Below are 72,089 nucleotides of genomic sequence, written 5' to 3' on the forward strand. Positions count from 1 at the left end.
ATGGGCTTCGAGGATTACTGCGTCCGCAGAGAATGCAGGTAATACTCAGGTGGCTTGTCCGCAGATAGCACCGTGTTCACCTGAGAACCCCACTGCTGCTGTTCTTTACCAGCACTAGACAAAAAGCAGCTCGCAAAGTGGCCCACTTCGTCGCATTTGTAGCATCGCGTGTTTGTATGTTTGTACTCCGGAGGCCTGTGATCGTGTGATTCACAGAGTATACACGGCTTTAACTTCTCGTGATGTCCAGCCTTGTGTTTGCCTCTCGGATTTAATTCTCGCGCCTGAGGACACTTGTGTGCGTGCATGTGCCTTTTCTTGAAGTTGAAGTGGTTCACCAAGCCTTCTTGAGCAGGAGACGTGGGCCTGTCCGAGTCACCCTTGCGCAGTTCACATGCGTTGGGTTCTGCTGCCTCTGCCGTTCTTGCAACTTCTACGGCTTTGTCCAGAGTGAGGTTTTTCTTAATTAAACCACTGTTGCATGCCTCTTTTGCAAATTTCACACACAAGTCTGTCCCTCAACATCCGGTTCAGCGCTGTGCCAAAATCGCAGCGTTCAGCAGGTTGTCGTAGCTTGGTGACAAACTCTGTGAAGATTTCGTTCTCGAGTTAAACCCTGGAGGGAAAACGAAAGCTTGTGACTATCTTCGCAGGTGCGAGACTGAAGTGGCTGTTGAGCGCTGGCATAAGTTCTTTAAAAGTTTTCTCCTAAGGCTTATCGGGAGCCAACAGACTGCAAAGCGTTGCGTACGTACTTGTGCCGACTGTTGATAGAAAATCCACCTCTCTCCATCGTCCTCAATGCCGTTGGCGTTAAAAAACGCATCAAGCCGCCCTGTGTCATACTCCTCGACTTGAACGAACGTCGCCATGTTTGCGCGGGAAGGACATGCTTCACTACGCCAGCCGTAAATTCATTTGCCTGCACGCATCAACATATGATGCCTTCGCTTCGGCTTGCCTCCGGGTCCGATGCAATTCCATGCTCGTCACCAGGTGTTGTGTATCAAAATAACAGGGTTTATTAAGCTTAGTTAAATCGTGAGAAAAGTGACGGAAACACCGAGCGTAGCTTCGCCCCCGGCTCTCCCGTCCAATCGCCGACTGTGTCCCCATCTGCCGGAACACGCACGACATACCACAAGGAGGCAGTACCATCTACCCGAGCACATTACAACTACCTACACAGCAGGAACTTTTAGGGGCACCCCCTCTGCCCGGCCCCCCTTGCACACGCATGTGGGTGCACGTGAGATGAAACCGTCAGCATTATTTACACGAACGCTGCGCTGCATGGCCTGGAATGGTTTGATTGACGCAAGCGCCATGTAGCTAGGGGTTCTGCTGACGAGACGTTACTACTGGAGGCTGACATATACCACTGAAGCATACTGAGGTATCATTCCCGCAACAGAGCTAAACACTTCGCGGCAGGCACCAGTCAAACCATTCTCGGCTATGCATGCTGTGGAGCGTTTGTGTTAACCATGCTGATGGCTGTACGTCGACATTGCTAACGCTTTGTTCTTGAAAAGTGCGCGAGGTACGCTACGCCGTTTAGCTGCGTAGGTTCACCGTGAACCATTACATTGTTGTATTCAACCTGGCTGTCACCGCAGTGTCTTTTCGACTCAGTCATAAATTGACTCGAGTTTATACTCCGTAGTGAATGTATGGCTGAACATGCTCGCTATTGTAAGTAAATGTACAATTTGTCGAATGGCGAGAATTTTGTAAGCTGTATTCAGATACCTATTCTGCATACATGCGTTTGCGCCCTTTGCACAGTTTTTTTCTGTTTAGAGTAATGTGATTCAATGATAGATATCACTTGAGAAAACAATCTACCGAGATGCAGCAGTGGATTAATGGTGCCCGGCTGCATACCCACAGTTCGCGGGTTTGATCTCAGCCGTGGCAGTCGCATTTTATGGAGGTGAAATGGCAGAAGTCCGTGTACTTGGTGATGTCAGCGCGCACTAAAAAAACATAAGCTGATGAAAATTTGCGAAGCCATCCCCTACGGCGTCTTTCATAATCATACCTTAGTTTTGGGACGTAAAACCTCATTTATTATTATTATTAATAGTATTATTATTATTAATAATATTATTATTATTAATTGGGAACACAAAACAAAGAAATACGTGAGGTTATTTCTCCAAACATTGTTTTTGGCTTGTGCCACTATTGTGACAAAGCAAAAATGCCTTTACAACTTCTGTTTTTGTGGCCAGTGGTCCACTCACTTCCACCACCTCTGAAGTCTAAGGAAGTCGTGCCGCGTAAGTATTGACAACTTTCTTGTAATTTGTCGCAGCAGCTTCAATAATTCGGAGAAACTGCACAAACGCCGTAGACTAGCATTAGACTTGAAATGTCAACCATAGGCGTGTGCAGGATTCTACTTCAAGGGGGGGGGGGGGGGGGTGAACGGTCACCACAGCGCCCCTGCCTGCTATTTCAGTGTATGGGGCTGGCTATGCGGCCCTCACTCTTATGTGACCATGCAGAGGTGCCCCCATTCCCCCTCCACTCATACGTGGACCTGTGACGTGAAAACTGATGTAGTTTTATAAGCTTTTGCAGTGAATCTACATATCGCTATAGATGTGAATTTTTTTTCTGTTCGTCAAGAAAAACGTATATACAGCCGTCAGCACCTTTGACACGAAGGCTCCGCCACGTGTCCAGTAGCAGTTTGATTGACGCTGACCACACGTACGTTTGGGTTTTGTTGCCAAGATGCTAACCATACATGCCGTCATACTATCCAATCATACCGACGTATTATCTAGGCAAAAGCGCCGCGCAGTTCGCGGCTGGCAGCAATCAAACTAGCCCTGGCCACGCATCGAACTGTTCGTGTTAAAGTTGCTGACAGCTGTACCTCACAAATTTGGGCAAATTTCATCACACACCACCCGTTTATCCGAAATGAAAAGCAGAACACATGTCCAGTAAACACCTATTTATTTTGTACTGCTAGTTGCCTTTAAAAACGGAGTGCCAACCTAATCATGTTCGATCCCGCTGGGTGGGTTGCGCCATATTACTCAGGAACAACGACCCGACCAATCAACAACAGGGACGAAGCTCAAAGCACATGGGCAGGCAATCACTATGATACGACGTATGTTGCGAAAGGAATTCGGTAAAAATATGCGTTACCATGTTGCTGAAACGGAAGACATTAAGGAAGCATGCGGTATATTCAGAATAGACCTTCTGGAGAAGCATTTTGTATTAAATGCCACGGTGTAGGTGATCGGCTATGGTTCAAAATTCTGTGCCTCGTCACAATCAAGCGTTAAGCACCTTTGCTGGTCATCCACTTTAACAGGCTGTAATGGCAGACTATTTGATGCATATGCACCGTGGCCATTTACGGATATTCAAATATAAGCCAAGTACAAATCAAAGTGGCGCTTACATTCTGTGAATGCCTGGATTGCAAAACTTGTGCAATGATATCTGCAATTATCACGGTGCACAACCAGTGTGCTGTACGTGCATGCATGTAATGCAGTGTTTCAACAACTCACTCGCCGAGAGCACCAGTCATTAACGCGAAAGCCTTAAGGAAGTGCGCTGGCACTCTCTTTCACGAGACTTGCATGCCAGGCTGCGAGACTTTCACAAGAGCCATTTCGAAAACCCTCTTCGGCCCACACGAGAAATCTATAGCTGCGGTGTAGACGAACACTCGAACGAACGTTCGCAGTCGGTTACTCCTACCCTAGCTTTTCACAGCAGTAGCAGCAAGTGCTGTGGCTGAGAAACCAGGGTGTGCGCTTTTTGCCCAGGGGCGCCACACAGAGTCAGGAGCAGTGCGTCGTCGTCGGCGGTGGCGATGGCAAATTCAGTAGAGCGAAGACCAGCAGAAGCAAAGCTGGTTGAGCCTTCTCGCAAGCGAGGAAGTCCGCGCAAAAACGCAACGATCGAAGAGGCTCGTGCCGTAGCGACTTGGGGCCTAACCATACGTACGCGTCACAACGCACTAGCGCCTGGAGTGTAGACTCGGCACCGCGCCCTCTCTCTTTGGAGAGAGAAGGCACGTGTCTACTCATTCGTACCCTTTCTCTCTCTCCAGAGGAAGAGGACGGGACGCCAGTGTACGCGCACACTCTGACGAGGTGTGACGCGTACGTGTAGTTAGAGTTATCACTCATCTGAGAGTGTTATAGACGCGTCATTCGTACTTTTTTCTCTGCGTAATTTTTACGCCGTAAGCAGAAGAACAATTCAGTTTATCTGAGTAGTAACACAGATGCACTCAATCTACATGGCCTACGTATAACAGGCCCTCTTCGCCATCATAGATTGTGCTTTTTGAGGCGGGCCAAGTAATGTTCATTACCACAGTCTTCAGTGCTGGCGTAGTGCACGCTGTGCTCAGCTAAGAAAATACTTTACGCAATATTCTACAACTCTAGAGACGAACAAGGTGTACTTGAAATTATGTAGTGCTACCAATGTTCGTAAGTAGCCAACGAAATAGTTGGAGAAGCCCTGCACTACAACGTGGACGTTTAATTTTTGTCGATGCGATCCCGCCAACTTGGTGCCGTAAGTTAGATATCGTAGCTTTATTCGGTTCCTAAAGGTCTATAGCTCAATTCGACCAAAGAAGAAGACACAAGAAAAGGTTTCTCTCTATATATGATTCTTAATTTATATGCTTTGTAACTAACGCGTGTTCAGCAATCACGCCATTCTTTTCTTGAAATGTCACTTTATAAATTTGTTCTACGGTATTAATGTGGTTGGATAATAGAAATAGACCTCCTGCGTCTAATAATTGCGTCACGTGGGGGCGAACTTTATTGTTTCTCAAAACTCCATATGTTGAGAATTTTTGTGTGTACGCCTTGTGAGTCGATCTATGTCTACAATTGTCCTGTCTTTTATTTGAGCTACAAGGAAGCAAGCCTACTGAAGATGTTCTCAGCAATCCCGCTTCGGAACCCTCCCAAATTTTAGTTCTGAACCATGCTACGTATGGGGTGCGCGTCTTCACGGCCACCCCCTGCCAGACTTACACCAAATCCAGCTTTTCAAAAAGAAAGGAACGTGAATAAAGTAACATTTCAGCGCGCAAAATTAGCCAGAAGCCTTCAGTAACATTCTCACTTTTTTCAGGAACATCAGAGAGTTTTCTAATAGGAATTTGAAAAGTTTGGGGCCCCAAAGAAATAGCGTCAAGGCCACTGCGCATGCGCAAAACCCAAATCACGTTTGGGATTAGGGTTGGAGACGCTATTTCTCAAGTTTGGCGGGAGCCCCAAAGCCTTCCCCAAAAGTTTTGGATCAGACAAACGTGACGGCACTCACTGAAGTGACCGACTCTCGGTCAAGAATAGAGTGACATAAAATAGAGGGAGTTTTCAAAGCGCCGTTGACCCTATTAGAAAACTCTTCGCTCCTGCTTGACCGAAAGCGTGCATACGCAAAGGGCTTTGGGGCCCCAAACTTCTGGGGCCCCTATTAGAAAACTCGCTATTATTCAGTCAAACTGAATTTACCATGCCGTTTAGTTTGAGCAGTGTGCATTCAGTGTCGCTTATTATAGGCCCTATTCGATATCCTCATCGAACGTTTCTTAGCAGTCAAGAGGAGCGGTAAAAGTGGCAAAGCGCACCACGGTGACGCCTTGACCATGGACAAAGAGGGCGAGTCGGTCTCATCGCATACTCTGGCCAAGTCGAACAGCACGCCGGCCGTACCACTGCCGCTGCCGGGTGAGGAGAACCCCTTTTTCAAGCCCGAGAAGCATGTGGAGCCCATAGCACCCGTCACACCCACCGGAGACTTGCACCACGCTGTCAGGAAAGGCCAAACAGCCCCCGAGCACATGCACATAACGTATGATCGCCAGGCTAGCCTCAATGTGGGATGGAGCAAATCACCGACTGTCACCGAGAATGGCACAGGCCCGATGACAAAGACCAGTAAGTGCTTTGCTTCAGGGTGTTCACGGGGTGAAGTGTGTCCCCCATAATCAAGCGATCTCGTTTTCAGATCAAATTTGTTCACTAGTTTACATATTGAAAGAGCCGACCAGCTCTGTCGTACTAACAGGAACAGATTATGCATTCGTGACACAAAAACGTTGTCTTGTTGCTGCGCTGTCAGTTTTGCGGCTCATCATTTTATTATCAATATGTTTTTTTTCTGTTTGAAGTTTGTCGCTACATCAGTGATTACGTTATTTTGACGTCTTTTATCACGGTAATCTCAAGTCTATAGTGTACATGTGTTCTTACACTTATCTCCTATCAACAAAGACTTACACAAAAAAGCAAATAAACGAAATAATTGGGACAAGTCACTCTCACTCAATTCACTGTATTTCACATGGTAACCAATCACGATAACGTTCATTATGATATTTGCTGACACCGAACAACGAGTGATGTTCACTCAGCTGGCTTTCATTAGAGCGAAGACCCAAGAGACAGGATAGTTTTTCAGAGAACAAGAGGTACAATATCTACCGAAACTATAGAGAATTTCAGATTTGTATTTTTTCTGCAAAACCTACGACGAGCTGTTGCAAAAAAATCTGCAGTGATCCTGGTGAGAAAACAAGTTGTATAAAGTTTATGAAAGCGAAAATGATCTACAATACAATATAAAATATTATAAACTCTGTACTCGACTTATTAGGGAAAAACAAAAAAAAACAAAAAACACGTGTAACAGCCTATCATCTCGTAGCGAAGAAGTATATACTGAAACTTATTTTTTGACTTAATGTGCAGCACTCAACCAAGTTTCTAACCTGAACGTTTTATATTGTTCTGTCAATCCGTAGATCGAATACTGGCATGCTTCATATCTGGAAACTCCCCAAGCAGCATGGACGCCTTGCCACCTCCTGGTATCTGCGATTACCTCATTTACGCTAGCGCCGGCCACGCCAAAGGTCAACTTCGTTTTGACTATCCGTCCAGTGAGTCTACGTTACCCTGTGAATTGCACTACTCGGTGTACGCTTTTTTTTTTACCGCAGAACCTGCTTGAACTTAATGATGCGGTGTGACAGGTGCCGAGTCTGTTGTGAACGCATAGATCGTAGCTGCATATTTCTATAGTGGACTATATCAGTTCAATTTCACATGTACAGAGTTCTTGGACGCAAGCCAACTAGCCCAAGTTCAATATTGTAGCCTACGAGTGACATTATGGAAGCAGCTTCTCATTGCGCTAATGCCCTATCTTGGTGGTGACGCGAGCGATATTATCATTACTTAGCGCTTGGCGGCAGCAATTTTTTGCGGACCATCTCTTCCCTCAATCGCAATATTGCAGAAAAGAGACCTGCATGGCTGTCACATTTCTCATTTAAGCATATTGTCGATGTGATATATGGTACACTAATGTGACACTCACGATGGCATTAACGCCAAAGACTTCGATTTGCGAAAAAAAAACGTGTGAGTTCTCGGTATATTTTTTTTTGCCGTTAGAACATGACACAGCTTACTATGCTTATCTAACATTGATAAACGTTCCCTCTGTTGTTTATTTAGCGTCGTCGCCTCAAGTTTTTCTACGCAAATATTACGCAGCGTGACTCCAGTCGTGCACCTTCTCAACTCCAGTCGTGCAGCTTCACAACAACAAAACGAAAATATTTTTCTCAATACATTAGTAGCTCTTTACTCTCTCGGCCTGTATCTGTAAGGTATTGTGTTTTGGGTAGAAATAGGCTTTTTACCTGGTTTATTTTCACCTAAATATTGGGGTATTACCCGAATACTTTTAGATAAATTTTCGCAGAATATTTTTGTAATTTTTCATCTTGCGCAGACCTTTGCAACAGAGCGTATATTTGCACTCCCAGTTGCATCACCACCACCTTCTTTACACTTAGGCAATGTTACTTTCATTTGCCGCTTTTACGTTAAAACGAAATTACCGAAAACAAAATTAAACGTATATTTGTGGCTTCCTTTCTTCGTTGAACTGAAGCAGTTTGAATTCCAAAATAGAGATATGAGTTTTTACGTCCCCACACCACGATATAATTATGTGGAACACCTTAGTAAAGGGATACGGAAATCGCTGAAATCTGATGTATTTTAACTTGCACTGGAATTGCACAGTACACGGGCCTCTACTGCTCCGCCTACATTGAAATAGACCAAAGCGGCTGGAATCATACCTGAAACCTTAGGGCCAGCAGCTGAGCACCTTAACCCGTGACCCCCAAGGCTTACAATTCTAAGGTTATATTTCAAGAATATATGCTATACGATGTGTTCTTAACGACAAGGCAACAATCTAGGCACTGTAGTGGCATCATGAAAATAAAGAGTTCATTTTCATGTCAAAGCGATGCAGCCCGCCAGCAGAACTTACAGTAGGGCCAGTGGTAATAGTTTTGTAAAATCCGAAAATTTCTATCGTAGATAACCGGGTTTAAAGAATTAATACACCTGGAGATGAAGAGCAGAGCATCTCGACCCCACGTGCCACGTGCCCTTCCTCGCTCTTCTCTTCCTTTAGTGCGCGCAATGTCCACTGTTTATAACAAGTTTACCACCTCTATTTTTAATGGGAAAGGCTTAGATCCCTTCTCAAACACGAAAATTGGCCATCAAATTGGGCGTACTATGGCGTCGGCGCCATCCCGAGAGATGCAAAAAGTCATCAAGTGACGGCGTCCCCATATGACGCAATGATAACGTAACATATCTCTTGAATTCATCCCTTAGTCAAAAGCGGGCTGATTGCGAAAGCAGTGCAAACCCACGCTCAATGTAAAAATCTTTAGGACGGGGGCGGTGGACGATGATTATATCGACTGGAAAGACAAAGATAGCTTTCGTCCTCGAGTCACGTTAGGCAAATGCATAATAAACCATGTGATTTTCTTTTTATTGCGATAACAATTAAATTGACACTCTAGGCTGGATTTTGTCGGCGGCATTGACGTCGGGATCACTCTCCGCATAAGTATTCGTATCTATATATATATATATAAATGCAAAAGAGAAAAAAACCTGAAAAAGACACCAGTGCGCGGAATCAAACGTGGTACCTGGGCGTCGTGAATGTCACCGTGGGGCACCTCCTTCGCCGTTCAAGCTGCAAGCTATTTATACCTACCACTTACCGCTGTTGGCGGGCGTCTCGAGGGGAGGGGGGGGAACTATCGTGCTTTCAGCATTATCCGCAAGATGGCACAATGAACACGCGGCCGCTCTCATCTATCACGCGTATACTCTGGCCAGCGGAGAGGAGGGGAGTGGACGATCTCTAGCGCGCCCTTATCGCCCGGTGTGAAGGATCATAGAATTTGGCTGACGTTGGGCTTGCACTGGAACGATTCTGTTGTAGTTACGGGGCGCACAACAGTCACTGCAATCATTGCACAGCCTCAGTTTGCGAAAAGGACGCACTTTTCAGACACAGCAAAGTAACAACTTGGACGGTTATTCGCGTTCATCTTTACCTGTGAGTATGTTTCGTGCATCATTTGTGCGTGAGAAACGCGGATCACGTTTAGATCTGCTTGCCATTCTGCGCGAGACCTTCCAATTTCTCGCTAACGCGTTCATTGCTTTACCTTTGGAGCAAAGCTGTCACTTTTTTTTTGATACTATGGCAGAAGGAACGCACCGGAGAATGATGCACGAATGAATAGCACTGCATCATCAGTCACCCAAGTAACCTACAATGAAATAACCCTTTCGCGAGAAAGAATAAAGTTTTCATTTCTTCAAAGCGACAGTGTAAGCTGTGTACTAGGCGCTGTGTTCACTGCGAACCACTGGTTGTGCAGCGTTCAAGAAGTTTCGTGAGCAGGCTCGTAGCTCGCAGTCGACCAGCATTGGCAGTGCGTGGGGTGTTGCACTGAACGTGGCCGAAGCGATGTCAGGCCAGAATGGCGTCTGGGGCGAGCATCGGCAAGAGTTCGGGCTTCAGGTGCGCCAGCTGCTCCACACCTACGGCATCTCCTGCTTCGGCCTCGCTGACGTTCACACTACTTCGGCCGACTTCATCGACACCGCCAACGACTATGTTGACTTCTATAAGGTGTTTTGCTACGAAAACTATGCGCTGATTGATAGCGTGAAACATTTCTTTTTTCTATATATGGTGGATACGTTCAAGGCAGCTGTGCAGTGGTTTCAAAATGTAGCCGTAGTGATTTCTGCTGTGGTGTCATCTGTACGAAATGTAATGCAACACAACATTTGTAACAGCGTCAAGTTTGTTTCGAAACGTAAACAATCAAGTATTATTTTAAAAGAACGTTACTTTACGAGTAATAAATTCCTAATAATGCCGCGTACTGGCTAGAAAAAGGGTCTTTTTTTGCATCTGGCTAAAATGGGTCTCATCCTACTTAACAAGCACCCAGGGTGCAAGAAAAGTGCTTCTGTTGCGCCGGAACCATACGTTTATAATACTGAACGGTACACTTTACGATGAAGTTTAGGGTTGCACTCGCCTGTATACCGTAAAATGCCGAGCAAGCTCCCCCCCCCCCCCCTCCCACTTCACGGTGAAAGATAATTCGAACAGGTGCAGTTGTTCTGTGTACGAAAACAACCGATGAGCGAAGCTCCTCAAAATGGGACGTGAACGTCTATGAGCCTGATCTCGCTGCCATTGCTTTCATGGAGGCGGTATGGGGGGGAGGGGGGGGAGCAAAGCTTTTAGAACCAGTACAGTTTCACCACTCCACTAGCGAGCCGGCACAGGTGGCTGACGTGTGAACTTACGGGACTGGTTCCATATTACTCCACTTGCTGCGTCTTACAGGATCGGATACGGCAACGCAGCATTGCTCTGAATGGCGTGTTGCCAACGCTAATGGCGGAGGCCACGTACATGCCGCAGCGAGCTGAGACGCGTGAGGAGTAGCCGCTTGCAATGCGTTGCGCGTTTCTCCGTGCTCGCATTCTCAGTACTCCTAGCGTGATGTGCGAACGCGTGAAAAATGATCAAGACGGAACTGTGCAGCACCGGTAGTTCTTGCGTCAGACATCGCGTCCACTTCGAAGAACAAGTGTCTCTGGGGAGTTGTGAAAGTTACCTGGCTTTAGAAACGCTGGGGTGGTGAGCGGTGACCCGGCGAGGAGCTCTGACGACGGCGAGGTGAGCACCCAAGGAGCTGAGCTCTTAAAGAAGGACCATGTGCCATGTAGCGCGCACACACACAAAGCACAGACTTCCAACTAAGTTTATTTCTTGAAGTTACAACACCTAAAGAAGTCGAGTAGGAACAATCGAGCCGATAATCGTACAGCTTATTCCTTTTCTTGATAATGACAATTTTCTTTTTTGATGATGTCAATGAGGATGAACTGTTGCAAGTGTCTCCATTGAAGCAACGACTTTTAGACCAATATACGACCGACCACATGACAACCAAATTCTATAAACAACATTACGTACGCATTAAGTGCATTGATGTGCTTCTTTTTACAAGCAATGCTCGTCTTGAAAAAAAATGACTGCACTAAGGAAAGGGGCGGATGCGCAAATAGGGGTTCTTGCTCCCCGGCGAAGATTTATAACGCAGAGTCTGTCCTCCGTGAAGTCAAAAGCCAGTAAATTTCTCTTGAATTTTGAAAATATCAGCGCAAAGGAGCTTTGAGGGTCTCTTTGGTACGCACGCTGTCCACAGAGGCGGTGTAGTGGTTAGAGTGCTCGGCTTCATCGTATATCGCATTGCATTGATTTATTTGAAGGGTTTAATGAATCAAAATTACCATATGATATGATACACGCCGTAGTGGAGGGCTCCGAAAATTTCGACCACTTCTGCTTCTTTAACGTGCACCCGAATCTGAGCACACGGGCCTACAGCATTTCCATCTCCATCGAAACACGCAGCCGCCGCAGCCGGAATTCGATACCGCGACCTGAGGATAAGCTACCAAGTACTCTAGCCGCTAGACCACCACGCTGGGGCCATCGCATTGCATGAATAGTGTCGTACAGCGCACCAAGCCTCGGACAGTTTCCTGTGTTGTAGCCCAGAGCTAAGCACATCGTGTTCTTCACAGCAGGTGCGATCTCGTGCAGTGGATTTAGGAATTATTTAGGATTTAGTGGTTATAGGAATTAACTGCATGAATGCTTTCTATTTTTTCCGTTTTTGTCTAAGTTCGCCTCTGTCGAAAATCGGGCGCCATGCATCAAAACCACGTCGTCGATCTTAGTAACGCCACAGCCTACCATCTTCCTGCGAGTGTGCTGGTAGCACACGAAAACGCTTCGCGGATGACTAATATACTAAGCAGCAGTAGAGTGAACACTTGCTATTAGAATGCACTCACGTGGTTTTAAGCAAAGAAGAGGTACCCGGTTCTTTGTTGACACCATGCTCATCGTCTCGGTGAAGTTTCGGCCAAACACATCATCTACTCTGCCCGAACTTTAAATTGGGCCTGCTTGCTCACGGCACGGCACCTGCGCTAAGTGAGGACGGCGCTGCGGCTATCCATCTTGTGCATCGTGATCGAGTGATGATGCCTCTTTTTTTTTCAAATGAAGCTTTTCGTTAGTTAAAATTTCAGTGGCAGTGCTCTCGGCGAGATATTTGGCGCCTGTGAGCGCAGAAACTAGGCCCTTGAAAATTCAAATGTCACATGCGGATTTTTATGTGCCGTTTTCAAACAAGTGATATTCTTTTGATCATGGGCTTGTCGGCGAACAGCCGTTTTCGATACGGCAATATCACCTTTTAAGGTGGTCACGCGTCATTTTACGATGCCCCATTTCACTCTTACCCTGATATCAGCGCACGACCTCCCGTTCCGGTACCGGCACCGGAAATTGAGACATTAGGCGCTAAATGTGCACGCCCTGATGCAACGCCAGTAGCCTATCAGAGTCATCTCGCTTCCACCGGGGAAAGAAAGAAAGAAAGAAAGAAAAAAAGAAAGAAAGAAAGAAAGAAAGAAAGAAAGAAAGAAAGAAAGAAAGAAAGAAAGAAAGAAAGAAAGAAAATAGGTTGCGCACGCATGCGCCAGCATTGATTGATTTGTGGGGTTTAACGTCCCAAAACCACCATATGATTATGAGAGACGCCGTAGTGGAGGGCTCCGGAAATTTCGACCACCTGGGGTTCTTTAACGTGCACCCAAATCTGAGCACACGTGCCTACGACATTTCCGCCTCCATCGGAAATGCAGCCGCCGCAGCCGGGATTTGAACCCGCGACCTGCGGGTCAGCGGCCGAGTACCTTAGCCACTAGACCACCGCAGCAGGGCATGCGCCAGCATTTACTTGCTCTTGATTTCCCGATAGACGAAGACCTCCTGAATACTCTAGCTAGTAGTGATTGTTAATCTTAGCATCAAATTTTGCATTGCCAATTTTTCGAGTAGTCCTCGTGGTTGCACAGCTGCGTAGTGACCACAAAAATGAATAGCCTATAGCTTCGATTTGATTGATAAGTTAGGTTTACCGTCCCGAAACTACCAAATGGTTGTGAGAGATGCCGTTGTGGAGGGCTCCGGAAATTTAGACCAGCTGGGGTTCTTTAACATGCAACCCAAATCTGAGCACAAGGGCCTACAGCATTTTACCGTAAGGTTAAGTAGCGCTGTTTTTAACTCAGACAAGAAGAAATAAGAAGGACACAACGCCTCTTGTCCATATTGAAAACTGCGCTACTTAACCACACAGTAAAATTATTGACCACCAACTAGCTCAGTTATCAACCTAAGTGGTCAACAGCACTTTCGCCTCCATGTAAAATGCGGCCGCCACAGTCAGGATTTGATCTCGCGACTTGCGGGTCAGCAGTCAAGTTCCTTAGCCACTACAAAACACCGCAGTGGGGCAAGCCTGTAGCTTCCCAACGCTTCTTTCTGCATTGTTGTGCTTACTACTTTTACATGAAAGCTGTTTTCTTTTACGATGAACTAACTAGCACACACTTGTGGCATGAAAACAATCCGCAACAGCATAACTAAATTCCACGCACGAAGAAGTAGCGCTTGGTCCACATAAAATTATTACATAGTTCAAATCAACTGTGCTCTCTTTTTGGAATGAAAACTACTGGTGCACCTGCTGCTGTAGCAAGACTGTATTGTCAAAGTTGGCTGAATACTAATTATTCTCCTTACAGAAGTTAAAGCTGACTTCTTTTTTCTTTTTCCTGCTTGTTTGCAGAATTTCTACGGCATACTTGTAAAGCACCGCGTCCCCTCGGGAGTAAAGCCTACCTTGTTTTTCGGCATGCGTGTCCTGGGAATGTTCTATTCAAACCGGGATGCATTCCGGGACAAAATCGGCAACGTGGTGCAGTGAGTGTCAGCGCTTCATGAATGTCTATTCCAAGAATGCTGCCGGATATTGCGAGCACTATAATTTCATTCGGGTACTTGTGTGGTTCACTGCACAAAGCCACGTTTAATTACAACTATATGAACCAGAAACACATTTTTATTGCAAGGTTGCGGGCACATATATTGAAATGTGAGCCACCATAACATTTCATCCCAAGTGAATATGCCATGCGAACTCACTCGCTGTAATTTGTCCTTTGCCATTTGTAGCGTTAATAATATAGTAATAATAATATTTGAAACCGTGCGTTTTAGGGGATTGACTTACTATTCACGTGATTTCGACTTTTACGAATGCCCTATGTACTTTACGATCCACATTAGAATAGTTTTTCTACTCCCCGAAACGTGCCAACACCTCGATATGATTACGCGGCACACCGTTACAGAAGGTTCCGGAAATTTTGACCATCGGCTCTTTTTTGACGTGCACTGACACAAGACAAGCCTCTATAGCATGCCTTCATTTAAATGTGACTGTCGCGCCCGGGAAACTTTATGGCTTTTTTTTTATTTACAGAGTTCCTGCAATGCCATAGCGGCATTACTGCAGGGGGGTATACAAACTAAGTCCAATATGGTTACTAATATTTCTGAGATAGTGACATTATAAACATTCTGGAAAATAAAACAACATATGATATTTACAGCAAGAAATAAAAAAAAACAATTTTAGTACAATATGGCACGTGCAAAACAGGTACTAAATGTGAATAGGCATGTCACAATGTCACAATGATGAAAAAAAAAGCGCTGTTGCCACACAAGTTTACGATATCGTCGGGAAGTTCCTCCTAGTCTCTAATTGTTTTTAAAAAGAAGGAGTTGGCGAAAGTTGTGGTTTTAAATGCGTATTCTCGTATTTTTAGTAGTATTGCCATCTTTTGGATCGATATGTTGGTGCTAGTGGATATTCTGACTTCTCGATTCCTGTTGGTTTATAGCATATACTATGCAGAAGTTTTAGTCGAAGTCTCCGTCTTCTGGATTGTGTAGTTACCCAGCCTAATGTGGCTTTTATTTCTGATATACTAGCAAACGGGTCGTAATATTTGCTGATGAAACGGGCTGCCTGGTTTTGATTTTTTTTATTATTTCTTCAAGATAATTTTGAACCGGGTCCCCGATAACATAAGCATATTTAAGTATTGACCTTACATGTAGGAAGTAGAGAGTTTTTTTACCTCTTTTGTTCCGCAATTAGAGTTTCTGTGAATAAAAAGCAAAATTCTACTAGTCTTTAAAATCATTTGGTCTATATGTCTGTTCCAATTGAATGATTCTTAGAATGGAACGATTCTTGACCGATGATAGGAAGCTTTTTTTTACTATCTTAAACTACTGCTACTTTGAGCAAAATACTCCGTCATTGCTGAAGAACTTGAAATACAAATATGGTATGTCTTTTTTTTTCTGATTTATTGCTATAATTTAGAGCTTTATATATTTTTATTCAGATTTGTCTTCTTTCCTCTTTTTTGGTAAAAGAAAAATCTGGATACCTATCAAATAAGATTTCTTGGTTCGAAACCATTGCATATGCCGAAAGACTGAAAACGTTAATGCCCGTGGCCCTGGTATTTTATCCTAAGGCTAAACATAATAATTAATTGTTGTTGACTAATCTGAAACTCTGAAAAGGTATAAAAGCACGTCACCCAAATGGTCGCCAAGGGAGCCAAGGATGAATACTCTCAAAAACACTGCCAAAATTATGACGCGCAATACCCCGCCACGGTGGTCTAGTGGCTAAGGTACTCAGCTGCTGACCCACAGGTCGCGGGATCAAGTCCCGGCTGCGGCGGCTGCATTTCCGATGGAGGCGGGAATGTTGTAGGCCCATGTGCTCAGATTTGGGTGCACGTTAAAGAACCCCAGGTGGTCTAAATTTCCGGAGGCCTCCACTACGGCGTCTCTCATAATCATATGGTGGTTTTGGTACGTTCAACCACACATATCAATCAATCAATCAATCATGACGCGGAAGCAAGCTGTTGTGCATCTTCAGGACAATTGTCACTTCTGTTTTTACTTGTCAGGGCTATTCCTTCGGTGAGAATGGGTCACTTTAGTATTTTATATGTGCAGTCAGCAAATCCAGCGTTAATTCACTTAGTGTGCCTTTGAGGTGCCCCACACAGCTTTTGGGTTATCAATCACACGCAGATCTGTTGACTTGGAGAAATAGCCTTTCTTCTAAGTAGTCCCTTCTGAGTGTCGTTCCTCCAAGTAGTCTTCCTTTCCTTGCAAGGATCTGCTTTCCTATGCCAAATGTCAAACCAACTAGCCCAACAATTCACTACATTGAAAAAAAATATTGCTTTCTTTGCAGGTTTGTTGACATCTTCATTTATCAAACGCACGTCTCCAGGATTACGAAGACATGTATCAGTGTGTTCCCATCTAACAGATACTACCCCGGAATCGACGATCAAGATTCATTTGTATGTTACTCTCTCGATTACATTTTTTCGGTGGCATAGTTATTCAAGACACTCGCCTGCTGATGCATACACTTAGCTCAATTTCCGTATAAGAGCCGAAGGTATTTTTTACGTGCACTGCTCCACACTGAACCTTGCATAATCGATTATTTTTAATTGCGAAAAGTTTCTTTGTATGCTGCGGGCACTTTTACCGTTTATCTACGTATATATTTATCTATCCACTCACATTTGGGTGCTCTCGTGATCTCTCCCTTAACTTGGGTTGAACCAAAATTAGTAAAGGAGGGTAAGATGGTCTGACGAACATGACTCGCTAACCACGACAAGAAAGTTACATTCCCCTCATGTACGTCGTCAAACCCCTTTCATCATACATGAGTGGGACATAACCGTACACCACGGGCGAGTATGTGCCACAGGTCACTGGGAGCCCCGGAACGGCGAGAACTGGCATTGGTAATTTTAACGCTAGAGTGGGGATATAACCTGGGTCGTTTGCGTGGCAAGCGGATGTTCTGCCACACGGCCTCGGGAGAGCATTAAAAAAAAAAGTTGACACCGGCAGCGTTCATTCTACGAATGCAAAGCACCCAAGCAGGAATCGAACCGAAGCATTCTGCGTGGCAGTCGAATGCTCTATCACAGAGCCACGCCAGGTTTTGGTGCCACTTTGGAAAAAGACGCTATTTAGACGTAATGCTGGTAAAACGTCAAGTGTAGTTCCATTACTGACTATCCAATTTTGTTAGCATTAAATATGTATACCTATCATACAGCCGTAACGCCGGGTTAACATCAATTGTACTTGAGTGAAATCCACTGAAGTTGATTTATGTAGCAGTGTCCTTGCTATCATCCCCGTGAGCACAGGCGCTAAATGTCAACTTTGCGCTTCTGATGTTTTTAACGCTCATGAGATATCTTTACGCAAGTGTAAACAGCTGGTCATATAAAACATACGTCACTGGACTGCTCAACATATGTACGTGCGTACCACGTGTGTAAATATCTATAGATTCATTTCGTTATTTATAGCTAATTACAACACAGTCACTTTCCCTAGGCATGCTTCGCATAACGTCAACTATGATGGTACGTATGATCTGTCGAAGCTTTTTTGGTTCGGCATAAGTACCCTGGTTGAGTCAATATGTGTTGTTGCTGTACTTAGTGCAACACTTTGAACAGTGCACAGGCAGCCGAAGTATGAACGTAAAACACCCACACACACACAATATATATATATATATATGTATATATAAATAAATAAATATATATATATATATATTGTGACGAAGGAACGCGTTTATTTACAGGAAATGGTTGAGATCGGTACAGCTCAGAGCCAGAAAACCGGCGACCGAGCTGCTCGTGAGCCAGACCGCTTTCACCTCTTCCTCTTCATGCGCCCATCGAGGTGTGTCATTTCCCCCGTTCGCAGACGATGCCCACTGGGCGAGTCAATAGGAAGGTTGGTGGTGATATGGCTTGAGGCGCGCGACGTGTGTCAGCTGTGTCTTGCTAGAGCGCCGACCATTGCTTGTGACGCCGGAGATGACGTATGTGACGTCACTGAGACGGTCAATGACTACAAATGGTCCGGAGTAGTGGGCCAGAAACTTTTGGCATAAACCACGTTTGCGGACAGGTGTCCACAACCACACCAGGTCACCCTTTGTGTAGGCAACGGAGTGATGGTGGGCGTCGTACCGGGTCTTGGAGCGCTGTTGAGATGCAATGGTTCGAAGGCGTGCGACGCGACGGGCTTCTTCAGCGCGGCATAGTGACTCGGCAACCGATGTTTCCACATCTAACGTAAAAGGCAGAATGGTGTCGAGGCAACTGCGGGGGGAGCGGGCGTAGAGCAGGAAAAAGGGCGCGTACCCTGTTGTCTCGTGTTTCGCGGTGTTGTAGGCGTATGTGATATAGGGCAGTACTTCGTCCCAGTTTTTGTGCTTGGCATCAACATAAATTGACAACATGTTCGTTAGCGTCCTGTTGGTCCGCTCTACGAGGCCATTCGTCTGGGGGTGATACGGGGTTGCGTGGCGGAATTGGCTGGCAGACAGGCGTAGGATCTCTTCAACGACGTCAGCGACGAACTGACGTCCCCGGTCGCTAATGACGACTCGTGGAGGGCCATGACGGAGAATGATATGCCGAAGCATAAACTGCGACACGTGAAAGGCTGTTGCAGTAGGTATAGCCGCAGTTTCTGCGTAGCGCGTCAGGTGGTCGACGCACACGATGACCCATCGATTGGCACTGGCTGAACGCGGAAACGGACCTAGAAGGTCGACACCAACAATCTCGAAGGGAGAGCTAGGAGGTGGTACGGGATGGAGAAGTCCGGGTGATGTAGTCGTGGGACGCTTGTGACGTTGACATTGTTCGCAACCCGCTACGTATTTTTCTGTGTCGCGTCGCATCTTGGGCCAGTAAAACCTTTGCTGGATGCGATGAAACGTTCTGGCGAAGCCCATGTGCCCACTGGTTGCGTTGTCATGGCAGAACCGAAAAATTTGGGGACGTAGAGTGCGTGGAACTACCAGAAGCAGACGGGCGCCTTGGCCAGAATAATTCTTCTTGTAAAGGACGGCGTCATGGACTACAAAAGAGCTTGAACTGGCCGGGTCATTCGCGGAGGCAAACAGGTGATCTAAGCAATGATCCTCGTGCTGTGCTGTCCGGAAAGCCGCGATGTCAGGAAAATGAGAGTCAATAGCTGTGATAAAATCGTCAAAATTATCAGCTTCACACTCGGTCGTTGGTAGAGGAAGCCGTGACAGGCAGTCAGCGTCTGCGTGGCGATTACCGCTCTTGTAGCGGACCGTGAAGTCAAATTCTTGTAACCGTATGGCCCATCGCGCAAGTCGACCAGATGGATCACGTAGGCTCACCAACCAGCAAAGAGAGTGATGATCTGTGATAACTGAGAAACGACGACCGTAGATGTAGGGGCGAAACTTGTGTACGGCGAAAACGACGGCGAGGCACTCCAATTCGGTAACCGTATAATTACGCTCTGCCTTGCTCAGGGACCGGCTTGCATAGGCGACGACGTGTTCAGCATTGTTGTGTCGTTGAATAAGCACCGCGCCGAGACCAACTCCACTGGCATCGGTGTGGATTTCCGTGGAAGCAGAGGGATCGAAGTGGCATAGTATTGGCCCGGAAGTGAGAGCGAACTTTAGTTGCTTAAACGCTGACTCACAATTTGGTGTCCAGTGGAAAGGGACGTCCTTGCGCAGCAAGTCAGTCAGTGGCTGGGCCTTTTCAGCAAAATTAGGTACAAAGCGGCGAAAATAAGAGCATAGGCCCAGAAAGCTTCGTAGCTCGCGGATAGACTGTGGCTGCTTAAACTTGCTGACGGCGTCCACTTTCTGCGGGTCCGGTCTAACACCAGCTTTGTCCACAAGGTGTCCTAAAACCAGTGTTTGCCGTTCACCGAAACGACATTTTTTTGAGTTCAGTGTCAAGGCGGCTTTCTCCAAACATGTTAGAACAACGTCAAGGCGATGATTATGTTCTTCAAAAGTTCGTCCAAAAATAACCACATCGTCCAGGTAACATAAACAAATTTCCCATTTAAGGCCTCTCAAGACGGTATCCATATAGCGTTCAAATGTTGCCGGAGCATTACACAAGCCGAACGGCATAACATTAAATTCAAATAGACCGTCTGGCGTTACAAAAGCCGTCTTCTCTTTATCAACTGGATCCATGGGAATCTGCCAATACCCGGATCGCAAGTCTACCGAAGAAAAGTAGGAAGCTGAATGAAGGCAGTCAATTACGTCATCAATGCGGGGGAGGGGGTACACGTCCTTCTTGGTTATAGAATTGAGACGCCGATAATCAACACAGAACCTCCAGGACCCGTCTTTTTTCTTTACCAAAATAACAGGCGCAGCCCACGGACTTGACGATTCTTGAATTACACCAGTGGCTAGCATCTCGCCAACTTGTTCAGCAATAACTTTGCGTTCGGACACGGACACGCGATAGGGCTTTTGTCGGAGAGGATGAGCAGAGCCAGTATCGATCTTGTGACGAGCGCGCGTGGTCGGTATCTGAGCCCTAGGCACCTTTCGTGCAAAATCAAATACTTTAGCATGTCTCGCCAGCAGTGCAACCAGGTCTTTGCGCTTCTGTGAGGAAATGGACTTGCTAACCATTTTTGAAAATTCAGCTTCCATACCAGAAGTTTCCGGACCCGCCCTTTCAAGATCGCTTAAAGCTCCAATGCAGGTGCTGCTCTGCTTTTCGAACAGGGCAAGGCGCATACCAGCCGGTAGTACAACCGACTCGGGTGAGCTGTTTATCACCCATAATTGAGCCGTCTCGTCTGCGAGAGATACAATGCATCGTGGTACAAAGATGTTTTTCTTGAGACAAGCTACAGGCAACGGCTCAATCACTATGTCACGTGAATTCAAACTCGAATTGGTTTCCGAAGTGGTCACTTGTACGCTGGCCGTGGACCACGCTGGCAGAAGTACATCTTTAGCTACAGTGAGGTTACCTTTCTCACAATCAGGCTGCTGGGCGAGAGTAGACAACAGAACCTCACCTGCTCCACAATCCACGGTCGCACGACACTCTCGCAAAAAGTCTATGCCAAGTATAACGTCATGCGTTGATTGAGCCAGTACTGTGAATTCCGCCTTGAACGTTTTACCGGCAACACTAACAGACGCAGTGCAGACGCCGACAGGACGCAAGAATGCGCCGCTCACTGCCCGAAATGTGGCAGGTTTGTCCCAGTGAAACATAACCTTACGGCCTAGTCGTTGCTTAAAAACTAAACTCATCACGGAAACACTTGCGCCAGTGTCTATCAATGCCATCGTGGGAACGTCGTCAACAAGTACCTGAACCTTATTCTGAAGCATAGAAACTGGTGGAGGCATTCTTTGATGAAAATCGGTACGTCCAGCGACCTCACCTCCGTCGGCCGCGCTGGCTAGTTTCCCGGTGGCGGAGACGACATTCGTGACCGGCGCCGTGGAGATGGTGACCGAGGTGGACGGGTGGTGGGCGGCGTTAAGCTGCGCACAGATCCGGGCGAATCACTCCGGTTGATCGGCTGGTAGGCGTGCCGCTCGTCAGTTGGGTTGGGGGGCCAGTAGGTGTAGTCAGGCCGTTGGCCTCGTTGTGCAAACGTCGCGGATCTCTGAGGGAATGTCGAACGTGGATTACGTCGCATTGGGCAAAATCGGGCGATATGTCCACGAACACCGCACTGGTAGCAGACGGGCCGTTCACGGGGCATAGGGAACGTCGCTGGATGTTGAGGGTACGCGGCGCTCTGTTCCCACTGAGACGCAAAAGGAGGTGGATGGCTGTTGTAGCCGTAACGACTGTGGGGAGCATAAGGCGGCTCTACATAAGAAGACGCCGGTGGTGGAGCCCTTAGCTGAGGGCCGCGGTTGGAATAGCTGCGCTCCTCGAAACTCGTAGCATTGATACTTGTGGACGGTGTATCGCACGGTGGTTCTCGGGCGTTCAAGGGCGCGTAAAGGTGACGACGAAGTTCCTCACGTACAATGAGGCGAATCGTTGACGAAAGGTCGGTAGGCACGGAGTCTTGGCACACATCGACAGTGGCGACGGTCGTAACATTGGCAAGGCGTCCGAACTTCGTAGTGATGCGGCGAGTCTTCAGGGCCTCAAACGTTCGGCAGTGCCCAATCACATCGGCCACAGACTCAAGACTCTCCTTGCCGATAAGGAAGTGGTAGACGTCTTCCGCAATTCCTTTGAGAATGTGGCCCACCTTGTCCTCTTCCGTCATGTTGGTGTCCACACATTTGCACAGTTTCAGTACCTCCTCAATGTAGGTTCTGCATGTCTCACCACAAGCTTGAGCTCTCTGCGACAACATTTGCTCTGCACGTTTCTTCTTCGTCGCAGGGTCGCCAAAGCACTTCTTGATCTCCTCCATAAACTGGTCCCATGTTGTCAAGGTGTCTTCGTGATTCTCGAACCACACTAAAGCACTGCCATCGAGAAATAGACCCACGTGGGACAACTGGCTGGCCGCATTCCAGCCATTGGCTCGGCTCACCCGTTGATAGTGGCTGAGCCATTCTTCAACGTCATCGCCAGGTTTTCCTGTAAATGTGCGTGGCTCTCGGTAGTGGAAAGACGGCGCCCTCGCGACCGGCTGCTGGATGTCTCCGTCCAAGTTCATATCTTGAGGTAGTGGTGGCAAGCCCGCTAGTCGACGGCTGCGGCGAAGCTCGTGCTCTTGCGGTTCCGTCGTTAGTAGACGGCTGCTCTCCGGTCTCGCTTGACAGTAGCTGGCTTACCCAGCACCTCCACCACAACTGTGACGAAGGAACGCGTTTATTTACAGGAAATGGTTGAGATCGGTACAGCTCAGAGCCAGAAAACCGGCGACCGAGCTGCTCGTGAGCCAGACCGCTTTCACCTCTTCCTCTTCATGCGCCCATCGAGGTGTGTCAATATATATATATATATATATATATATATATATATATATATATATATATATATATATATATATATATATATATATATATATATATATATATATATATATATATATATATATATATATATATATATATATATATATATATATATATATATATATATATATATATATATATATATTTGCCTATGACTTGTATTTAGATTATGTTTATACTTTGACTGCCCGTCAACTATGCACAGTGGGGCACAAAGTAGAGCAGCAAATAAAACTGACTCATACGGAGTTTTCTCGCATCACAGTCATTCTTACGTTTCCGTTATTTCAACAGGACGACGCTCTGCGGACTCTTACACCTCCAATTGTGTACAGAGGTGACTTCCACTTGTTATTGTCTATAAGCTTGAGCCTTTTACGATTCAGCATGAAAGGACCAGATATTGAAGAAATTCGAAGGCCCTGCAAGAGCATGGTGGCCTTGCCTTTCAAAGTGGTAAGCATTCTTTATTGTTATGAATGAAGACTCATGCAAACGTACCAGGTCCAGCGTATATTCCTGAAAGACGAATGCTCTGACTTTGGTCGTTGCGAGCTTGTAGTATTAACGCGACAGTGTTAAAGAGCCCCTCTCGCAGAAATGCTAGCGCAGGCTTCGGCAACGGTCACGGCGTCGTTGGTTGTGAACTAAAAATCATCATCGTGCCCGTCGCTCAAAAACTGAGACTCGAGTCGCAATTTTACGTGCCCGGGTGCGGATCGAACAGAAACTGTCGGCGTGACAAGTACGTATTCTTCCACAGAGCTACGCCACTCATTCAAACTCCTTCGGAACAAAACACTAAATGAATATCGTTTAGTTGAAAGGGTCTTCTTAACGCATGTAATACTGCATAGCACAAGCGTAGACACGAGCCAAGTGCAGAACATTAGAAATGCGCACCGAGTGGGCGTTTTAAAGGCCCACACGTTACAAAGCGCTCAGACCTATTTTTTAATCATCATCAGCCGCTAAACTATCAACTGCGTACGTTCAATTGTTGTCTTACGGACACAAATTGGGCCCCCCGCGGTTTAGCAAAAAGAAGTATTAGGGCAGAGTGGGCGCATTACTGCTGTACTTGCAGTATGCATTCAAAGATAGTTTGAAAGTTTGTAACTTTGAAAATGTTACTAGCACAGACATTTGTTTCCTTGCAGCATAGTTGAGGCATGCACCGAGACCCGAAGCGAGGATTGCATTCGAGAAGACAATGAGCATGAGGCCCGATAACGCTATCGCGTTATGCTCTTGAAGGCGAAACTTGAGCGTCCTCCAAGTTTTTGCGTTGAAGATACGTAACCCCTGTGAAAATTATGAGTGTACGTGCGCAGTACTAAGGCGCTGATACGCTTATTTAATGATTAATAAAATTACTTCAGTATATTTCTTGTTGAATACAAAATTTTGTTTTTATGGCAACGGGTCGGTGGGCAGTTTTTCTGCAGTGGTGGCCTACTTCTTCAACGCTCCGGGAAAAGCGCATTTACATGTCAACATTAGTGTCTAAACAAGTGTAATGTGCGGAAGGGATAATTCAGGTACGTGTGAGACGTGCGTATTAAGTTTGCACAATTCGACCAAAAAGAACATCGTCTGGCACACTAAACGTCATGCGTTCTTGAATAAAACCAGAATGGTCTTCTTTGCGGCAAATGTTCAGTGAACGAAATCTTTGAAAATACAATCTCGCCAGCTATAGTAAGGTTTTTCATGCAGCACTTCTCATTGACTCACACGTGGGGTGTAACGTCCTAAAACCACCATGTGATTATGAGAGACGCCACAGTGGAGCGCTTCGAAAATTTCGACCACATGGAGTTCTGTAACGTGCACGCAAATCTGAGCACACGGGCCTACCGCATTTTCGCCTCCATCGAAAATGCAGCCGCCACAGCCGCGATTCGATTCCGCCACTTGCGGGTCAGTAGCCGAGTACCTTAGCCACAAGACCACCGCGCCCCGTCGCGGAGGTCTAGTGGCTAAGGTACTCGGCTGTAATTGACTTTATTCTGTTAGTGAGAAAGCATAGAAAGCACATTAGTAGGTTACCGTCAATATTTAGTTGGTGTAGTTTGTAAAGCATATCAGTCAATGGCGAACCTTGCAAAAAGTTTTTGAAAAATCTAGACTAATACAGTCGGCATGGGATGATTTATTAAGAATATGTTGTAAGTGATGAGTGAATGATATTAACTGTGTTTCACATGAATATGTTTTACGGAAGGCTTGCCATGGTGTGCTCACGTGAAGAATGAATTTAATTCTCAAATATTGACTATGTTTGTAATTATTACATGTTCAAGCATTTTACGTCAAAAACTAGTCAAAGAAGTGGGACGATAATTGTTCGAAGAGCGTTTATTATCAGATTTATGGAATGAAACGACTTTCCCGATTTTTCATTGACTTGGAATAGTAGAAGTATCTAGTGACTCTTGTAAAATTTTAGTTAGTACATGTGTAATGAAACTATAAGCGCATGTACTTTGTTGAAAACGATAGCAGATATGCGTTTCAAAGCACCGACGCATTCCTTAACATGTTTTTGCGAAAGCAATAATATGAACACTCTCAGCTGGATTTTGCCGTTGGCGCCAGCGTCACTCACCGTATATGTATACATATATATATAATAAAACGCAAGAAAGAAAAAAATCCAGGAAAAGACTCCCGTGCGCGGAATCAAACTTGGAACCTCTGCGTCGCGAGTGCAAGGCGTTAACCCCTGAGCCACCGAGGAGTACGCCCCACAACGTGCCACCGAGAAGCTATTTATATCTACCGTTTACCGCTGCTGACTGCCATCTCAGGGAAATTCTGTTTTCAGAATTACGAGCAAGATGGTGCAATGAGCGTGCCGTGATGCGCGCTCTTATCTCTCACGCGTAGTTTACCTGCGTAGTTTACCTTGCAGAGAGGAATGGGTCATCGTAAAGCCCCTGAATGCACATTTGCGCACCCTTATTTCACATTTCGGAGTATTTAATGCCTCGGCTGTCCTTAAGCTTTCACCGGAACGATTCTGTTGTAGTTAACGGGTGCACGAAGGTCACTTCAATCGTCGCACACTCTTTGTTTGCGAAGAGAGCGTGCTTTTCAGACACAGCGAAGTAAACACTGAGAAGCTTATTCGCGTTCATCTGTATCGGTGAATACGTTTAGTGCGTTATTTTAGCGCGACAAATCAGAGGCACGTTTCAATCGGCTTCCCATTCTGCGCGTTACCTTCCAATTTGTTGCTGTTGCATTCATTTCTTCGCCTTTGCGGCAAAGCTGTGACTGTTTTCTCGTCCTCTTTCTTCCTTATGACTAAAATGCGCAGTACTGCAATACCACTGGCTTCAGCGAGGACTCCGAAGACGAGCTGCAGATTGGTGTGTATCGTTTCAACGAACGCAGATCTTTGGTGGACACATTTGAAACTGCTGACGTGATTGAATTCAAGGTAGGAAGGATTTCATTTTTTCAATGCATTCAACGGCAGTTCATATGTGAGACAGCAGATTTGGGTGTCACAGTTGCCTTTGATGTATGGAAATTAAAACCTGATTATTTCAGCATCATATCTTCTCAGACACCAGCATAGATTGGGGCGATTGCTAGAGCTGTTACATATATCTTCCTTCGTAGCGCCAGGAGCATATTTCTTACTGTACATTACGTCACGCTGTATGAGGAAGGTTTTTGCAGTAGGTCAGTACTCGAAAAATAGATTGAAATAACAGTATGGAACTTCAGACGTGCTAATTGTATCCATTTACAATTTTACATTTACATTTACCTCTCTCGCGTCAACCTTTCCACTGCACGCAACGTTCGATCGCACATCGAGCGAACACTCTTTCGGCTCGTTTATGTGCGATAGAAAGTCGCTGGAAAGCGAAGCTCCTTCGTCTGCCAAGGCATTCGCCAAAGCAATTGTCCTAACCAGCCCGTCAGCGGCGTTGCGAGGGTTTGCAGAGCCAATAGCGTTCGCGAATGGCGATGTCGCACTCGCAATACCGATGAAGTGCGAGCCAGAGAAGCCAAACACAAGCGCCAGCAGTGGAAGACCAACGACACCGACGAGGTGCTAGTCATTATCGCATTAGATAATGGAGACAGCGCGCGGGTAAAACGGACGAGACGCGAGCCAAGGAAGCCGAGCACAAGCGTTTTCCACGCGTCGGCAACACCGATGAGACGCGAGCCAGGGAAGCCGAGCAGAAACGCCGACAGCAGAAGGTCAACGCGGGCGAATTCGGCAACGTCTCGAAAACGACACGCGCTCTCCGTTGGAGCGCACACCCGCCTGCGCCGCGCTCCACTGGCTGATCTGGGGGTGGCCTGGAAGGATGATCCGTAACCTCTCGAAGAAGCTCCTGCTCTAAGTGCGTTGTCATGCACGTCGGTGACGTCGTGATCCTCACGCTGTAGCGCGCTTCCAACCAGCTGAAGCAACAGGCTCAGCGCTGTCTGGAGGAGACGCTGACTGATCGCGACGAGACGTAACGACGCGCACCTCTAAGCCCCGCCGCGGTGGTCTAGTGGCTAAGGTACTCGGCTGCTGACCCGCAGGGCGCGGGATCGAACGCCGGCTGCAGTGGCTGCATTTCCGGTGGAGGCGGAAATGTTGTAGGCCCGTGTGCTCAGCTTTGAGTGCACGTTAAAGAACCGTAGGTGTTCGAAATTTCCGCAACCCTCCACTAAGGCGTTTCTCATAATCATATGGTGGTTTTAGGACGTTAAACTCCACATATGAATCAATCAATCATCAAAGCGCACCTGTAATAGTCGCGGGAGACTACAACATTGACGTCAGCGGAGTAGGAGGAGAATGGCTTGTCGATTACATGCGTGACGTGCACTTGTTGAGGTACGTGTCGGCGGAACGGTAACTATACCCACGACTATAAGGGGAACGTGCAACCAACTGGTCTTTATCGACTTCGGTATGTCAGCCATCGCTTCAAACGAGTGTTCCAGCGCTCACCTGAGCACCCGCGTTAGCGTCGTTGAACCCGTAAAAGCCACCCGTGCGCAACGCTGCTGCTGCGCATCCCGTCAGGGTTCCCTTTGGGATGATGTCATTTATTTTATTTTTTCACTCGTCATGACTCATGACATACCAACTAGCCCAAGCCGCCGCTCTTCTGCGTTAATTTTAACCCCACCGACTCCGGGTCGCCGAGGTTGAAAATCGAACCAATGACGCAGTTACATGAAGCTTAATGCATACAGTATCAAGCTAACGCAAAAGTGGTGTCACGCGTTGGACACTGTTTTATAAGGGTGCTCTTAGATCCATCATAATAATATTATAGTTACTTGAAGCTTCTTAGCTTTAACGCGGCAGCAGGGAACAACTGCTGAAAAGCTCTGATATTCCTGATGATGCATTTATGTATGCCAATAGCGAAAAGCCATGTGTCATTTATGCGGGTTGATACAAGATCACTCATAGATATTTCGGCATCTCAAGCGAAGCAAGAGGCGTACAGAACTCATGAGTGTTGAATAAATTGTAATAAATTATAAGCAATAACTTCATCAAAAAGTAAGCGATGACTATAAAAAGGACGAAAGAAAAGATTGCCAAAGAATCGAATGGTAAAATTTAGAAAAAACACATTAAAAATACAAATTCAAGCTCAAGAGACATTCAACAATAAAAAGAGCTTTCCATGCCACGTGGCAATAAAGACAGCGTACAACAGTAATCAAGCAGTATGACCGGTTGCGCATTTGCTTACCAAAACAAAAGAGGAAAGGTGAAACAAAAGTAACTATAATGAAGAAAATAATAATAACAATTACCTATTCATTTACTCACTTATTTGATTATTCACATCACCTTAAAGGCTCCATAGGAGCATTGAGTTAGGGGGGGGAGGGTACAAAAATGGCAAAACTGACCATATTCTACCAATCAGAATTGTGAATAATCAAGCTTTTTTTAAAAAAGGTGTTTTCTCAAAGAAAAGGACGCCGCTTGGATAGGGAAGAAATGCTAAAACACCTGGGTGCCAGTGGCGTAGCCAGGCAGTGGTACATAAGCCCCGTGTTTCCCCCACCCCCCAATTTTTCTGACGTGGATTACAGAGCCAAAGAATGGTGATTCCAAATATTGATTCCAAAGCCCCCCCCCCCCCCCCTCTGCTGGCTGTCCATACTTGAGAACATGTTAAAGAACCCCAGCAGGTCTAAATTGCCCGGAGCGCACCCTCTGCGACGAGCCTCACAATAAGATTGTGGTTTTTGTACGTGTAACCTCGGACATGATTATCAATATATGACTGGTAAACTTACACCTCATCATCAGCTGTCACTGAATCATCAAGCTGCGGCATGTGAAATCCATTGATTGATTTGATTGATATGTGGGATTTACTGTCCCAAAACCACCATATGATTATGAGAGACGCCGTAGTGGAGGGCTCCGGAAATTTAGACCCCCTGGGGTTCTTTAACGTGCACCCAAATCTGGCATGTAAAATCCAGTCCATCAGAATGAGCAACCGCCGGATACCCTCTTCCAAGAGAGCTGTTTCACAGCTGCGCACCGAAGTACGTGTTCTACAAAACATGAGATGAAAATTGGAGTAGTCAAGAAGAAGTTATTCATTCCACATCTTTTCGGCTTTCGTTCAAGTCCGACGAAGTTCATGGATGGCTCTGAGTAAAATAAGCAGTTGCGTAGAGATATCTCACAGTTCTGCATTTGTGCATTGTTTCCCACAGTTCTGCAGTTCTGCGCAGTTATATGCTCAGTTGTGTGCATATTTGTAGTTACCAGTACAAAGTCTCCTTGGGCGCGAAAAGATCACTTATGGCTCGACGCCACACGTAATAGCACAGATCTACTTTTCTCGAAACGAAGAACATCACGTCTTAGTCTGTCTTGGTCATATCCCAATTCATGTGTGACCGTGTCCTTGGAAGGCTAGGTTGTCTACAACGTACTCTACGTTCGGCCCTAATTAACAAAAGACTTCATATCAAACATTGGTTCACCCTGTACTTAAGTACAGTCCTGTAATATGGAACCTCACAATATATCTGAGGCAAAAATTTCAATCTATCCTCAAGGAATCCATACGCTTTATATAGCGTCGCTGCGAGAGATAGTCTTCAGCTTGCTAGACTCTTTTCTCATCGTCGAGCTAGATCTTTAAAGTTTCTGTACACCCTCATTCACTGCACATGACTTCTTTTACTCAGCAATTCTGTCGCCCCCGCTAAACCAATATTAACCAAACGTCATTATGAGCCGAACATGTCGTCATTGAATTAACGAACGAATGCATATATAAACGTTGTTTTTTTGTTTTATTGCTCACACTATTGAAGTATGGAATGCTTTACCCGGTCATGGTAGATCTTTCTGTGATCTGCCTGCACTTCTGCGACAGCCATACAAGGCTGCTGTATGTTGAAATAACTAAAATAAATTATTTTACTACACCTTACACAGTCTTAGAAAAAGATATACCTATTGTTGATTACATTGCTATAGAGTTGATTGCCAGCAATGCATCCGCAACTGTCATAAGACAGGACCTGCTACCACAACTGATCTTGCGCAACATTTTACGTAATACATTTTTTTGCGTGGGTGATGGCTAGTGGTCATCGGCAGTACATTTGTCAGCGTTTGTATGCTACTTTGAAATCACCAACTTTGATAAATGGCATGTTTTCCTTTTGTTTAAGCCACGCAAAATGTCTTGTGAAGTTTTGACTGTAAATTTTCACTGTTCTTGGCTTCATATAGAATGCAAATCAAGTGGAGCGCATACCCGCACTTTACGGGCCATGGTATGAGGGTATGCGCTGCACGTGATTGACGGAAATGATTTCATCACGTACGCGACTGGCATGCCACGTTATTCTTATCATGGCCTTTTAATCACTCTCTTCATGCACTCACGTTCTGCTACTGCAAATGTTGTCAAAAAAACTGTGAAAATGCGTTTGGTTCAGCAAGAAATGCTCATGACCTCAAACGTCGTGGGAAAAGCCTTTGCCATTGTCAACGTGTACGTCCCTGCATCTTGTGTGTTTAACGTATTTTTCAGATGAACGACGTGATGCGAGAGTACCACCTCAACGGCTTGGATATTGGCTTTGCTGCGTTTTATTTGGAGCACGAGGACTACCTCGGCGAATGCGGGAACAGCTTTGCCAGGCTCCGAATGATGTCCAAGTGTCTACAAAATTTCGTCTAAAGATACCTCTATGTCGATATAGTTTGATAACAAAAGCAGGCGATTATGGTTTTCCATAGTTTTGAGAATCCGTAGATAACCTCGTAGTACTCGCCACGCGACTAAGAGTGAGTTAATGCAGGAATACACTCCTGCTATCTAGTATACGCACACCAGCTCCACAAGGGCGACTGACTGTTCGAGACTTGGAAATAGCGATTGGGATAAACCAGTAGTCTATCTTACCGTGATGTTGATAGCACATTATTTTTACGTAAAAATTAAGCGGACTGCCTCCCGCACAAAAAAGTGTTCCTGATTGTGGCGCAAACAAGAAGATCATTCATCATGTCGGTGGCAACGAGAATGTTTTTACCCATTAAAATATTAAAAAATTTATGTTGAAAGCCGACAAAAAATGACGGCTAAGGTAACCCAACAACGGTGTGGTCAATCTACTTGTAGAACAAGAAATACCGGAAGTATGGTTATTTTGCTTAAAAAAACAGACAGGTACAACTTGAAATTGTATTTTACGCACTTGAGGCATCTTTAGGTCGCGCCAGAGACGAATTCTTGCTTTTTTATCACGTCTTCAAAAAGGCACTCAGTGGAACGGCCGGGCGGTGATGATGAATCAACATTTATGGGGCCCAGCACGCCCCAGACGGGACGGTTCCCTAGTTGCGGGACCCGTACGTATCCAGCAGCCTCTGGCCCCTGTCCTTCAGTGCACGCTGAGTCGGTAGGGCGGGGCTGGATAACAAGGTCTCCCATCGCTCAAGGGGTTGGGGATTCGGGGTGTCGGGGGAAGGGACGGTGAGGGGTTCTTAATTTCTGTGCACTCTGCCAAGATGTGCGGCAGGGTGCCATTTTTTATTTTACAAAACGGACAGAGCATGTCGTGTTCCGCAGGGTACATGCGGTTCAGCAGTACGGGATGCGCAAACAACCCCGCCTTCGCTCGACCCAATATCGTCTGTTGTTTAATGGTCAGGTCGGGTGCGGTTCTCGTAGTCTGCACCTTCCCTCTCGGTACATCTGGGTAAAGTCCCGAGAGCTGGTAATCGGGTGTGGTAGCTCTTCTGGCTCATGTTCGGCCCGGATTGACATTTCTCGGGCATGATAGTCGGCAACGGTGTGGCATGCTACCTGCGAGTGAGCCGGGACCCACACGAGCTCTACGGCTCTTCCCGGAGGCTTGCACTTGGATAGAATGGCTCGTGCCGCGGATGAGAGAGATTACCCCCCAGCGGAAGCTTCCATAGGCTGTCTTTGAGTCGTTGACCACCGTGTCCACGCTCGGTGGTGTGTTTGCTTATGCCTGCCTGCAAACGGCGGAGCAACGCGGACACGGCGTTCCCCGCCACACATAAAAACAATAAAAAAGTAACAAAGTGGCTGACTGGGCTAATTGGTTGTGCATACTTGAGGTTAGCAGCACAAAAAAACACGGTGTATAGGAAAAAGACGGGACAAACGCTGACTTCCTACTGAAATCTTATTGACAACAAGGCTATTATTATACCCGAGTTTTTGGGGTGCCAGGGTCGGCGAAGCAGGCTCAGTGATTGTTGATGTTCTTTTGTATCTTTGCATTTCTCATTTTTTTCACTGTTTTTCTATTAACTCGGGTATATTAATAGCCTTCTTGTCAAGAAAACTTCAGTTGGAAGTCAGCGCTTGTCCCGTCGTTTTCCTGTCCACCGTGTTTTTTTTCGCGCTGTTAACCTCATATAAAAAAGTGTGTGCGTGTGTGCCTTAAACGACCACTAAGGTGCTTGTGTTGTTATTAAACAAAACTTTGTGGTGCCTGCGAAAACAACAGGTGGTTGTCGTTTATTACTTTCACCAGCTGTAAAATTGTCATCGGCTACCCCGACCGAGGTTGTGGGCATTAATCCCACCGATGAAAGCAGACTAAACGCAGATGGAAAAATTCTGTTTTACAGCGAAAGCTGTTATGACATCACAACTGGGGTCACGCGCGGTGGCGTAGTTGTCCGCCGCCACCGCCGGGATCTTAACCACTTCGCACGAACTATAGTACCAAGGACACTGTGAGACTCGAACGCGGGTCCGCTGCGTGCCAGCTCAGTATTATACCACTGAGCCACGAAGGGGCTTCATACAAGTTCGCAAACTCGCCTTAGGCAGGCTTGATGTCGGGAAAGGAATCGCGTTAATATGAGTAATAAATATTTTTAGAACAGAAAAAGAACAACCTGTCGTCACACAATGCGAATAGCGTAATGAGTGGGTCTTCCATTGCTCCAACCCATTACGAAAACTTGTCTTCAATCACCTAATAAATGTGGCGCATATCTACTTCAGGCATAGGCCAAAAGCGGCGCCCCCACAAAATTGACGCGAGTAGGTGGCTGCTCCGGGACGTCCGAGCACGCTAGTCTTCCTTTTATTCCCCTACCTCTTCCCCCTTTATGCCTGATCAACAATAAATTTGTTTCACTCACTCACTTAATTCAGGCATAATTCCTCTTCATTGTTAGCCACTGCACGAACAACTGGCACAAAATTCCTTGCATGTGTTTAGTGGAAACCACACTTCTCAAAAGAATGACGAAGGTTAGCACAGCCAATGCCGGCCTATGTACCCAGAAATCAATATTATTAATGCTGTATAGGTATCAAGCAAGTGTGCCTGCAGCAGTTATCAAATCGATGTTTCGAAGAGGCTCTGAAAGTCCGCTTTTCTAGTTTTCGCCGTGACAGTGCAGTGACTTCTGCGCAGGACTGGCCTTTTTAAATATTTTTACATACTTTCCACAGAAACTACTGCAAGATTAGACACTTTGAATGGTACGTTTTAAATGCGAAGCACGTCTTAGCGAACTTCGGCGACATTTATCATATCTATCTATCTATCTATCTATCTATCTATCTATCTATCTATCTATCTATGTGTCTGTCTGTCTGTCCATCCGTCCGTCCGTCCATTCATAGAAACATACATACATACATACATACATACATACATACACACACACACACACACACACACACACACACACACCCACCCACCCATCCATCCATCCATCCATCCATCCATCCGACCGACCGACCGACCGACCGACCGACCGACCGACCGACCGACCGACCGACCGACCGACCGACCGACCGACCGACCGACCGACCCACCGACCCACCGACCCACCGACCAACCAACCAACCAACCAAACCACCAAACCAACCAAACCAACCAAACCAACCAAACCAACCAAACCAACCAACCAACCAACCAACCAACCAACCAACCATTCATTCATTCATTCATTCATTCATTCATTCATTCATCCACCTACCTACCTACCTACCTACCTACCTACCTACCTACCTACCTACCTACCTACCTACCTACCTACCTACCTACCTACCTACCTATGACATTTAGCTCTCCTGGCCGTTCTGATAATCGGATCTACACCAAAATTGGTGTGGCATAACATGACTGCATGACAAGCATAAGTGGCTGTTATAACGTAAAAATCATGAATTCTATGTTATGCATGTCATGCTTTACATCTTATGATCATGCTGCTCTTTCGGTGGTTTCGTTCATATGACATATTGCAATACTTGTATGGTATGACACGACTGTATGACGAGCAGATATGACACCTGCCCGAGCGCTTCGGGGCAAAATTTTGTCCTTATCACGGCCTTAGCTTAGCGCTCTCGTCCAGAGTGTTCTCAAGGGGCCAACTTTATGATGTATTCTATTTTATTACGTTGTTCTACGTGTAAAAAATTTGAGTTTTCATTTTAAAACTCTTGTGTCCCACATGTGCCTCTTGGTGTAGAGGGAACGAAATTCCCATAGACAGGTAGCTAGGTATATGTTGTACTATACTTTCTCTGGTGTTCAGTTGGGTAACCGAAGGCACTTGCTTGTGTCGTGTGTTGTCTGTTGTCGAACCATTCTTGACAAGTGGCAGAAACATCGACATGTACTGAGACCAAAAATTATCCGAAGAGAGAGCGAAGCTAGTAGACAAATTTCGGCGACAAGCCAGTGTACCTGAGATCCGCCCTCAATAATTGGATGTGTTCACGGAACTGAGCCTAGAGCCACAACCTTTCCTTGCCCTGGTGGTGAACCTGGAGGGACCTGGCGAACGAGCGCGCCTGACACCCGAGCTACGGGGAAGCAGCTCGTCTTTCCGGCACATTGTCTTGCAACGGGGATGCTATTATAGGCCTGGGAGTCCACACCGAACGTGGACTCCCAGGCCTAAAAGTCCACACCGAACGTCCACACCGATTGCCTCGGCAAAGCCAATCTGTGTCAAGGCCAGCGAGTGAGCCCGCCTGACGCCATCAACTCAACGACGTCATCAAGCGGCGGCGCTGGTCTCTCTTACGCAACGCACGGTGAGCTATCTCAGCTTACGGGCCCGCCAGCATCCCGATGAAGCAATCGGCATCATCCAGTCTCGAGAGCCTTACGCAATGCGTGGCAACATCACTCGTCCTTGGGTGCAACCGAGCGCAACGGCTCCGGATTTGAGGATTATGACGCAACACAGTGGCGGGTCCCCATTGGAGGATTCTGACACGACCCGGCAGCAGTTCTGATTGGACATTGATTACGTAAAGGATCACCTGGGGCCTATAAAGAACCACGCGGCGCTTCGCAAAGCAGCCAGCCTATGCGTCAGAGAAAAGCCGACCTAGGCGTCAGAAAGAAGACATCTCGGCTTTTCGAGTCCCTAAACTGTCGGCCCCAGTGCTAAATATGTAACGCTTCTATTTCTATGCTGTACATAAACCTTGCCTTAGCTCACCGTCGTCTTGTCCCCTGGTCTATCAGCTCTGCGCAGAAGCAGCCGCGAGCAAAGCAGCGCGCTACGGAACAACCTTAGCGGTCCTTCGCCTCGGCGCACTACGCAACAGTGTCGGCGGCGGTGCGAGTCGTAACTGAGTGCATCGGCGCGGCGTGCACCCTCTTCAAAGTAAATATAGTACTGTAAATCGGGCACTTAGATATTTAACGTAGCAGTGTTAGAGCACACGCTCGAATAAAAACCAGTCTTTGTGAAAATTAGGAGAAAATCGCTGCTTTTGCACTTTGTTATTGCTGGAAAACTTCAATAAATTTTGTTACGTAGCCAATTTAGTTCGTTCATTCCGGTTGATTACCACATTGAATGGCGGGTATTCGCAGGATATAGAATTTTTTTTCAGATCGGGACCATCGTAAAATTGATTTTTGTTATATAAGAGTTCTAACTACATATGCCCGCAAACCTATACATCTTAACGTATCAAGCATTCGTACTTTGGAGCACATAAGCTGTACGAAACGTGTTCAGAATTTAAGCGTGTGAACATTATGCGTATGAGCCTACTGTCCCGCAAGAAGATCTTATGATATGTAGATGCGATATCATAAGTAGCTCAAGCTAAATTAAAAACAAAAAGCATTGGAAAAGTCACGGTTTATGACAAATGTGCTTGTATTATCCTTTCCATTAGAACTTCTATTAAAGATTTACCTAATCAGCAAAGAGACATGTTAATGAGAGGAATGATCGAAGAAGTATGAATGCGCGATCGAATATACACTATGCTGAAGCAATTGACTAGTTCATTCTATGCGCAACGAGGTATGTAGCCAGTCGCGTGTTACGAATTGAAAGGACGGAGGGGTACGAGAGATTCTGAATTAGGGGATGAAAAAACACCATTTATACTGCACTCGAAGCTGATGGCATCAAATAAGCAATTAAACAATTTTTGCTGCAATGAGCAATGTAAGGGAACTCTTTTATGGGCTGGTAATTCATAAATGTAATGAGTTAAATCAAGTCAACAATTTTCAGAGGAATACTTATCACATAAAAAACATCGCCAATAACTAGGGACAAGAGAAGAAGGAGACGGGCAGCGGCACTGACTTACAACAAGATTTATTTGCTAGAACCGCACAATATATACTTGGGCAGTATCTGACAAACAAAGAGAAAAATACAAAACAAAGAAAACAATCCACCTAACAACTACGTAATCATCGCCACAACGCACCATGAACAACACGTGAGCTAACGTTCTGAAGAAAATCTATTTCTTTTTGTGATAGCGCAATCGAAAGCCTGCTGACACATGCACTGCCCAGCCTTCCTATCTCTGCAGCCTCATAAATTTCACGTATCATCTGGTCCCGATGACGCTTAATGAGCGTACAAAGCTGAAAATCGGTTGTGTCCCCGATTTTCCGCTTGATGAGTAGATTTGTATTCAGAAAAGGGGCATAACAGGTGTTTAAACGATGGCTGACTTTAAAAAATAAAAGTTAGAAATGGAAGGCAGAACAATTTTTCAGCTCAAGTATCCAACTGCGGATACGGCCACTAATTTTAGGGGAGGGGGGTTGTTCGAAGTGACACCAGAAAGGAGGCGTGGTCCTGAGTTTTTTTTTTAGTAGCACGAAGACACCCTCATAGGATAAACACAATTTGTGCTCACAGTGGTCCCACTAATGTGTCCAAATTGGTGATAGGAGGTGAACGACAAGCAATGAAGACAGAGAGGGAGGGGGGGAGTTGCCGACACATGCTTTGGGGAAGCGATCGCCCCTACCACCTCATTTCTGGATCCGCCACTGCAAGAATCTCATCAAAAACGCAAAAAATAACACTTTCTGGTGGGTTGCTTAAATTAATAATTAGTGAATACTCGCTGTATAACATTTTAACTTGGGACGTTTTCTCGAGCCTCATATCTTATATGTTTACCGATAAGCTTTTACATATTTATTCCGGCGTACCACTGCGCAAGATTGCTGTAACAGCAGCTCAAAACAATGCCAGTCTGCACATACATATTCAAGCATCTTTGGAGTTTCTCTGATGACCACGAGGTCGCGAGTTCGGTTCCATCGCTGTGGACACGTTTTACTTCATGGGGGCAGCAAAGGGCAAAACGTTCCATGCACCACGCATTCGGTGTACTTTAAAAAAAACCCAGGTTTTAAAAACTATTGCAAGCTCTAAACTTCAGCGCTCCTCATATTTCCCGGTAAGGTTTCAAGACACAAGTCTCATACCATGAAACATCTTGAGCCATTTAAGCACGCATAGTAGTGCACGTTAAAGAACCCCAGGTGGTCTAAATTTCCGGAGCCCTCCACTACGGCGTCTCTCATAATCATATAGTGGTTTTGGGACGTTAAACCCCACATATCAATCAATCAATCAAGCACGCATAGTGACGTCACTATGACGATGATGGAAAAACATTAACTCTGCTATGTGGACATGAAGTAAGCCCATAAGCTACCTCAGTCATAAATGCTCTTCACCGCATAGTTTGGCGTCAGACAAAATGCGACTGCTCGATCATAAAAATATTGTTGAAATAAAAGACGGAGGTAAGTTGACGAGATGAAATCGAAAGTAATTATTTAAGGAAAGCACTCTTTACTATACAAACTTCACGTTAAGAATGCGTTCTTCATAACTAATAATAATAATATAATAATAATAATAATAATGATAATTCTGTTATTTCCATCAACGATGCAGGAGACTGTGGGTAAAAGTTGCTTGAGACACGTCAACTTGACAGAAGGCCCGCAGCCACCTTTACAATGCAGCAGCGACAGCACACATGATGACAAAGAAACAAAGAAAAATTACTGTTAATTCTTACATAAACAGTTACATCAGCATCACTCTTCTTTACTATGCTAGCCTGAATTGAGGAAGTGGTCACGCAGTCTTCATGCAGAAGTAAATGATATTTCGATGTTTGATTTACGACATGAGTTCAAAAGGGTTGGTAATGTGTAAGATATTCGCTGCACAGCAGTAATTTGTCCGTGCAGTGACCACCTTCTAGTGTTCTGTGTGACGAGTGTTATAGAATGTGTGTTTTTACTAGATTAGATGGCGCATAAAAAACTTGAATATTTTTTTTTATTTTCTTTCATTTTAAGTTTTTATTTTACTTTTATATTGAATTTGGAGCAAGAGCAACGCAAGTTTCGTCACATACTGGGGAGAACATCAGTGATACAGCTCCCTGTAAAATGTTTTACATCGAAAGGCAATAAAGATACTTATAGATAGAGCTTCTCACATGCCTTATGAATGAGTATAGCTCTTTATGTACGGATTTCCATTTCGGTATGAAATTGTTCATAATGACTTCTTTGCAGTCCTGCATACAATGGACTCGGCTCTACTGCCTGGAGATAGTTAGCTCAAAAGAATGAGAACCTCTGTCTCTTGTGAAGTCCACGTTTCTGATGAAACTAGTCCTATCCCGGCCGTACCTTCTCTTCACTAGAACGAATGTTGAATGCTAAAACGTGCACCGCGGAGTCGTAACAATGTCTACACAAGAACGAAAAAAAAATTCAACATCAGCAGTAGTGCTTACCGGATGTGGCGCTCTGAGTGAGAATATTTTAGAGTTTTGTTTTTTATCGTCAAAGTGCATCTTCGTCGAAACTTGATATGCAAGACGGCCTCGAGAGCGTGTGCCAGCAGACTGCCCCTTTGTACTCGCCAAAGCAACTACAGAAAGCTGTTGAGTACCGTGCTGATAGAAGGCAGCTGGTTATGCACCAACCTCTTATTTAAAATGTAATATGACGCTTCCGGATGTTTATCAGAATTTCATGTCTGAGAACTTCTTTATAGATTCCATTCTCAAACCATTTTTTATGTAAGCCAACATATCATTTTCATATATATATATAGTTCACCTGAGGTCAGCGACTTGTAGTGAAGCATGACAGCCGGACGTTCAGGTGAGGTTCCTCTGAAACTTTCTCCTTTTGTACCGAATTTCCCACAAACCTGTATCTAGCTGCATTTCGTCAAACACGCCTCGTTTGGAATTCGCACTGGGTTCAGTTGAAGTATCATATCTTGTTCAATTTGCACCTGCACGACGTGGGTACCAAAAGGGCCACATCAATTTCTTTCGTTTTTCTTCCTTGCATTGAAGAACAACTTCCAACCCCGTACTCGCAAATATGCCGAGCAAAAGGCGCCGGTCGTAGATAAGAGGTGGGAGGCGCGCGTCGTGTATATACGTAGTCGGGTGAAGAGCACAGACACGTGAGAGATTGTGGGCCACAAAACGACTTTCCCGGCTCTCGGTCACCCCGGTAACCGATGTACACCGGATAAGGTGACAGATAAGCGCATTGTTGCGCTGGCAGCCCAGCGAGAAGAGCACACCGCGGATATACACAGCGGCTAACAAGGAGCCCGCACCAGCATGTGGCGCACTTGGTCTTCAACCGGCATCTACGTGCCCCTCCTATCGCCGGAATTTTGACTGCGCACGTGCCGCATAGGTATAAAATGCATCACCTATGAATGCGAAGGTGGCAATCGCAGTCGTGGTTTTTGCCGCGCTGTGCGTCTCTCGGGGAAATGGCGTTGTTGCGTTTCGGGAACGGGCACCTCGCCTGGAGGGCAACGGATACACGGACATTATTGTGCGCCTGCCCCACGGCCTGAACCGCAGCGATCCTGGAGAGTTCTTCGGACAGCTGGAGGTAAGCGGATCCTCCCAATCTTCGTTGTCATTCCTGCACACATTCGCTAAATAAATCCGAAGCATTTCTTATCGAACTTCGACGACTTTGCCCGTATCTATCTATCTATCTATCTATCTATCTATCTATCTATCTATCTATCTATCTATCTATATGCCTACTACATTTAGCTCTCCTGGCCGTTTCAACAATGGGATCTATACCGAAATTTGCATTGTATAACAATACTGTACGGCGGCCATAAGTGACTAGTCATAACATGAAAATCATGACTCCAATCAATGTCATGATTTTCTTGTCATGATCCTGCTGCTCATGCAGTGATTTTGTTCACATGATATATTGCAAAACTGGCATGGAAGCATTCGCATGACTGCATGGGGAACATAGGTGACAGGCCCTAACGTGGAAATCATGACATGCATGGTATGTAAGTCGTGACTGCACAATAGGCTCATAACGTGCTCGCAGTTGTGGGGGGGGGGGAGGGATTTTAATTGAAAAGAAGATAAAAGTGAGTTTGGTAACTGTCTTGCAGGGGGAGGACAACTCAACAGTAGCTCACGAGGGGTGGGGGTAAGAAGGGATTAAAAGGATAGGATTTAAAGGTATAGAGATAGAGGGAGTGGAAGGAGAGAGCGAGGCGGAGGGACAGCCTCATACAGAAGTATGGAGAAGATAGGAAAGATGGACATGGTCGCAGGAGTCCGAGGATAGAGCACCACTCGGTGAGAGCACTTGTTGGCGTCAGGAGATGGCGTAGGGCGATCCAGTCGGCCAGAGCTGCGCTGTCGTTGGATATCACGGGGAGCACAGCCGGTCGGCACGAAATCCAGCGATTCGCTAGATTCACATATACCAAATGTGGTATTACGAGACGTGAATAGACGACAAATGTATATATCTGGTGCCAAAAATCATAATCATGACATGCGTTTCATCCAAAACATACATGCTACGCTAATAGTCCTCTTGCGGCCGTTTCACTGGATTTCACATATACTGAATTTGCCGTTACGTAACGTGAATGAATGACGAAGGTACACGACTGATGCAAACATGATAATGATGACGTGCGTGTGATGTAAGAACATGACTACATACCACTATCTTGATGCGCTCGTGGCTGTTTCGCTAACTTCACATATATCAAATTTGGTATCACGTAACGTGAATGGACGATGAAGGTAAATGGCACCTCCAAACATGATAATCATGATATGCGCGTCATGTAAAACAAGACTAGATGCTACGCTCATAGCACGCTCGCGGTCGTTTGCCTACTCTCAGATATACTAAATTTTCTATAACGTGAGGTGAATGGACGATGGAGATGAAGGACACGCCCGATAATAATATTCACATATGCGTGCCATGTAAAGCATCACTACGTGCTACGCTCATAGCGCGCTCGCAAACGTTTCTCTAGGTTCACGTGCAAAAAATTTGGTATAGATGACGAAGGTACATGACTGGTGCAAACATGATAATCATGATATGCGTTCATGTAAGAACATGACTACATTACGTAACGTGAATGAACGACGAATTTAAATAACACGCCCAAAAAAGATAATCAAGACATATGCGTGCCATGTAAAACCTGACATGCTACGCTCATAGCGCACTCGCGGCCATTTCGGTAGCTTCACATATACCGAATTTGGTATGCATGACGAAGGTATACGATTGGTGCAAACATAATCATATGACATGCGTTTTATGTGAGAACATGACTACATACCACACTCATGATGACTCATGATGCGGTCGCGGCTATTTCGCTAGCTTCATATATACCAAATTTGGTATCACGTGACATGAATAAACGACGAAGGTAGACGACACGTCCAAGCATGGTAATCATGCAGTCATGACAGACATGATAGTCATGTAAAGCCTGACTACATGCTACGCTCATAGCATGCTCACGACCGTTTCGCTAGGTTCACATATATCAAATGTGGTATTACGAGACGTAAATGGTCGACGAAAACAAGTTCCAGGCGGAAACATGAATCATGACATGGAAGTAATGTACGACATAATTAACGTGTGGCTCATAATAACATTGAGCTAATATTAAATTACATAATTATACCTTCCTCATTTGTGATTCGCATATGATCGATTCCTACTGTACGAGGGATCCGCCGATTTTTGTCTGTTCTGTGGCTACCCATGCCCACCTCCTCTTTCTGCACCTGCAGATATACTTGTACCACTGTTACTACTATTACTACTACTACTACTAATAATAATAATAATAATAATAATATACTAGGTGTGCAGCTTATTCACGGTCATAAGGCTAAGGTTCGCGCATGTATACAATGCCTTCATTCGGTAAATACACATGCCACGGAGAACGTTTCTACACAAGTGGCTCGCTGCCAGGCGTGTTTGTTCATTTCACACAAGGCTCGCATCGAAGCTTTCTGTTCATTTTGATTTGGGAGAGTTGTGTACGACCGGCATTAGGACTTCAAAATATTTTTGAATGGCATAACAAAAAGCCAGATCATGGCATTCAACTTAGCCAGGTCAACTTAGCAAACCGAAAAGCAAGATGGTTATAAAATTTCAAAAATCTATGAGAAGAATGTATATGTTAGCCTGCTAAACTGCCTATTCCAGTTGGTTTTCTGAATGCTCCTATTGCTTCATGGAGCTCACATACAGAAATACACTTACTCATACAGATACTTATTCATAGGCCGTCACGTATGTTCAATTATTTATGCATTCGATATATCTCTTGTACTGCGACTATAAATATCACTAAGAACTCAAAACGATACTTTCTAACCAGCCATGCTGTTACCTTGCGACAGTTCTCGTTCGACATGATTCAGGTATTTGTGTCTTCGAGAAGTTTTTGCATGGAATGGTCTATTAAAATCACCCAAATTGAGAGCGATTGTTTATATCTTCATTGACCTATGGCCAATTCTCTACATTCTGTTCACATTTGGTGCAAACTACGCCACATTGATATTAGGAGCATGCGTGTACCTTTTCCTTCACACACAAAGTAATATAACATTAAAGGGGCTCTAAAACAGTTTTTTGAATAACCATGAAATTAGTTCGCTGAAAGAGCTTATTGCCTCACAAATTGAACACCGCAAAATTTTCAAGAAACCGTCCAGTACGAGTGGAGTTGCAAAGATTTGTCGCACGCTGCAATTGCATTCTCTCGTCTCTCGTCCTGACAAAAGCACTGGACGCTAAGCAGGGAGAGATGGCAGGGCTAACAAAATACGTCGCGGGCACCTCGTGACCTTGAGCACGTTTTTTTTCTTTTTTTTGACTACACGGCTTTTTTAGTACTATCGCGCGCGCACGCGTGAACAAGTGACGACTTCCCACGGCTTTCTCTGTAACGACCGAGCGCGTCATGTTCAAATCAGCCAATGGCTGATAGATGGCCATTCTACGAGTAATTTTTCAGCGTCTTCCGTCATTTGTCGAGGGAAGATAAAAACTTTTAGCTGACTCTGATAGTTTATTGTGAATTCCAGGCCGCATGTTGCACTATACTATATGACTCGCGTGTTCTCGGGAACCTCTACTACCGAATCGGCAGCGTTTTGTCACCATTCTCAGAAAGTGTTGAAAGGCCCCTTCAAGTCTTGCGTATTTAGTGATTGTTAAAACTGCGTTCAAGCAGTGCCAGGCAAAAAATACCAGTAAAAAGAAACTTAGAGAATGGTGACAAAACGCTGAGAACGACTTCAAAAATTCAAGAGATAACATAAACATTGAATATTGTTTTGACCCCAGCAGCACGCATTAAAAAATGAGTAGACATAGTGCTTACACAACAAAACAACTTTTCAACCAAGAGCGCACGACGATTGGCGTCTACGGAAGACAAGAAACAAGTCAACCGAGGTGCTCATAACAGCTGACGCTAGTTCATTGAGATGGCACTACTTGTTTTTCCAGCATAGTGCATTCCTGCGCATTGTCACATACAAAAATGATACAAACTTCCGGCGAGTGCATGCAATGTCCACACTTACTTGACACCCATGAGAGGCGTGTCCGCTAACACCTTATACTGCCTAATAAGCAAAAAAGGGAGCACCATCATAATGTGATAAGCATGCTTGCTTCATGTTCGCTCGTCGTTGAGGGGTAAACATACACGTCATTCACGGGTATCCGATATACAAACACTTGAAAGTAGCGCGCCCCACTGCGGTGGTCTAGTGGCTAAGGTACTCGGCTACTGACCCACGCAGGTCGAGGGTTCGAATTTCGGCTGCGGCGGCTGCATTTCCGGTGGAGGCGGAAATGTTGTAGGCCCATGTGCTCAGATTTGGGTGCACGTCACAGAACCCCAGGTGGTCGAAATTTCCGGAGCCCTCCACTACAGCGTCTCTCATAATCATATGGTGGTTTTGGGACGTTGACCCCGACATATCATCATCATCTTTGAAAGTAGCGCTCTCCAGCCGTTCACGGGTACTACGCGGGTTGCCCTGACTCTTGCGTTTACGTAAGTGTGTTCGACGGATCTCAGGTATAGCGAACATAACGTAGAACACACTAAGCTAGCAGGAACTAAAATGTTCAGGGAAGGTCACGTGTGTCAACAATATATGGAAGACGTTGCTGCACACCCCGCTGCCTAGTTTCACAGAATACGGCGAAAGGCAACCAGCATGCACCGCTTATTCTTATGAATAGATAGTTACAGTATCGCAATATCACTAACGTTCCGCTATTTATCTGCACACTCCCAGGAAGCCGCTTGACAAGCCTGTCTCGGGTGCGTGAAGTGCGCGCCTCATCCTTCTTGTCTATACTTGCACAGCCACAGTATAATGAATACGGTGAGCAAGCAATATGCTACGTGCATCAACCCTGCTCCTTCAAATGCATTCTACGCTCAGCGCGACAGCTTTTCTTGGCACTCAAGGGAAAGCTCGGAGCCAAATCGCGTGCATCCTACCGCCAGTGAAGGTAGTTTGAAAGTAACGCTCGTATTTTCAACGTGAAGTATACATGTTCCTCCTTTATTTTCTACGTGGAGCTATTTGAGACATGACGCAGCTCACACCTGTAAGGTATTCATATTTATTTTATTTATCTGTTGTGACTTCGCGTTTTTCAACGCGTGAAAAAGTTTCCGCTTTTTACCTGCGGTCCCTAGAAGGGACTACTTCGCGTCGTGCTACATGTGCAGAAGCTCTACATCCATAGCTTTCCTTTCAGTGCCCAGAAAATTTGCCGTCGAGTATAGTACAACCGAAAATGTTACGAATATTTTAATCTCACTAGTAGGTGCTCCCCGTGGTGAATGCGATGAAGCTTTAATGAGAATTGAACCGTGAGCAAATCAGTAAAATATCTTTACTTTTTTGCTCGAGTGACAACAGTAAGCCAAAATCTTTCAGGCAGCCACAGAACACAGAATGATACCTCGATTTTTTCATAATATTCAGGGTACAGTAGAGTTCAGTCATCTCCCGCGCCGTCAAATTTATCGGAATGAGCTTTGAGCGACATGTGCGCTTACTGATTGATGGCTCTCTAATTGGCATCGCCGTCGTCTGCTCAGGCAAATAAGCCCGCATACAGTATGTTCAGAGGGTGGTGCTGGAATCGAAAATAAGCGCTAAATATGCAGTGATCTGAAGAAATCTCGACAGATACTGCTAGCATGCTCAGCTGCAAGAAAAAAAAACGCACGGTGCGCTTTTTAGCGTGACTGTGTCGTGCAGTATTAACCACAATAAATGGTTACAACATAAAATTAATTACAATTTATCCGTGCAATATAATTGTGCTCGGTCATTTTTGTTCTAACAGTAACTATATTTTCGCTGTTAATGTAGTTACTACGCATATCAAGAACTAAAAGATTGTTGTCTATAGATAAAATGTTATGTTGGGCTGAAAGTGACGGTGGAACCTCCGCTGAAATTCTGGAGGAAGTTAAACTTCTTGACCAAGAGGTAACGACGCCAACATGTGTCTGTCACCTGCCTGAATTACACGTAACGTGAACAACGTCACGAAAATGATCAAATGAAATTGGAAGGGCATCTAAGAATATTCTCTAGGACAGTTGTTTCTGAGCAGAGCTTGCATTTTTGGGATTTAACCAACGGTAGCTTCTGTTGTGTTGTGTTGACGTGTGATTCAGGTTTATATCGCCTCGACAACTCCCTTTCTGTAAAATCTGGCTTCATGTAAACATAACCACACAATAAGAAAAGAAGAGATTATATTTCATGGTGTCACCTTATACCAACATTGTCCAGTCTAACACTCACAGATCAATGTTAATGCTGAAATAAAATATATCATGCTTTTCATCGTTTATCAGCCCACTAAATATACCAACGTTCTTGTCTGATAAACCTGTGGCAGATCATAAAATACCAAAAATTTGAGCCTAAAAAGGACGCTAATGGGCAGTACAAATGTAATCTGACTGAAGGGGCTCAGCGGCTCATTCAAAGTAATGTTACAAATGATGTTAATGAATAAAACCCTCTACAAACTTTTGCAAGTTACTGCACATGCAATCCCTACTTTTTATGGGTACGTCTTTCTCTGCAAATTATTTTTTATGCCTTGGATTCTCCAGAGGTTGCTTCGCCGTGCATCAGGAAGGCTTCTCCAAGCATCCGACGGCCGATGGTACTTCAGAGGTATACGCGTGGTGGTGCCACCCAATATGGAGACTCCTCGTAACCTGTTGCTGCAAGACGCCACTTGGGAGCTTTTCAACGATGCCCACATCGTTTTCACCAAGCAAGGTAGCAAGTGCAAGGCTCGACAAAGTAAGGGATGCGGCGAACGGGGCGACTTCATAATGCTACCTGTGAGCGCCCTCGACGCATCTGTGGACATTGGTGAGATACTACTTTAATGAACTCCGCACTTTGATGTTGCACCAGCAGCACCTTCACCAACATCATTGCGCACAATGTCAATTCTGAATAAACATGTGCACCTTTCCTAACAAAAACAGTAATAACATGGTAACAGTGAGCACTTAAATGCGTAGCACTTCAGAGCCCGGCTTATCGTTCATCCAGTGTCATGTCGTCATGATCACAATGACAATAAATTGCTCAACACAGGCTGAAAACAAATTATAAAATCACAAAACCGAAACAAAATAAATGCAAACAAATATGCCCTGTATTTGCATGTTACACTGCGAATGTCGTCGAAAGATTATGGTCTTGCGGCTGTAGAGAGGGAACAAAACGTTTATTTGATGTTGTGCGCAATAAAATCGGTGAATGGTATTCTGAAGGCGCTGCGTTAGAGTGCTTCGAGCGTGCAGCGGAGACGAACGAGCATATCAAGTCACGTCACACATGAGACATGAGCAATTTCTGGCAGTTATCTTGGAAAACGAAGCACGCGAAGCACGCTCGGAGGTGATAAGCTGTATAACTCAAGGCGACGGGTAGGTGCCACCACCGTGTCGTCTTAATAAAGCGTTGGAAACACTTGCCTTTTCGTGCAAGCGTTGCATGGTCAGCGGAACGTGATAAACGCTGCGGTCCCTAGAATTACTTATGTATGCCTTTTCTAGTAAGAGACACACATACAGAGTAGTGACGACATGTTATGGCGCCTTAGAGATGTGCAATATTTGCTTTTTAATTGACAATCGCACAAGTATGAACGCTGAGTCTTGACCAATTTTGTTGGGCGCTGCGGATAGGGTCAGCCGTTTGGAGTATCCTTTGGCCACTTTGGTGCCGTTTAGGGTACTGTTAAGGGCGGAAAACCAGACATATGTACAGGCAGACCAAAATTTTTGCGTCAAAGGTCCCCCTAAAAGGCTATCGTCTTCATTATTTAAAGTATTGTAATTACCAAAAATCACCGAGAAATTTTGCCAATACTTTGTTAAAATAACTAAAAACGCAATAGAAGCATGTGGCTGCCATCCGTGCCGCGCTGTAGAAGGCGATATAGTCTCACCAAGAGCGTGATTGCTCCAACGCTTCTCCGCCGCATCCTTTGCATCTGAAGGGTAAACAACCTGATGGAGCTCGACGCAGATGATACGTATCTCAAATGCCGTATCCGACAGGATATAGCGCACCCATCCGAAGGTACTCATGTCACACCCCGAGTTTGCAAATCTCTTTAAGAAGCTTTGCTCGAGCCAAGGTAACCGTTCATGCTTACCTCCAACATTGACGCCACCGATGATTTGGTAAACGAAGCAGTGGGTGCCATACGAACCGTCATCGTTGGGTGCCTGTGATACGCACTTCCTCACGTTTCACTGTAGTTAGCTGCATTTAACGCATGATTTAGAACTGCACCCATCCCTAAAGAAGAACAAGTGTTTTGTTTGTTTGTTTATTTGCTTGTTCGTTTGTTTACTTTTTGTTCTGGCGTGAGTGGACTGAAATGTTACGTGCAGTACAAGTGCCCGGTTCGATTTGTACTGTAACTTCGTTCGTTTATGATGTCGCGGCTCTAAAAAAGAAAATAATCCATAGCACACATATTAGAAAAGCTGTTGTAGGTTCACACAAGATATATGTTTCAATATAACAGCGGAAGAGGTTTCACTTTATCGCGGTTATTTTCATTTTTCAATATTTTAGCCACCATCATTCACTAATGCAAAAGACAGCGACTACGCTATAACAATTATGGACAGCCAACTGTTATTTTTTATTTGGATGAAAAAACCCTAACAGCATAGTTTAATAATTGGAATATTATGCTCAGCAATTATATTGTGATGGTACACAGTGAGACAGACCTATAGCTCAGGAAGTCTGTCGTTGACACATGCTGCTTGAATTCCATTTGTTGCAATTATGTTCAAATAATAAATTCAACAGCCACATATCCTGGCACAAACACCAAAAAATGGTTCTATCGGAATAAACATTTTTTTTTTAGAAAAATGGCTCTTACTCATTTTGGTGCGATTTTAGCTATATCGAAGATGCACCTAAAATTCGTTATAGCTGGAATAGGCAGGTCCTGATATTGTAAACGGGAGTGGCGCAAAACCCACAACCTTAAAATCACGACGATAGTTATAGCGCGAGAACAAAACGACGACACAAAGACAAGAAGGACACGAAGGACACGAGCGCTTGTGTCCTTCGTGTCCTTCTTGTCTCTGTGTCATTGTTTTGTTCTCGCGCTATAACTATCGTCATGCCATACCAACTAGCCCAAGCTGCCACACTTAAAATCACGTTGGCTTAGTTGATAGAATTTATTGAGCCTATTTGCATTCGGGAAGAGTAATGATTTATTGTAGACCCTAAATATACAGTGCCTGTTCAGTAACCTGCGTCTTAGACATTCTCGACATCTCTTATTCAGTTCTAAAATGTTTCTCTTTCTATCTTTGAGCAATGTAAGCTGCGAAGTTCGTGCTGAGCTTCATACTAACAATCGTGTTATGTTACCGGGCATGTGTATGTGGTTGACAGTTGTCAATGACATTCAGATGTCTGTTTGCGACATTGTTGAACCATGAACGTTTGTCTATACGTTTTGTGGACGGCATCAATTGGAAGCGAAAACATTATTGTTATCTTCGCTATTTATAGAGATATTCTGTTGTTCATGTGCGCCTCTTTACCGGCAACAATCTTGGATAACAGATATAGCTGTGACGTTAAGCACACGCGCTCGCGTTTGTATAGCCAATGTTAAAATGACTGACACTGTTTTCGTTCTCTTTAAAACTTTCTCCAGACGCAGCGGCATCCTCACTTGTTCGCAGCTGGGCCCAATTTCGCTATGGTGTGTTTGAAGAGACGGCGTTCGGCTCCAGGCCGCAGTGGTGCTTCTACGACGGGTCATTTTGGCGTCCCACCGGCTGCTACACGACGAATGTCACTGCACGGTATAGAAAATTTGTGAAATAACAAAGTACAAATTTACTTTGTACTATAAAAGAAGCCAACAGTTGTACAATCGAAGTCACAGCCTCGAGGCGTCTTTTGAGCTTTCTCGTAGTCCAATTCAGGGTGTTAAATTGCAATAAGTCTCAGATATATTTCTATGCATTGAGGTTGCTCCAGAATCACGCTTTTGCATGTCACGCTTTTGCTCGTAACAGATGGGCACAAAAAGTAGGCTTAGACGGGGCAACCCTCATCTTGTTCTTGATTTCGATGTTTAAGCCTTCTTCACAGTAACAAGTTTTACACCCTGAAGGGTGTAAATGAGCTTGTGCCATGGACGACACCCTAAGGGTGTTAATTCAGCACCTTCCAAAAAAGGTGATTTTCCATGCACCCTTAGAATAGAGTGTACATGTAAAAAAACTGAAGGGTGTTACAAAAACACCCTTAAGGAAAGGTGCCTTCGATGTCCTTAACTTTTTTAGCACCCTCTGAGGAGGAAGCGAGAAGGGTGCACAAGGGTGTTGAGTGCCCATGGCTGGGGTGCCAGTATTCTTTTAGACTGTACTAATAGATATCAGCATGCACTGATTACACACTACTTGAAGAAAGTGGTCCTGATTATCAATGGTGCGCCACCTTTCTAGCTTCATTCATTGCGTGTGGGCAAAAATATAAACACGTACAATCGTGTATTAACTTCTGCCGGATCTATATATACTTCACAGTATATGCATAATGCGCGTTACAGAAAACTAAGCCTTGCTGCCCTTGCATATTGCCTTTATTTAGTAGGCAAATAAAACTTATAAACTTTTCTTCTGCCACACAACTTTTTCACCAGATGTGCAACATGTTGACGTATACGTACACTACACACGCAACACCTCAAATGTTTAGTGTATTTTTTCAGTTTCTCTTTATTGACAATTCTTTGAAACATACAATTACACTGCTTTCAGTTTAGTATACTGCTTTAAGTACACAGTGTCATCACCAAGAAAGACACTGGGGCTCCGGCGCGCGGATAGCTAGAGCAAGGAAGAGAAGAACGAAGTCAGAATAAGAACAGCTGGCCCAGGATCGGGTGTTGTCTCTTGTTCTCTGCCTCGCTCATCACAATGGCGCAGTCCGACAAGTGAACCCTCTGCGGGAAGCCACCAGTACGTGTCTTCGTTGTTCGTCGGCAGTGCGGGCTTCTCCATCCAGGAACGCCATTCACGCTTCTTTGGCGATGGAGTCAACAACCCGGCCGCCACTTCAGGTGCCCAACGAACCATCAGTGGACGGTGTCCATGCCTCTTCTGTGGTACCAGGGTATCACCCAATGGACACTATGCTACCACTTCGCGGCCGTAATACGCACGGCCTCCTGTCCTTTGGGAATGCTGTTCAAGCTCCCCACGACCTGCATTCCCTGTCCGGTACTCATCCCACATACGAGCCACCAAGAAACGCTGTTCATGCTTCCTTGGACGTGCGTGTCACCGCCGTGAATACTACAAGAACCACATACTTCACGGACGCGAACCAAAGCGGTTCAGAAGCCTCGTGCGACAGTGCCGTGGAACTGCGGCGTACCATCGCGCTACTCCGTGTCGAGACTAACAAACTGACCGCGTTGATCGCCGAGCGAGCTCCTACAATGTTGCCAGCATTGTGTGACATTAACACAGTGTTGGATGTAGCTAGCTGCCTCATCCGACCTTGAGGCAAGCACACCGGAGCAATGCAGGAAGCTTCGGTCTTCTCTCATCGAGCCCTCACACCAGCTCGACTGCTTCGCGTCGGTGATATCTGCGTTGCCACCTGCCACCTCACAATCACCAGCCGTCTGCAAACTACCGGAACTCTACGGGGTCCGGAACGACGCTGACAGCTGGGTGGCAACCGTCAACGCCATAGCAATGCGCGAGGCCTGGCCGGAATCTCAGAAATGGACCGTGGCTGTAGACCGTCTTCGGTAAGGTGCAGCGGCGTGGCACCGGTATGAAGGCTTCAAGCAGCAGTCCTGGGTGGAGTGGAGCTCTAAGCACATAGCTGCCTTGGGCCGGACACTCTCCGATCTCCCTTCCACCACCCAGTTCAACCTGACTACTACCGATGATAAGGCGCAGGAGGGTTTCCGCCTCCAGGTTGCAGTCATGCGTTGCAGTTCACTTGAGCTTTCGGACTCTTTGCCGTCGTCCAATTCAAGTTCAGCTCAGCCAAAGACCACTATCGAAGACGGGCCTCGTGAAGGACGTCACTCAAACGACATACCCACACTGAACCATCTCGAATGTGCAGCTGTACCCTGCATAAGCTTTGATGACCTCTTGGCTGAACGCTCCGCAGGGTACACTGAAACAGGCTCCAAGGCAGGCGTCGCTCTTCCGATGCCAGGTTCCACACCGGGACCCATCTCACGAACTTCCGTACCAGCAACCAATGCCATTTCCAAGACAGAGCTGCCGGAGACAACCGTGGACAGCAAGGAGACAATCTTGAACCAGTGTGTACCACATCTGCAGTCATTGGCCAAGCGTGTGAGCTACATCGATGCGTTCCAGGCAGAGAGAGCCAGCATCGGCCTCTCTGGCAACATGGTGTACGATCTTGCCGATGAAGACAAGCAGGCCATTCTGACTCCCAACATACAACCTGAACGTCGCACAGACCCCCATGAAGTCGTCACCATTGAAATCGCCCCTGATTGTTCAGGCCATGACCAGCTTGGTCAAAACAAGAGCCATAACAGCAAGGAAGCTGCGGGCACGTCGCATCATGATTGTGTCCAGTGGCCGGTGAGCGCTCACACTCACCCGCTGTTGCGCAAGCATTTTCCGGCTCGATATTCAAACGCGCATAAAAACCACACCACCCCACTCAGACGACATAAATGTCTACTCGGCAAGCAACGAATGCTCCAACACACCCACTGTCGCCCACCCAATCTCTACACCATGTTACAGCGTCGTAAAGACAGACCACCGAGGTACAACCAGTTTGATACCCTCGAGGCCTCATCGGCCAAGGTTCGAGCGAATGCCAATGCCCAACGTCAACAACGACACTGTGGCCCACCAAAGCAACAAATACAGTTTTAGGGTGCCGAGTCACAGCCTAGACGGGTCCGGCCCAGGAGAGGAAGTCAATGCCACCCACCAGAACTGTTTTCACCAAGTCTTCCGAACACGTCAAACCTTGGACGAGATCAACCACAACGATGCAGCCAGTCTCGACCTCCCTATAGGCTTGTGGCCGACTCCTGCACCCAGTTCCAGCGTGGTCGAGGCCGACCTCCGAGATGCAGCCAGTATCGACCACCAGATCTACTTCTGGCAGATACCCGGACCAAATCGCAGCATGGCTGAGAGCGTCGGCCGCAATGGGGCAGCCAGTGCCGGTCACCTGAGTCCACAGTACTTTTTCAAGAGACATCGTGGCGTTCAAAAGAGCGACTGGCTCGAGGCAGCCAGTGCCATCCACCAGAGACGCTTTCCCTAGACCGTCGCTCCATCTTGCATTGGGTCCGGGCTGACCACCACGATGCAGCCAAGCCTGCCCACCAGAAACTTTGCCGCCAGCTCCGCGCGCGCGCAGTCATGGCTGAGTGTCATGACCAAGAAAGACACTGGGGCTCCGGCGCGCGGATAGCTAGAGCAAGGAAGAGAAGAACGAAGTCAGAATAAGAACAGCTGGCCCAGGATCGGGTGTTGTCTCTTGTTCTCTGCCTCGCTCATCACAATAGAGACTACAAATTAAATACACACTAATATATCCCCATATTTCTTTCAAGTATCTACAATCCCAGTGGTTTCAAGTTTAAGACTCCTTTGTGTACAAAATCGGTTAGTAGGATAATACTGGCAAATATAATACTTATTATTCTTTCAAATATATACAATCACCATGATCTCACTATATACGCATTCATGTACACAATCATTCCCAAGAATTGATGCACACAAAATATATACGCATAGTGTTTTCAAGTGTATACAATCACAGTGGTTTAAGCTTTGTATTTCTAGATGTATGACAATTGGTTATGAGAAATGATGTACATGCAAACATATATGGGTTTTCGCACATACAACTTTAGCGAATACTTCAAAAACCAATACAATGATCAGAAACAGAATAAGCTAAAAACGAACACAAAACTGAGTCAGGGCACACAAAAGCAAAAGAGGTAATGCATAATTATGGCTAATGACACAGCTGGGTCATTTTATGCTAAATGTCCTAGCCATTTTGGCAACCATCTCAAACGTATTAGAAAAACTCGTGCTGCATTGAAAATAGTGAACTTCTGGAATATTTAGGAGAGCAAAAATATTTGGTCACGTGGCTGCCTTCTGGACTTCCTGGAATGGAGTCTAGGTGTTGTATGAGAAAAATTTTATTTTAAAAGCACCGCTCCTTTCTATGCGAAACTCGGTCTACGTGTTACGTAACAAGATTTTAATTTGGGCAAGTTGGTTCATCGTGGTTGTGTGCTAGTCACAGCGCGACAACTTCAGAAAGAGACAGAAAGGACAAGAAAGAGCACCGACTGTCAACTGAATTTATATAGTGCTACGAGCGCTTTTATACGGAGTATAAGAGCCGTGCTCATGCACGACGACACGTGTGATCACCACAAAAAAATCTTAACTGAGAAAAGAATACTCCCTCTCGGAAAGGATAAGTGAACGTGTAGTGATGCACTGTTCATTGGTTTACCTGATAAAAAATACTTCTACAAATGTTAAATTGGCATTGAGTAAACCTATTCGCGTGACGTATGGTGCAAGATTGACTATTTCTGATGCTGTTTAGTACACACACTTTTAAAAGCCTGCAAGGGGTGGAAAACAACACGTTAATATCATATCTGCTGGCTATTTTTTTAATTGTGAGACACGTGATGTGGTATAACATGCAAAGGTTTTGGTCATTGTTTTTTGTTGGTCCTGTCTTCTTTACTTTCTGCAGGAGGGTTTCGCAAACGGGTGTGATGATTCTGTTGGGATATCCAGCATCTTTTAGTCTTTTAATGTGGTTTTCAAGCCTGACCTCACCCTTGTGCTAACATGACTTTTGAAGGGTTGCCTGAATACATGTGGCGTCAATTCCTCTTTTTACTAATTTTTAATGCCCACTGTCAAAAGGAAGAACACTCTTAGCACTCCTTGGCTGATAGCACCAGCCAATACCCCAACAGCATCGTCACATTTGTTTGTGAAACCCTCCTGCAGAAAGTAACGTTAAAGGAAACGGGAATAAAAGAAAAACAGAATGGCCAATGACCTTTGCATGTTACACGGTACTACGTACATAAGGAGTCTCACAATTTTAGGAAAAGAGCCAGCAGATATGACATTGTTGTTTTCCACCCATTGCAAGCTTTCAAAAGTGCATGTACTTACAGCAACAGGAATAGTTAATCTCGCACCATTCGTCACTAGAATAGGTTTACTGAATGCCAATCTAATGTTTATGAGATACCACTAACATGTGTATTCGTAACCATAGGACAAACTGGGCAATGCTTCAATGATCGAGCAAGACAGCATGCTTTAAATGTTAAGAAGGGCTATTGTAGTCTCATGGCCAGACACCGTAAAGAATGTAAGTGCAGTCTTAGTTTTCATGAAACACGTTTTTTGAAAAAAAAGCAAGCAGGAAAAATGAGAGATTTTAGAACTTTTTATCAAGAAGGCCAAGGATCAATGCATGAGTACACCTTCACTTATCTTTTCCGAAAAAGAGTATTCTTTTCTCGGTTAAAATTATTTTGTCATGGTCACACATGTGTTGTTGCAGATGAGCCCTGTTCTTCTGCTCAGTATAAAAACGCTCGTAGCACCTTCAATAAAATTCAGTTGACGTTTTTGCGATAAGATTTTTATTATAGAAAGAATTTCATTTTCTTGCAATTTAGGTATAATGATTAGTTTTCATTGTATCACAACATGGAGCAAACTGCATCTCAATACGGACAAAAATCGCGATTTTGTGAAATTTGTGATATTTTCTCGTATATTTCATCAGCTTGAAAGGTCTAGAGATATTTTTTCCTCAAAATATACTCTCTGTGAAGTAAGTATTCACTGCTCAGATATTCATACAAAGTGCAATACTGCAATAAAAATGCAAACATAACACATTTTGGCTTTATTCTTGGAAGCAAATTAGGCAAAAAATTGCACTAATATTATTGAGCTTCTTACAGAAGCACATTTACTTAACAGGTAGACCGAATTCGCTTTAGAAGAAATAATCGGTAGTTTTAAAACGAAATTTTCTACAAACAGCACACAGACAGCATTATGCCAGGAAGTTATAAGCCAGCCACATGAATAAAACTTTTTTTTCGCTGAAATATTCTAGCAGTTCACTGTTTTCAACGCAGTAAGTCAGCACATAGTTTTTTTCAAATACATTTTAGTTGGTCGCCAAAATGGCTGGGACGTTTGGCATGGAATGGTCAGCTATATTTAAGCCAAATAACTTACACAAATAACAATATTTGTTCATCTACCATGACCACACTAGAAAAAGTTGTTCAGGTATTGTGACACTAAAATTTTCAGCGTCGTACTGCATGAACAACTTCTTTCATAAACTCCAAACTCACGTCGAGAAAAAGCCGCTCTATCACGGTGGTTGTTAAAGGCCTTGCAGCCGTAGACAATGTTGAAAATTTAAAAAATTAACTCATCAGTGCTGTCACTCCTTCTTCGTCATTACTGACAAGGAAGATTTTTCGGTCATCCACGTGCAGGTTCAGTAACTAGGCTTGCTCTAGGCTGGGGCCGGGGTATACTGCGCAGGACGTCAGCGGAACCCTCTCGTCCTGTAATAAGAGCAAATATGACTTCTCCTAAAATGTTGTTCGTGCTGTTCTGGCAGCCCCATATATGAAAAATGTGTAGTGTGTATCCTTTGAAATGGCATGTAATTGACATTACGCTGAACTCGAAGCATACAGCCCATACATTCCAATTATTTCGTATGAGAAAGAAAAGATAGTTTTCCAGCATACAGCAAATTCCCGAATTGAGGTGAAGTGTAAGACTACAGCTCAAAAATGGCACTTACGAAAGCCTGAACTCACCTAAGAATCAAATTCCTTATAAGGTAGTGAGCCAGTGTGAAAAACAGTTCTTAAAGTACAACGTTCAGAACATGTAGCATTATTCAAAACGCACAAAAACTTACCTCTTCATGTACAAACAGTGAAGGCATCTCTGCTTTCTCTTTTACATGAGAACAAATGATCTTGGGCGCGGCACTAGCAAAGAGGTCTGCAAAAAAGTAAAAGATGTACTAACTTTAATCATGCCTTTAACAATTTGAGGAATTGGGACAATTCAGCAATCAGTGCAATTCTGACTGCCTCTATAAGGGCACAAAAATGAACAATTTTATCATTCTTTCTACCCTAACAAGAAGCTCCATCCATGGCATCTAATTCAAATTTGACGCTGTGCTTCCCATTTGCCTGCTTTCTAGACGTAGGGCTGCAAACATGTATTTTGTGCACCTAATTTAGCACAGAAATTCGTCATCTATAATTCAATCATCTTAATTCATTGTATTGATAAAAGATGTGATAGCTCGTCCAGTTTTTAAAGTGTTGCGGGCCTGCAATAGGGACTGCCTAGCACGTATGAAAGTATTTCTTTTTTTAAAAAATTCTTCAAAGCTTGCTTTCAGAAAAAGCATCTGGCATATTTCGACAACCAAGCCCATCCTCTGATGGCAATCAGGGGCACGCTATTAGCGATTATTGACCACGGGATTTACAAACGTAACCCGTGCCTAAATACTCAGTTAAACACAATCAAGCAACTAGGAGCGCTCGAACGACACCAACGCGCGCGGACGCCGTCTACGTTGCAGCAACCATGGCTTATGCTAGAGCTACCGCACATAGCTCCCACAGTCACGTATACTCTCTCGATTCTGTTATAACGACGAACGATAACGCAGATGAAAGCAAAGCACGAAAACAGCAGACAGAAACGAGGGAAAACAACGCACGGCGATGGCCACAACAACGCACCTTTGAAAGTCTACTAGATCTTTCCATGTTGCTGGTGGCACGTGTCCTAAATATTTTAAAAGACCGACGCGCACGTGCTGGGGGCATCAAGCATATCAGCACCTCCAACTATACCGTCTTTAGGCAAAAAAGCCATTTCGTACAGTGCGCCTCTGTACATAAATTTTTCTTTTTCTTAGTTTTTTTACGCTTACACCTACAGAAGCACGTTGCACATTTGAGTAATAATAGAAATCTTATTACGATGTAGCCTAAAGCGCATCTTGAAACAACGTCAATCACTTTGAGCAGTGTAGAGACAATGTGCGATCAGCAACTAATCGCGCCCTTGTTAAGGGCCAAACCTCATAAGCGCGAAAATGCACGCGGCAGCGACGAGCGACGCGACGTAGATCGTCTTCGCGCGATCAGTCGCTAGCGTAGGCAAACCTCATTCACGCGACGGCTTCGGCGAGCGAATTTCACTGTTGCTGGCATGAGGCCGTCTACTCGCACCAAAAACACCGTGTAGCGCGCAGTTTACAATTTAAAAATAAGATTTATTGTTGTGTAATGGAACGGAAAGTGTTTATGAGTGCCTTGCAGCACTTTTTTATATCCACATGCGTAAACATTGCGTTATTTCTTGTTGCGCATACGTGACTCGGTTAGGGTCACGTGCACCTATGTAGTCTTTGTCTTTTCCGGTTTTTCGCTATTGGCTGCTTGAGCCCAGCACTTCCGGGCGATGAGCGACGGTTTCCAAATCTAGATAACCGAGCGATCGCGCGAAAACGAGCACGCGACACGTCGCGCGAACGCCCTGTTTTGTCGCTCATAGCCTCGCTCGTCGCTGTCGCGTGCATTTTCGCGCTTATGAGGTTTGCTCTTAAGTGGTCACATCACTCACTGTATGAGTGATGCAGGCACTTACACAACATCGCGCATAGCAGTGTGAACTCGTTAAGTCACACGTTTAATCGGGCATCTGCAACAGGCCCGCAAACGCATGCTGTTGTAAATGGCTGGAAGCCTACTTTGGCAGAGCTGCTGCAGGCGCCCTGCTAGCGCTGTTTGATTATTACTTACGAAAACAGTACACTCACCCTTAACAGGCCCACGTTGTCCGCGTACGCCGCTCCATGAATATTCCTTAATACGAGCGTCACTTCGAACACGGTGTCATGCATGACCACCATTGAAGATGTGCCTGTTCGCTCGAACTCACACAGCGACCAAGACCCCAGACCAACGCAACGCATTTGAAAGACGGATGAGACAAAGAGAGCAACGTTGAGAGAGAGGAGGAAGAGGCACTGGCGGCGGCGCCGCAGCTGTCGACGCAGGTGTTCGGTCACGCAACTATTCGCTTATCTACACCGCCGTTGCGGGGGGGGGGGGGGGGGGCAACACTGGCCCGGGTGAGCGGGGTGAGCGAGAACCCGCCAAGATGGCGCCGAAAGGCAAACGCTGTGGCTCATACGGCGGGCGGCGGTTCGACGCGGAAGGCAATCGAATTGCGCTTCAAGAATGACTCTTTCTAAGTGGCAACTCTCCTTCCACCCAGCAGCACAGCGGCACAGGTTATTTACCAGCCTTGGGTTCTTTGAGTATTTTGACGGAATGCGACTGCAGTAGGTGAAAAATAGTGAAGAAAAACTTGCGGAAACAAAAGTGCACCCTGGAATGGCCAGAAAAAATAATTATTTCGCCCTCGGTGGCATTAGCGGGAGAGCATCGCTACACCTTTTTTCAGAGGAATTTCTTTTCGCATTGTCCGTGTCTGGTTGCCATCGGCCATGCCATGGTGAATGCGCCGGTTCTCGTCCGTGTCTGGCAATCCCACGTATGGTGCCGCAAACACTGAATGTGTAGTCGAAGCTGGAACAAATTAATTCACAGTCTCAGATGTTTAGAAGGCTTGTCACGCACCACGAAACCTGCCGAGGTTGTTATAACAAACTTTTTGCTGACCAAATGATCAGCACATATTTTTATATAGTTGCCCAATGAGCTAGCTGAGCACCTGTACCAAAGGCAGGGCACGTTCTTGTTAAACGTTGTTAATATAAACGATGGTTGGGCATAAGTGCAGTGACAGGTTTCCGTGTGAATTGGTCATAACCCACGTTTTCGAGCGTAGAAGCGCCTCAGCAAACCTAATCAGCTACCACAGCAAGTTCGTAAGCAACGATGAGGTACGAGAATGTGCAGCTGTTTTCCATGTACTGAATAGTCCGTGTACAGTGCGTTGACAAACGCCATTCCTTAAGCCACCTCCCATATAGACTCCCAGTCTGAACAGGTGTGGGACCTTAAACACTAAGAAGCAGTGCCCCCCCCGCACACACACACACACACACACACATACATGAAATTCGAGGGCGCACGGGCTGATACACACACATACTTATTCACGGGCGCACACACATACACGTATACACACATACGGCCACACACACGCGCGACCGTAAACGCACGCATGCATGGGCGTACACATATGCACAGGCACGCTTAACACAAGCACGGACTCGCACATACACGTGCACGCACACATGCACGGGTGTACACACAATCGCGCTTACACACGAACACATGCGCAGGCTCACGCGCACACACCCATACTCGAGCGAAAATTATGTTCCTGTATATAATCCATAGCAAACATGTATCTTATAACCAACGCTAAGGAAAGCTCTCGTAACATGAATTGCAGTTAATTGCCATTATAGATGAAACGCGATTTGTTTCTGCTGGCATTCTGCTGTATTCGGAGAGCACCTTCACACATTCTAGGTCAGTTAGGCGTTATTTAACGCAAGGTCCACATAGTCGTGCAGTAGCTACACTGCTCGGCCGTCAATCTGAAGGTCGCGGGTTCGATGCCGGCCGTGGCAGTCGAATTAAGACGGAGGCGAAAAGATAGAAGAAGCCTGTGCACTGTGCGATATCAGCGCTCATTAAAGAACACCAAATGGCCAAAATCTCTGGAGCTCTCCACTACGACGACCCTCATAATCATATCGAGGTTTTTGAGACGTAAAAGACCAAATCTTTTAATTATGTGTTCTTCTTATGCTGCATATTCCATCTGATGAATCGTCACCTACACCCTTTTCAGGCACAAAAGCACCCTTAGCCTATTTTAGGGTGCTATCGGGGCAAGCACCCAAACAAAGGGGTGCTTTTTTTCAATAGACCATATATGGGTGTTAAAGTGTGTTGCAAAGGGTGCTTCATCGTAAAAGCACCCTTTTTACATCCTTTTGGGTGTAAAATTTTTTACTGTGTTCGGCTAGCACACCGGAATAATCGGAGTAAACACCGTGTCCGTAACCCGAAAAATCGTGTTATGTTGTATTCCGTAACAGTACTTATGGTTCCGTGGAAAATTAGTGGGAAATTCATAGCTTAATATAATATTTGTGGTGCAACTTAGACAAGGAAATAAAAGGAGGAGATATGAAAGGGCGGCAGCCTAGCAACTGTTTTTTTATTCAGGTCAAGGTCAAACGCTATGGCGCTACGCCATAGCGTTTCGTGAACATTTAGTTCCCTTGAGTAGACTTAGGCTCAAGGCATCGTGAAACGTTTGCCGAAAAGTTTCAACTACGTGAGTATTAAGATTCCTGTCCGTTCATTCAATACCACACGTTTACGACTCGTTTTACCGTCCAGGTTTATTTATTAGTTATAAAAACACAACTTTGATTCCCCGCTCACGTTCCCCTCCACTGTACTGCTGACACATCACTTTAAGTCAGCCAATGAGAAGTCTCTGTCGTCTACATAACATGACGATGCAGCGATGTTTGCTGAACCATACTTTACCAAGGGTCGTAACATCATATCATCTCGACTGCAGCGTTGTAAAGCCGTCAAGAACGTTGTTTCATTTCTCAATAAACTGCAGGGCACTGTCTGGCGACGCACACGGTAGGCATAGCAATGACTAAGCCGCCCAAAACATGCCGTAAAACAGAGACTAACGCAAGCAGCAAGCAAAACCCTGGCACACTGCACCGAGCGAGCGAAGGTAACGTGTGACAGAGCTCGGATGTATTTGAAAGCGTAACCAAGCAGATCGCTCACTGTACTTACACAGCATACATAGCCTAAAGCGTAAAAATTGTTCATATAGACCTTATGAAATATTGCTGCCATCTGTCAGCGGTTTAGCAAAGCTAATCATTCGGAGCCATATTGGGAACTTGTATCCGAATCGTGTTGCCACCGCTGCCTTAACGTCTTGCTTGTATGTGATTTGGTAGTAATCATTCGTGCATAAAAATGTCAGACGAGCACACAAAGACCTGTACACGTTATAGTCATTTCCTGATTGTGGCATTGACCGTAAATACACTTGTAGAACTGCCTCACCACAAGAACGAAAATACAGGTTTGACACCGATCCACGTCTGGGTCTGCTATCTTCGAGAATGAACCTATGCACAAGGTTATAAATTTGTGTCCATGTTCAGAGTAGCGGACAAATCATTGTCTGTTATCTGAATATCATATGTGTAGCGTCTTAAAATGAATGGGAAGAGGCTTCAGCGTTGTGACTTAAAGGCAGAGGGATGACAGTAATAAAGTGCTGTTGCTCATTTCAAAGCCTGTTTCATAAGGAGCAGCCTAAGTACTGGTGTATTTTTCATCTACTTGGGTGTAAAAGAGTGTCCTTTTTGTATTTTTTGAAATAAAAATTATATCGCCGTTACGTCGTAAGTGATCTATAAAATTACTGTTCGATTAAAATGTGACAAGATTTTGCACCTCACGCAGGTGAAAAGTTGATATGAAGTCTTAGTTGGTAAAAGAAAATACATAACAGCCAATTACATAGAATTTTATACAGTATCCTTCCGACATGTTCTCGTAGATAACATGACATGCCAACAATATTCGAGTTCAAATTATCGCTTTTAGAGCCTACTGGTGCCTTAGAATTTCAAACCGTTGCTGAAAGCCACATAGATATGCTGGGTTTAACCAACGCAACCTAGACTACTGAAGGCCCCCGCACTCCTCCTTTCCAGCCGTGTGACGTCCCCCTACTCTGCCCGAGGAAGCTAGCAGCCGCTCCTCAGGCAACGTTCGGGCGACCTGCGCGAGATGGCACTACCTGCACCTTTCTCAGCATTCCTCGCTTTTACTGCCTCGGTGTTGTCGGTGCTGTATTGCTAGAGAGCTCCTCGCTGGCCACGTGTGCCATTTTTCTTCGCTGTTCTTCGTGTGGTGCTAAATATTTTTGTTTTTCGTGCCTGTCTGCTACATATGTGGAAGAATGGGACGTTGCGGTGTACCAAACTGCAAAGGGAATTACGACACTGGCCCCAAAGTACGACTGCTCGAGTTCCCTCGCGATCCTGAGCGGAGATCAAAATGGCAGCGAGCTGTGCGTTCACCGACGGCGTTCAATTTCCGATAATCCACACAAGGACGAGAAACTTTACCAGACACTTGCACAAGGCTCATGGGTGACGTATAGTCACTTTCCGTTGGCTCAATCACCCCAAGTTTCATAACATGCACTTTATTTCAATCTCTATGATCTTATGCTACTTCGGAGAAACTATGTAAGACTTCCATGTTACCGGCTCAGCTGACGTTAGCTCAATTTTGTGAATCATGAGATGACTTTCCCGGCCTTTCGCTAAAACTGTCACGGAATTCACCCAACACTTTTTTGAGGTCTATTAACTGCCGCTCCTCGAGAACTCTAAGGCTTGCCGAAAGGGCCAAAATTTCTTCCACACTGCGTTCTTCGGCTGTATCCGTTCCCAACATGGGGAGATTGTCAGTTATTTCCTCGGTACATTTAGCAACATGTTCACAACTTCTCCTCTTGCGACATAAAGCTTCATTGGGTTGCAATGGTAAATCTTAAATTTATTTCTGCGTCCAGGTATTTTTAACGCATAGTTAGTCTCCGACAGCTTATTCGCTATCTCTACTGCTCCCTCCCATTGTACTTCTAGTTTTTTTTCCGCGACGGACGCGAGATCATGACTTTATCCCCCTCACTGAAAGTTTGGTGCCTCGCATTTCTATCGTAATACGCCTTCGGGTTCTCTTGAGCTGCTTTCTTGTTTTTCTCAACTAGTTTACGCGTGATACCTAAACGCTCCAGGAGTTGCAATACATAAGCCACAGCGGTCTGGCTCTCTCCCGTTCCTTCCCACAACTCTCTCAACATACGCAATGGGGAACGGACTGTTCTCTCGTAAGCCAGCTCGGCTGGTGTGAACCCGGTGGCCTCAACCGGCACGGTTCTCAATACAAAAAGAGCTTCAGGCAGACAGTTTTTTCAGTCCTATTTGTGTTAGTAGCACAAGCCACGCAGTACTCTTTTCAGCACCGAGTGCAGTTTCTCTACGCTGCTCGATCGGGGAGGATATACTGAACTGTGTATCAGCTATATACCACCCGAAAGCGACTTTCTGAGAAACGTAGTTGTCAATGCACTGGTGAATACCGTTGCTTGGTCGGCCTGAATTTCGGTGGGGATACCAATACGTGAAAAAGCTGCCAACAGTGCGTCTACAATTTGTGAAGAGCTCAATTCCTTCAATGGAATCGCTACCGAAAATTTAGTTGCCGCACAAAGCATCGTTAGGAGGTATTTGTATCCTGACTTTGATAGCGGCAATGGTCCCACATTATCAACTACAAGTCGCCGGAAGGGTTCCGTGATCAGTGGAACGAGTTTCAAATGAGCTTTCCATTTGTCACCCGGTTTCCCAATCCGTTGACATGCATCCCATGATCTGACCAACAACTCTACATCTTTGAAACACCCTGGCCAATAGTACTCCAAAAGCAACCGTTCTTTTGTTTTGTTCACACCCAGATGTCCGGACCATCCATTTCCATGACAAAGACAGAGAATATTTTTGTGGTACTTCTCAGAAGCTACCAGCTGGTCCAGAATTTTACATTTCCGGTCTTTGTAATGTCTATACATGAGTCCGCCTTTTTCGTGCATAGTCCCGTTGCGTCTAGTGATTCCCTCCTTAGCCGTGCCGTGCAAAAGCCCTAGTCTTGGTTCTTTCTTTTGCTCAGCACTAAGTGAACCTTGGTCTACTTGTCAAAATTAGGTGACCCGAGAGTCAGCAGTAACCCTTTCTTGTCCCCCTTCGATTTGGGTCCTTCCATTACGGCCTCTTCTCACCCATCGCCTTCGAGGATGTCCTCCTCGGTTTCAACAGTTTTGAATCATGATTCTTTCTCGGTCGTTTCTACTCATTTCTGCAATGTTATCTCGTTTTCGGGTGTGCCCGCTGCCAAGTGTTGCGATAGCTGATTTGCCGGGTGACGGGTTTTAAAACGAGCCAACGCCTGCACCCTACCCACTCTGAATTTCTGACCGCGTTCGCGCAACAACTGGTCAGACCGGTTAGAAAGCAGATATGGGTACTCTAACGGAACCATTTTCGAGACCGCAGCTCTCGTTACGAGTTCTCCAAATGGGCCGGAAATGGTGACGCTTGTCATAGGCAAGCAAACACTGTGCCCCTCTAACACCTGCTTTATCCACGTTACCTCCCCTGTAAACTTATCAGCGGCAACATAGGACGGATGCATGACGTCCATTGTAGCGGCGCTATCTCTAAGCACTCACAGGTTTTTACGTTTTAAGCTCATGCAAGTTTCAAGTTCTCCAAGAAGCTCCAAGTTCTCGTCGCTACCGTCTATGTATGAGAACATGGTAGGAGCTTTCTGGCATCTTGCTGCCACATGCCCTATCCTCTGACAACTGCAGCACCTCAAAGGTGGCCGTGTTTCGAACTCTTTTTTGGCTGCTTTTTTGGTCCTCTCTGACGTCAAGTTACTCTCACTCGCTTGCAGACCTTTTCTGGGGCATTTCTTGGGACTTCTGCCTTCTCTAGATTCTTAATCTGTGCAGGTTTCTAATTGGGAAAATATTTTCGTGGCGTATTCCCACACTTCACCTGGCCTTCCTCCGCGTTTAGTTTCCTACGCCTCGCGTACTTGTCTGCCAACGCAGCAGCCTTTTAGACTGTGTCAACGCCATCGCAATCCTGTATTCACAATTTCATTGGTTGGGGAATGCTCTGAAAAAATTGTACATGGCACATGCACTCAACGATTTTACCCCAGCTATCGTAAACTTCCGGACTCTTCAGCCACTCTATAAGGTTAGGCCCACATGCATACTATATGCCCACACGCATACTATAACCCACATGCATACTACTCTTCAGAATCCTCATTGTCTTTCTTTGCTGATTCCCTAAAACGCTGACGGGACGCTTCCATATAGATAGGCGGTATTTCTTAAGTAGGGTTGACTTAACTTTCTCATCATCGTCCGGATCCTTTACGCTGAATCTCGCCACAACATTGACAGCTTCGTAGGGCAGCAATGTCTAAAGTCTTTGTGCGCACTTATACGGAGCACAGTTCAACTTTTTACTGGTGCTCTCAAAATGTACAATGTACAATCCTATCCATATAACAACGTAAATGTAGCACAAAAAAACACGGACAAGAAAGGGTACACGATAAACGCTTATGGCACACCCTTTCTTAGCCACGTTTTTTTTTTCGCGCTACATTTACCTTGTTATGAAGCAGTACCAACTCACTCACCTCTCCGCTTTGCTTTACAATCCTATATCTTCTCCCAACTTAAATGGTTGGATCCGCTTGCTCGTATGATAAGATTCTCTCTCACTTGCTCTTTCCGGAGTACCGCTTAATGCTCCATGAACAGCTAAACGCTGCCTCTCAATTTCCAATTCCAACTTCTTTACCTCCGTTTCCCGTTTCTATTTTTCATACACTGTGTTCCTGTCCTCCACCTTCAAAGTTTTTTAAACCACTTCCCAAGCGATTTCAGTGTTCTCCGAACTACTATCGCTGGCATCTATTTCTATCAGAAGATTGCACTTTTTCATGGTTTTATCGCACTGAAGTGCCAACTCCTCGCATTAAGAGCAACAACTTTCTCTCTCTCAAAACATCCTCACGTCCATGGCCACTGCTTTAGGTGATGGTTTTTGCCTTCTCACAGATGCATAAACAAACGCAATTTGCATCAAACTAATTTTACATTCTCAGAAATTCAAACTATTAACCCAGAGTTGAAAAGCCTGGCAAATTTCAGAGCGAAACCCAAAGGCTCACCCGCAGTTGTAGTGCCATGTCACTCGCTCCGTTCCACCGCTGCCATCCAGTTGTTGAGGTGTTGCGTCCAGCCGTTCCGGCACTGAAAACGCGGAAAGACGGTGTCGAGGCCGCTTGAAGATACTGAAGGAAACTTGAGATTTATTAACAATAATTAAAGAGCAAACATTTTCCTACGTAACGAACAACTTGCGAGGACAGACGAATATTTCGTGTCCACTGAGCCCACGGGGTCCAATTTCAAAAAATCCCTTTTCCCCTCTTCCTTAGATGGGTGAAAGACGTCGTTCGATTGTCCAACCAGCTTACACAATTTTCAACTACATGCTTTCATTGTAGCTTTATCATTGTCTACCTTCGGTTCTTTCAGAGTTATGCTAGATGCGTGAAGAAGAGATTTCTGTTCTGTAGTGTACAATATTGCTAGATATAAATTTGTTTTTGTGCACGATATCTAACAGCATGCCGTTGTTGCTGCCAACAATATATATATATATATATATATATATATATATATATATATATATATATATATATATATATATATATATATATATATATATATATATATATATATAGTGCATAGTGGTGCCAGCTCTGTTCCAGCGTGAAAGAAGACATTGACGTTCGTGTCGCTCGTGCTTGCCCACTTCCTGACTGAACCAGTTCTTTGCAGCTAACGCTTCTTGAATAATAACAAGTATTTATATGTGAACTCGCTCGTTACATTTTGTTGAAACGTGCTGAGTAACGTCCTGGAGCTCCGCAGCCGTAAGCTAACATCTGATTCTGCAATTACCGAGCGCGTCGATCCCCCACAAGCCTCTTCCACGCCACCGCCTGTCATGTGCCCTGGTGCATTTTGTCTGCGTGACCCACCACAACGGCACTGAAGATCACGATGTCGAGGACTGCCTTGCAGAGTACGAGCGTGCCAGCGCGATTAACAAGTGGGATCACCCTGCGAAGCTGACTCACGTCACCTTCTACCTGACAGATTTGGCCAACCTATGGTTCACCAACCACCAAGCCGACATTCCCACCTGGTCAGTTTTTATAGAAACCGTGACCTCGTTTTTCGGTCGTCCAGCTATGCGCAAGCTTCTCGCTTAGCTTGGCCAGTGCGGACAATTTCAGCGACATAGTGAGAGCTTCGCGAGCTACATTGAGGATGTGATCGGCCTCTGTAGGCGAGTAGATGCGAGGATGACGGAGCCTGACAGAATAAAGCACATATTAAAAGGCATTGATGACGACGCTTTTCATACGCTTGTGGTCAAAGACCCACAGACCATCACGGCCGTGATTCAGCTTTGTTAAATTTTTGATGAGCTGCGCAAGCAGCGAATTTTCACACTTCGCGCTAATACGCAAACAGCAGATATTTCGGCTTTGGAGTGCAAAAGCACTGGCCCCGACTAAACGGTATTGATGCCTTAAGTTTAACAGTACATCCGGGAGGAAGTTGCTTGACAGCTATTTTTTGTAGCCACCATGAACGAGACCCCCACAGCACTGGACCACTCAGTTCGCTGTGCTATTCAGACGCAAGTTGCCGAGGCTCTCCCTTCGTCCGCGTCCCCAATATCAGGTACTGCACCACTGACTTACGCAGATGCCGTCCGTGGACCTCCTATCCAACCACCGCTCCCTTCATACAGTCCAGCCACCAACTACTACAGTTCGCCAGTTTCCGTTTATCCGGTAAATCGACCCTTCTCGCCACCTCGAGCACTTGTACACTCTTGGCGTACTCCGTCTGCTACAACTGCGGTATTCCAGGGCATGTGGCGCACTACTTTCGTCACCGCAGATTCTATTTTAATGATTCTTAGCATTCCGGCAACATCCCTCGGCAATCAGAATCACATGTTACACCTGATGCACCTTACCCCCACTCAAGTTGACCAGACTTCAGCCCACGTCGATCTCCTTCACTCCGTCTTCGGTCTCCTTCGCCCAAGCTTCGCCGTTCCAACCACGCCCAGAAAGAAAACTAACAGTCGCAGTTCCTGAGGCGAAAACTGCGCCACCGACGGAATTTTCAAGGCCTCATCTTCCGCCCCCTAACGAGATTGCCGTGTTTGTGGACAGTTTCACCACAACTGCTCCTGTCGACACAGGTGCCGCTATTTGTTTAATCAGTGAAATGTTACGCCGCAAACTGAACAAAGTGACGACTTCACTGGTTGAAATTTCCTTACGGACAGCGAGTTCACAGCACGTACAGGCTTCTGCCAGATGTACTTCTCGTGTTGTGATTCAAGGAGTGCTTTACATCATTGAATTTGTCGTCCTTTCGCATGCGTCTCATGAATACATCCTGGGATGCATCCTGGAACTTTCTTCTTTCCTCTAATCATACGGTTGTCGACTGCACTCGAGCACAACTCGTTTTGTTTCCGTTCAGCACGACATTCATAGATCTCCCTTGCTGACCCAAAAAGGTGATCGTCGCCGCTGACGTCGTAGTCTCTGCTTTTTCGGTCACCGTGTTGTCTATTTTGTGCAACTCCGTCCCTGATTCAACTGCCCTCTTTATGCCGTCGCAAGAATGCGCTCGTCGCTGGAACCTTGTCGTCCCGTTTGCCGTCATAACGCTTGCCGATGGTTCCAGTGCCGTGTGCGTGTGCAATCCGTTCCCTTGTCCCGCTACATCATTGCATGGCGAATGTATTGGCTGTCTTGACGCTTATGATGCCATCTTTCCTTTCGATGCCCCTTCCGATACGACGCCGATGTCCGTGGATGCTGTCATGGTCGCCACCGCACCCTCGATACCTGACGAAGACGTTCTGTTGCGCAGCGTGGACACCGAGCTTACGTAAGACCAGCACAATCAGCTCATACAACTACTTGACCGTTTCCGCGCCTCCTTCGACCACGGACATCCTCCCTTGGGACGCACGTCAGTCGTTGCTCACCTTATCGACACTGGTCATCGTAATCCACTTCGTCAGCGCCCCTACCGCGTCTCACAGGCTGAGCATGACGTTATTACTCGGCACGTCGATGTGATGCTGCAACGTGGTGTCATTCAACACTCCCACAGTCATTGGGCTTCGCCAGTGGTCCTCGTGTGAAAAAAGGATGGCTCCATTAGGTTTTGCGTAGATTATCGGTGACTTAACAAGATCACACGCAAGGATGTTTATCCTCTGCCACACATTGATGACGCCTTGTATGCCTTCAAGGTGCGGAGTTTTTCTCTTCACTGGATCTGCGCTCTGGATATTGGCAAGTACCAATGGCTGAACCAGACCGTCCAAAAACGGCGTTTGTGACCCCTGACGGCTTATATCAATTTAATGTAATGACCTTCGGTCTTTGCAATGCGCCTGCGACTTTTGAAAGAATGATGGACAGTGTCCTCAGGGGACTTAAATGGCACATCTGTCTTTGCTATTTAGACGACATAGCTGTATTCTCGGCGAATTTCGAAACTCATCTTTCCCGTCTGGAACAAGTTCTCCAGTGCCTTACGGCAGCCGGGTTGCAACTTAACTTCAAGAAATGTCGTTTTGGCGCCCGCAAACTCACAATTCTCGGCCACGTCGTTTTAAAAGAAGGAATATCGCCAGATCCTGCCAAACTGCGTGCCGTTGCCGAGTACCCCAAGCCTACTACCCTAAAGGAGCTTCGTAGTTTAAGAGGCTTGTGTTCCTATTTTCGGCGTTTCATTCGCAATTTTGCCTTTATAATTGCCTCTCTGACTGAGATTCTTTCCGGTAGCGCGGACCTCTCTGGCTAGAATTTTTACTGCGATGACGCATTCACGGCGCTGCGCCGGCTACTCACGTCTCCACCAGTTCTCCGCCACTTTGATCCCAATCCACCTACTGAAATTCACACGGATGCTAGCAGTGTCGGCCTCGGTGCCAATCTCGCTCAACGCAACGATGGCTGCAACGTGTACGTTGTCGCCTATGCCAGCCGTACGTTGTCGCCTATGCCAGCCGTACGTTGTCGCCTATGCCAGCCATACCCTAACGAAGGCAGAGTCCAACTATTCCGCCACGGAAAAGGAGTGCTGGGCTATTATTTAGGCTAAAGG

General features: G+C 45.6%; 4 protein-coding genes across 6 annotated transcripts in view; 3 read left to right on the plus strand and 1 right to left on the minus strand.

The window, feature by feature from the left end:
* Positions 1 to 5,612: 5,612 nt before the first annotated feature.
* LOC142775168 (uncharacterized) lies at positions 5,613 to 14,287 on the plus strand. The gene is made up of 4 exons (XM_075876511.1): positions 5,613 to 5,951; positions 6,818 to 6,955; positions 9,794 to 10,047; positions 14,150 to 14,287. The coding sequence occupies exons 1-4, from the start codon at positions 5,660 to 5,662 to the stop codon at positions 14,285 to 14,287; spliced, it is 822 nt and encodes a 273-aa protein (XP_075732626.1). The 5' UTR covers positions 5,613 to 5,659.
* Positions 14,288 to 16,663: 2,376 nt separating this feature from the next.
* On the plus strand, positions 16,664 to 32,120 carry LOC142777071 (uncharacterized). Its single transcript, XM_075881370.1, has 4 exons — positions 16,664 to 16,769; positions 23,564 to 23,725; positions 26,595 to 26,717; positions 31,330 to 32,120. Exons 2-4 carry the CDS (start codon positions 23,657 to 23,659, stop codon positions 31,477 to 31,479), a joined length of 342 nt encoding a protein of 113 aa, XP_075737485.1. The 5' UTR covers positions 16,664 to 16,769; positions 23,564 to 23,656; the 3' UTR covers positions 31,480 to 32,120.
* A 7,881-nt stretch (positions 32,121 to 40,001) lies between these two features.
* LOC119187683 (calcium-activated chloride channel regulator 1) overlaps positions 40,002 to 72,089 on the plus strand; it is an 84,482-nt gene continuing 52,394 nt past the window's right edge. The window contains exons 1-3 of one of the 3 annotated variants that reach the window (XM_037435761.2): positions 40,002 to 40,993; positions 47,601 to 47,868; positions 50,714 to 50,864. In XM_037435761.2, the coding sequence (XP_037291658.2) occupies positions 40,808 to 40,993; positions 47,601 to 47,868; positions 50,714 to 50,864 (605 nt within the window). In that variant the 5' untranslated portion in view covers positions 40,002 to 40,807. Of the gene's footprint in view, positions 40,994 to 45,744; positions 45,838 to 47,600; positions 47,869 to 50,713; positions 50,865 to 72,089 lie in introns of those variants that run through there. The other 2 variants (XM_075878483.1, XM_075878482.1) reach the window with 2 other exon arrangements.
* Positions 53,971 to 66,478, minus strand: LOC142776934 (uncharacterized). Its single transcript, XM_075881251.1, has 3 exons — positions 66,202 to 66,478; positions 65,618 to 65,965; positions 53,971 to 54,050 (listed from the first exon to the last, which is right to left on the minus strand). Exons 1-3 carry the CDS (start codon positions 66,476 to 66,478, stop codon positions 53,971 to 53,973), a joined length of 705 nt encoding a protein of 234 aa, XP_075737366.1.

This window comes from Rhipicephalus microplus, chromosome X (assembly GCF_043290135.1).
Source record: "Rhipicephalus microplus isolate Deutch F79 chromosome X, USDA_Rmic, whole genome shotgun sequence".
Classification (NCBI taxonomy): domain Eukaryota; kingdom Metazoa; phylum Arthropoda; class Arachnida; order Ixodida; family Ixodidae; genus Rhipicephalus; species Rhipicephalus microplus.

Coding starts and splice junctions, on each gene's coding strand:
- LOC142777071 (XM_075881370.1), top strand. CDS start 23,657: ATGAAAGGACCAGATATTGAAGAAATTCGAAGGCCCTGCAAGAGCATG. Junction 23,726..26,594: donor TGGCCTTGCCTTTCAAAGTG/GTAAGCATTCTT, acceptor TAAAATGCGCAG/TACTGCAATACCACTGGCTT. Junction 26,718..31,329: donor CTGACGTGATTGAATTCAAG/GTAGGAAGGATT, acceptor CGTATTTTTCAG/ATGAACGACGTGATGCGAGA.
- LOC142776934 (XM_075881251.1), bottom strand. CDS start 66,478: ATGGACGTCATGCATCCGTCCTATGTTGCCGCTGATAAGTTTACAGGG. Junction 65,966..66,201: donor GTTGGCTCGTTTTAAAACCC/GTCACCCGGCAA, acceptor TTTGACAAGTAG/ACCAAGGTTCACTTAGTGCT. Junction 54,051..65,617: donor TCAACGGATTGGGAAACCGG/GTGACAAATGGA, acceptor ATCTCGTCCAAG/GTTTGACGTGTTCGGAAGAC.
- LOC142775168 (XM_075876511.1), top strand. CDS start 5,660: ATGGACAAAGAGGGCGAGTCGGTCTCATCGCATACTCTGGCCAAGTCG. Junction 6,956..9,793: donor TCGTTTTGACTATCCGTCCA/GTGAGTCTACGT, acceptor CTGGTTGTGCAG/CGTTCAAGAAGTTTCGTGAG. Junction 10,048..14,149: donor ACTATGTTGACTTCTATAAG/GTGTTTTGCTAC, acceptor GCTTGTTTGCAG/AATTTCTACGGCATACTTGT.